This window comes from Clavelina lepadiformis, chromosome 4 (genome assembly GCF_947623445.1).
Source record: "Clavelina lepadiformis chromosome 4, kaClaLepa1.1, whole genome shotgun sequence".
NCBI lineage: Eukaryota > Metazoa > Chordata > Ascidiacea > Aplousobranchia > Clavelinidae > Clavelina > Clavelina lepadiformis.
Genome location: NC_135243.1, coordinates 20112097 through 20183897, shown reverse-complemented (window position 1 = coordinate 20183897; position 71801 = coordinate 20112097). Strand labels below are relative to the sequence as shown.

The 71801-nt window shown below is 36.5% G+C and overlaps 4 protein-coding genes across 6 annotated transcripts in view; 2 read left to right on the top strand and 2 right to left on the bottom strand.

The window, feature by feature from the left end:
• Window positions 1-23843, bottom strand: part of LOC143451331 (multidrug resistance-associated protein 1-like) — a 26140-nt gene extending 2297 nt beyond the window's left edge. The window contains exons 1-35 of one of the 3 annotated variants that reach the window (XM_076951792.1): window positions 23697-23843; window positions 22823-22999; window positions 22469-22591; window positions 22090-22230; window positions 21255-21371; window positions 20793-20926; window positions 20563-20691; window positions 18633-18724; window positions 18259-18382; window positions 17748-17925; window positions 13943-14063; window positions 10817-10950; window positions 10325-10426; window positions 9939-10040; window positions 9577-9723; window positions 9104-9255; window positions 8757-8883; window positions 7990-8166; window positions 7756-7824; window positions 7416-7514; window positions 7257-7340; window positions 6998-7109; window positions 5812-5902; window positions 5459-5609; window positions 4516-4636; window positions 4060-4149; window positions 3698-3848; window positions 2978-3137; window positions 2700-2790; window positions 2207-2315; window positions 1979-2105; window positions 1688-1789; window positions 1321-1467; window positions 339-497; window positions 1-107 (exon numbers count right to left, since the gene is read on the bottom strand). The exon at window positions 1-107 is cut by the window's left edge and continues 60 nt beyond it. In XM_076951792.1, coding sequence (XP_076807907.1) covers window positions 1-107; window positions 339-497; window positions 1321-1467; window positions 1688-1789; window positions 1979-2105; window positions 2207-2315; window positions 2700-2790; window positions 2978-3137; window positions 3698-3848; window positions 4060-4149; window positions 4516-4636; window positions 5459-5609; window positions 5812-5902; window positions 6998-7109; window positions 7257-7340; window positions 7416-7514; window positions 7756-7824; window positions 7990-8166; window positions 8757-8883; window positions 9104-9255; window positions 9577-9723; window positions 9939-10040; window positions 10325-10426; window positions 10817-10950; window positions 13943-14063; window positions 17748-17925; window positions 18259-18382; window positions 18633-18724; window positions 20563-20691; window positions 20793-20926; window positions 21255-21371; window positions 22090-22230; window positions 22469-22591; window positions 22823-22999; window positions 23697-23735 — 4286 coding nt within the window. In that variant the 5' untranslated portion in view covers window positions 23736-23843. Of the gene's footprint in view, window positions 108-338; window positions 498-1320; window positions 1468-1687; window positions 1790-1978; window positions 2106-2206; window positions 2316-2699; window positions 2791-2977; window positions 3138-3697; window positions 3849-4059; window positions 4150-4515; window positions 4637-5458; window positions 5610-5811; window positions 5903-6997; window positions 7110-7256; window positions 7341-7415; window positions 7515-7755; window positions 7825-7989; window positions 8167-8756; window positions 8884-9103; window positions 9256-9576; window positions 9724-9938; window positions 10041-10324; window positions 10427-10816; window positions 10951-13942; window positions 14064-17747; window positions 17926-18258; window positions 18383-18632; window positions 18725-19824; window positions 19900-20562; window positions 20692-20792; window positions 20927-21254; window positions 21372-22089; window positions 22231-22468; window positions 22592-22822; window positions 23000-23696 lie in introns of those variants that run through there. The other 2 variants (XM_076951793.1, XM_076951795.1) reach the window with 2 other exon arrangements.
• A 4611-nt stretch (window positions 23844-28454) lies between these two features.
• LOC143451332 (uncharacterized) lies at window positions 28455-31039 on the top strand. The gene is made up of 7 exons (XM_076951796.1): window positions 28455-28551; window positions 28621-28778; window positions 29001-29237; window positions 29334-29459; window positions 29624-29749; window positions 29848-29960; window positions 30412-31039. The coding sequence occupies exons 1-7, from the start codon at window positions 28481-28483 to the stop codon at window positions 30691-30693; spliced, it is 1113 nt and encodes a 370-aa protein (XP_076807911.1). The 5' UTR covers window positions 28455-28480; the 3' UTR covers window positions 30694-31039.
• An 8195-nt stretch (window positions 31040-39234) lies between these two features.
• LOC143451333 (multidrug resistance-associated protein 1-like) lies at window positions 39235-46790 on the bottom strand. The gene is made up of 8 exons (XM_076951797.1): window positions 46644-46790; window positions 45770-45946; window positions 45416-45538; window positions 45037-45177; window positions 44207-44323; window positions 40922-41055; window positions 40690-40818; window positions 39235-40226 (listed from the first exon to the last, which is right to left on the bottom strand). The coding sequence occupies exons 1-8, from the start codon at window positions 46680-46682 to the stop codon at window positions 40088-40090; spliced, it is 999 nt and encodes a 332-aa protein (XP_076807912.1). The 5' UTR covers window positions 46683-46790; the 3' UTR covers window positions 39235-40087.
• Window positions 46791-51401: 4611 nt separating this feature from the next.
• LOC143452183 (uncharacterized) lies at window positions 51402-53923 on the top strand. Its single transcript, XM_076953053.1, has 7 exons — window positions 51402-51498; window positions 51568-51725; window positions 51948-52184; window positions 52281-52406; window positions 52571-52696; window positions 52795-52907; window positions 53359-53923. The coding sequence occupies exons 1-7, from the start codon at window positions 51428-51430 to the stop codon at window positions 53638-53640; spliced, it is 1113 nt and encodes a 370-aa protein (XP_076809168.1). The 5' UTR covers window positions 51402-51427; the 3' UTR covers window positions 53641-53923.
• Window positions 53924-71801: the final 17878 nt, after the last annotated feature.

Genomic DNA, 71801 nt, shown 5'->3' with positions numbered 1-71801 from the left:
TATTGTTTCAAGTGGGAATATTCTAGTGCGTTCCAAATCTCATCATCGGAATAGGCTTCAAATGGATCAAGATTCATTCTTAACGTTCCACAGAACAAAACAGGGTCCTAAGAAAGAGGTTACTAGGTCTGCCGAAATTTGAAAACCGACTGAGTTTCAAAATTTACATGGTCAAAATTACTGATTGATAGTTATTGATATCACGCAATCAAAATCAGAATTGTAGTAACTGGTAACAACATCTTGAGACAAAGATGTGCGAAAATGTAATGTCTACAGTGTATATTTTTGAATGAAAACAGCAAAACACTTTAGTCATAAAATTAACAGCATTTAACCTGGGGTATAATAGACAGTTTTGATCTGAGTGAATGCAAGCCAATCTTTCGAATATCGACTCCATCGATGGTGATCATTCCCTCCACTGCTTCTATGATCCGGAAGAGAGAGAGTGTTAGGGATGATTTTCCTGCTCCTGTGCGACCAACGACTCCAACCTGGAAGTTAATCAATAAACATCTATGATTAATTAAATATCGGCAGTTAAGTTTATGGTTAACTAGTTATTGGCCGTCTAGTTAATTAAATTATAGTTTGGTTTTAGAAAGATTTCTTTTTTCAGTGAAAAAATGGAGGAGACAATTTGTTGATTCGTTGCAAGGTTTATCAGCATAAAAAACCTATTCTCTTTTTTCTCAAAGGAATGCCCTCCGGTATTCTCTTGCTATATATGACAAGCCTATAGTTGCTTTTGCAATGATTTACTAGCAATGTAGGTTATTTAAAATATAAGGGAAGCTTGCAAATATAAGAACCCAATAAATTATAAACAGAAATTGATATACATTGTAGGCATTTTGACAAGACCAGTTAAGTTATTTTGACTACTCAATGACTTTGAGTTAAAAGAGCTGAGTTAGCAAAGTTAGATTGCACTGCCACAAATATTGGTGGTTTAAATTCAAATCAATGCTTATCTTGGAATGAATAGCAATCTTTTTTTATCATGAGTTATAATAAGCTTTACTGCCTTTGCTTAAAGCGAAATGTAAGAGTTCCATGCACTGCTGTCTAAGGCCAGGGCTTTCAGTTTATGTCTGCAGAAAACTTGGTGGATGTAAAATCAAAAGATGAGGTAAAAACTTAAACACTAATTCCTTTCTTTTTCATGTTAGTGACAAAAAATGTTAATCAGTTAAGCCCAAATATAAATACAACACCCTCAAGGATTTAATTATTCTTTACCACTTTTTTGAGTTTTTCATGATCAAATCAAAGAAAAAAGCCAAACGAACGTTTTAAGTAAAGCACAATGGTCACCTTTTCACCACCTTTAATGTCCACATTGATGCCATGGATCACCAAATCCAATTCATCCCTGTACCTTGTGCTATAGTTTAAGAAATTGATTTCACCAGAGTGTGGCCAGCTATCGTCTGGCTTCGAATCTTCTACTTCCAACGGAGCCTTTAAACAAAAATATTATTGGAACAATTTCTTTACATAATGAAACGTAAAAGTTACAAAACTATGCTAAAAAATAATTTGCATAAAATAACAGAATTGCATGATTCAAAATGTACAAATTGTAGGTAAATTTAGTGAGAAAACTAGTGAATAAGTATTGACAACAATAGGTTTGTGCATTCAGGGCAAGCAATGTATAATTTTTCCTGGTTTAATTAACCTCTTGTTTGACATTTGCATATTCTTCAACTCTTTCAACGGCGACAATGTTTGTTTCAATCTCACTCGCGCTACGTACAATCCAAGTTAAAATCTGGGTAACCTATAACAAAGAACCTTTTCAACATATCATGCTATACGTCTAATGGCTCTTTGGAAAGCTTTTACGTCTTATTTCCTGGATTAGCAAAAAATACCTATAAAATAAATTCAATATACAATAACAAGGGAACATGTAATTTTACATGTAACCTGTCCTACACAAAATTATTCACTTAACAGTAGAAATTACCTGGCTAGCATACGATATTGACAGGCCGACAATACCAGCGTTGATAGTGCCTTTCTCTACAACTGCAAATATGGCAGCAAACAACACAATTAAGTTTCCAACAATCTGAAGTCTGACTGATAACCATCTGTAGCAGAATAAAGAATAATTGCTTATGATGTGGAATTAAATTTATGGACCCATGTACCAGTAGCCAAAGCCAATAAACATAGCCATAACAAAAGTTGCCTGTTCGAGACGAAGTTAGGATAGTAAGCAGTTTGGTTTGTGTCAACTTTTATTTCGTTTTGCTTGATGAAGGCCGTTTGTAAACCATAAGCTCTGATAGTGGTTGCCCCTGGTCAAACAGTGTAAGTTTAAAATGTTAGAAAAACTCAATCAGTGTCAAAATCAAACCTTCTCAGTCAATATGATACATTCTTAAAAGAATTGCAGTAGCATACAAATGGCAGAATAAGAACTTTGAGGCTGACAAAGTAATGAATAGTTACAAGGACAAATGGAGCCAAGAATTAGTTGAGGTCTGACTACTAAGTGGTTTGATGCTACACATATCCAGACCAGTTAGTACACGTTCTGTGTAAGATTTCTAATCACATAGTCAATGCATATTGTTCTACTCAGGAATACTTTTAGAATACAGTATACATTTTTACTCATGACAGTTACACTTAGTTGGTTGATTAGTTAATTGTTAGTTAAGTAGACATATAGTTAATACCTGAGAGGGTCTCACTAAAGTGGGAGTAGATTGGGGAGCGACTGATGGATTCAAGTCTTTTCAACTGGCGTGATGTTCTAACGTAAAATCTCTAAAACAAAAGAAAAGTTTTTTTTAACTTATCATGCCATAAGCAACACAATATTCCTAAAATACCGTAAAGAAAAAATTGGGAGAGTCAACTGTGACTGAGTATAAGTGAATTAAGAGTATGGATAAAAAATGTCGTAGGCACTTGTACTATCATGATATCTTTCGAAAAAAAACAAAAAGTTCACCTGCACAAACCAGTATAAAATTAGAACGGGAACAATCACAGCAGCAAATATGGGAGTGCTGTATGTGACAACAACAAATGTTGATATCACCATGAAGAAAGTCTGAAAGAAACTACTTAAGCTCTGAGGAACAACTTCATCGATGAGATAAATATCTTTGCTGCAAAACAAGGTTATTGTGTTGTCATTTGCAATAACATTTAACTATAAATGTAAGGTAAGCCGAGTATGAAACCTTCAGTGTATGTTAATTTGAACTGACAATGGTGAACGGGTGGAATAAAATTGGTCAGGAAAATTCAGAATACCATAATGCTAACACGCAATTGCACATGGTTTACAAACTGGTATTGAACAGGATTGATTTTCGACCGCTATTATTAAATTTTTTGTAGCATAGTGCAGAGGCAATATTTTATTTTAGGTTTATATTGTTCAATATTTAGCTGTTTGTAAATTTGTTGATACTCCTGTACTGCCTGCTCGTATTTCTGCTCACGGCATTTCTGGAGCGTGTACCCAACTACACTCATAGTTATAATTTTATATTAAAACACTTTCCTGAAAAATACTTGTGTTTTGTATTCGTATTTCTACGACACTAATTACTACATACCATATAATTTCTACCGTACTAAATACTGTGCATCTTCAACACAAACTGAACAACAAATGCAAAACCTGCACAAGTTATAGGGAAGGATGGGGCTCAAATCTCACCTAAATCGATTAATGATTCTTCCCAACGGAGTTGTATCAAAAAATGACATTGGTGCTTTCAAAAGGTTGCTTAACATTCTTGAGTGCAGATGAACAGAAGCCAAAACCGATCCGAAAGAAAGAGCAAAAGATGACACCAGAACAAAGATTGCTAAATACAATGTTTTAAGCTTTTTATTGTGAAACTCTTAACTATACCATTGATAACCAAAGGAACATGCTGAGTCTTGTGTACTTTTGTATTTATCTCAAAAAATTTTTTCATAAAACAGGCTAAAAATTACATCTAGGGTGACTGACTTTAACAGGACACCTTATAACCAAATTTTCCTGGGGATAAAATGAACAAGACTTCTACTTACATTGAGTCAACCCAAGCAACCCATACACAGTTAGTCGATATGAAGTTTTGTTTTGGCTTCCGTCTTCATTTATCGGGTCATTACTCCACGCTATAACAAAGCTTAATTTACAAAAATATTCTTCAAAGATCAGCAGTTGACAGAAAAGCTCTCATTTTTGTAAAGGGGAAAAAACATCAAAGAACAACATTTACTTGGCGCAAAATAACTTAAGTGAAAACGCTGATATTATTTAAACATGACTGCGTATTGCCAAAATTGCAAAATCTGTTCCACTCTATGTCAATCACAATCGGGATCACTTAAGCATCAAGCTATTTTTACAAATTCTTTTAACAGCTTGAAGTAATGAAAAAATTGAATGACAAAAAGTATTTAATATTACTTGATCCGGTAAAAATGATGCATTAGTTGTGAAATAAAAATTTGCAATATCATTTCTATGATATACCTTACCCGAGAGCCAAATGCTTGTTGAAACTGACGCAGCATTAGAAAGCATGTAAGCGAGAACGATAATGATACAAGTAAAGTAGCCAACCGCCTTCATATAAGAGAACAACACAGAAAGCTTGATCTGGAAAAAAAAAGATACTGCAATGTCCTACCGCTTTTTCCCAATAGCCAATTGTCGTGGACTGTAACTGTATTTGTATCAATGGCATGTATTTGTCACTAAGCAGTTTTGTTAAGTGCTTGAAAAGTTTTCGTTTTCAAGTATACTTTTTTGGTCATTTAGATTCTGTTAAATGCAATTATGTAGTTATTTCCAGGAAATCTAGGAAATTAAGGATGTTCAAGCTTGAAAAAATTAGATTTCTCTGATTTTGTTGGGTTCTTCTTGTAGGGCTTTAAAAAAACCTGTTTAGACCAAACAGAGTACATAAAAAAATAAACAAAGAAATTGACCCTTCTTAAAACCCATACACCTCCCTGAGGATGTACATGAGGATCCGTTGACTGGTATTCTTAAAGAAAATTCAGTGAAGTTCTGGAATAAATTGCAATGTTATTTATTCAGTAATATACAACATCCTGATTGATTCAAACACTTTGCTGGTTTGTTTTAGATTCTGTTACTTTGAATTTGATGATAATTAAAATTAAAAAAGATGAGATCAGCAGTTCCATGATCTCCATAGCTTAAGAAGAAAACAAACCCAAGGACAAACAACATGGCATTTGACATGAAACCTTCAGAAAATTTTTCTGCTCTTACTTCGAAAATGAATACTAAATAAAACCCTACTCGTACCAGTTAAGACAAATCAAAAAAGCAATGCTTCACACTAAAAACTACTCCTCAAGAAATCAAATTCCTACTCTCATGAAAACTGATTATGCTTTAATTGATTGATTTGAAAACTTATTTAAAATTTCCCAGGATATCAATTATTACATTTCCAACTTCTGCGGCTTCAGTAGTTATCAACTTGTCTTTTTCTTGGTATTTTTGTGATTCCTTTTCAATTGATTGCTGTTTCTGTAAAACAGAATTTTTTCTGGAGCGCTCGGATTCAGATATTCTACTTCGCTGATGTGAAATTAATCTGAAATAAAAACCATACAAAGTTAAAAAAATATCAATATTGAATATTTTAAATGTTTTATTAGCAATCCTTCAATAAACGGTGTATATGAGCAAAAGAATGAAACGATGTCAATAATAAGCAAAATTTTGTAAGTCCTCAAGAACGAAATCCCTTTATTTATTCATCTTATGCTGTGCAAGTTCACAGTATGTCAGCTCACCTGCTTCTCTGTTGCTGTGGACCTGACATGCTGCTGACTGATCCTTTCGCACTGTCACCATTAAGTGGGGTGGCAGGTGGACTACTGGTCACTGGTAACATAGAAATAAATTTCATTTAAGATCTAACTATAAGTGGTATAAATTGAGGCTACTGGAACAATCTACATGTTTGTGATCCATTTGAACAAAATTCAACAAAGTTTTTTTAAAATCTAGCAGAAAGTTTTTTATAGAGATATATGTATTACGCCTAATAGCTGCATCTTCAGTTCCTGACATGGCAAGCAATAAAACAAAACAAAACGATTAAACCATAATAGTGTTAGACTGAAATAATATAATAATAACAACTAAAATAACATTCAAATTAAGAAAAGTATTTGCAATGAAGGAGACCGACAAAATCACATGCTATTCTATAAGTCTAAAATCACGCCAATTAAATCTGCGAAAACTGGTAAAACTGTAAAAATCTCATCCTGTGTCTGAGGGAGTAAAGAACAAGCAACCCAAGGTATAAATGTAGTGTGGGAACAACAGGTTTTTTTTCAATTGATAAGGATGACCTGTGAAATTATCAGGTTTTGGAAGCATCGTGTCTTGGATGTTAATACTGGCAAATAGTTGAACCATTTATTATTAAGAGATATAAAAAACAACAGTTGGATGTGCGGGCACCTTTAAAATTATTACTTATTTTCACAAACATGTATAAGCTTAAGCGTACTACGACAAATAACACTAAGAAAGCCAGCTACTAATGTATTCTATTGTTTCTTGAAACATTTCGTTGCAGCTGTGCAATAGAAATATTAAATGGTTGAAAAAACCTTCAATGAAAGGATTGGGAAAGACTTTGTAAGACAAGTTTTGTCAAGATGTTACTTGGACAATTGTGCTTAACACATTCCACTCAGCATTTTTTACATCAATTACCTAATTATGGTGTCTGTATATAAGCGTACAACATTCTGTGCGTCCCCCAACAGTTTGTTCATCGTGTGGAATGAAAATTTTATTTTTGTTAAATGCCTGCTATTGTTAGTCTCCTACAAGCCAGCTTCCGTGACCCCAAAGTTTAATACAAAATCATACAATACTATTAAGAATACTATTCAATTGTTGTTTACAAGCAAATGTGGTTAGACCTAATTTTCAAAAATAAAAGTCAATATAACAACATACTTGAATCATTTGTTTCCTCATCAAACACCTCATTTTCACCATTTTCAACAAAGTTTCTAATAAATTCAGCAAAATCACCATCCTTTTTCAGGAGTTCATCATAAGTTCCCACCTATGAGTATTGAAGCACAATACTGAAGGTACAATACTGTCAAAATTCGTAACTATCGTACCATCAACACTAAAACACAATTTCCACGTCATGATATCATGCAATTCAGTGCTCACATAATTGCATTATAAAATTAATACGATATACCTCGGAAATTCTTCCGTTAGTCATAACAACAATTTTGTCCACTTGATGTAGAAAAGAGACACCGTGTGTGACCAATATACGAGTCTGAATACATCAAATAATAAAACTTTTGAAACCAAATAATTTCACCACAAAGCAGGCTACAAAGTTCAACCACACCTTTGACTTGAGACAACCCTGAGGTCCAAACACATTTTCGAATATGTTCTTCCCAACGTGGGCATCAACCGCACTTAGAGGGTCATCGAGCAAATATATCTGTGATAAAAGAGAGACGCTAATAGTAGACTCTGGATGTGTAATGATACTGGTAACTCCGATTAAAAACTTGAAATTGTAGAAAAATTCTTTAACTTTGAGAGTTTGAAATGTTATAGTTGTTATGAAGACACTATAGGAGATTATAAGTACAGTATATAGAGTATAGAAAGTAATAGGAAAAAAGGTTATCGTGCAATATATTGATATACGTCAACAACATCAAGAAACATTTAAAAACCTGTTTATCTTGGTATACAGCCCTTGCAATAGAAACTCTTTGCTTTTGTCCTCCAGAAAGATTAATGCCCTGCATTAGGAAATCTTTTGTAAATTATAGTTAATATTGCTGCAATATTTAAACCATTTAGATTAACCATAGGAAAAGCTGTTATGCCATTACAACTGCTTTTAAATTGCATGGACTGGACTGCATTCTAAAAAAATTGCTTCCCTAAATTAAAGCACAACAAACTTTTTCCCCGATTTCAGTTTGGTCTCCGGCTGGCAACATTTCAAAATCCTCTTTCAATTCACAAGCTTTTACTACGTCTCGATATCGATCTTCCTCCAGTGCTTTCCCAAATAAGATATTGTTGCAAACTGTTAAATTCTGGATCCATGCCTGCTGTGCGACATAGGCTACTGAACCCTGAAATCGATACAAGCATAGACTGCATTAAAGATACCATAGTGTTATTGGTGTCTTGTCAGTCACTGATATTATGTATAGCAGTTCAGTGCAGTACATACAAGGTTGCCAGATTTATTTAGGTCAAAGGGCGAAATTTGTCAGAAAAAAGCATAAGTATTGTTTGAAAGGGGCCCAATTTCTTCAAACAGGAAATTCAAATTTTTAATTTTAAAAATAGATTTTTTGACCAAAAATTAGACATTACATAGAATATTGCAATAAGTTATTGTTAAGAGTAATTTTGAAAACAAACTTATAATTAAAAATTAGAAAATAAAGTTACCAGATAGATAAAATGACGATAAAAAAAACAGAAAACGTTATATATCATACAAGAGAATGCAAAATTGTCCATAAAGAGGCAAATCCAAAAGTGCATTTTGAAAATTTTCAGAGGATATGTGACAACGGAGTTGGCAACCCTGGTGCAGTAGGTAGACTACGCTGCGTAGTAGCGAACACTCAAGTATGTCAATTACAGCACACATTACACTTGGCCGAACTATTAATACTGCAGATTAAGATATTGAAAAATGCTGTTTTCTCACATTAACAAAAATTTGTCCATCAATTTTCTCCATATTTCCAAGAAGGCAATTTATTAAAGATGACTTCCCACAACCCACCTGTCCAACAACAGCCACCAAGGAACCCTTGGGTACAGTGAACGAGATACTGTAGAGTGAATTGGGTAAAGTTTAAATAAGTAGGGTTTAATCTACTTACTTTAATTTACATACTATGTTAAATGCTTCAATTAAAAATGCTGGTTATCATGTCGTATATAAATTATCATGATAAAAACATGCAAAAAAAATGATCAGGAATAGTTAACATTAAATTTTTTGGTTAAAATAATTTTCTTGTTGTAATAATTTATTCGTTAATAATTGACTTTTGCAAGGTTGGTTCTTCATCTTTTTCCCAGGAAAAGGTTGCGTTATCAACTGAGATGGCGGCTTCTATTTCTGATGAGTGTTCAACATTTGTGGGATCCAGTTCATCGCCGTTTAAGTACTTTTGGATTCGATTTAAGCTCACAGATGCCTAAACGGATGTTAAAAAATAAACGACTATTGTTAACTACATACCTACCATTTAAGAAGATACCTGACATTGCTTGTAAGTGACTTAAAAGTGCTACATTTAGAGTACTTTATGAATTTACTACAGAAGGTTCAAATTTTATTAAAAAAGCCAAATTTATAAAAACCACTAACGGGAAAAAAGGAAAATTGGTTATGGTGAATTAGTGCAATTTAGTGTATTGCTGCTGGTAGTTAAGTAACAAAAAGGTTTAATTAATCAAAGGGTGATATTAATAGTTTTCTTGATGGTCGATGTGTCATGTTCAAAATGAAATAAAACCTGAACAACAGCTGCTATCATTATGGGAACGGCGAGCAATGGAAATTGCAGGATGTTGAAAAGTGAAATTGAAACAAATGCCTTCTCAGCAGTAAGAACATGGTTGGGGCTTGATAAAACGTAAACTGCAAATGTGGTCAACGATACCTTAAAAAATAACATATCCAGAATATGACAAAGAAAAATACCACACTGAAATGCTCGAATTATTCGATATCATGTTTTCATCACATGGTGGCGAACACGATCGGTTAAAGTTTATAACAGAGTTTCGGATGAAACGTACAAGTCGTACGTGTACTAGCAGATGTATGATACTACTGGTTAATTACTCTATTACAAATACAAGCAGATATTCTTACCAAGAATGGCGCACATGTCCAAGTAAAAGAAGCGGCTGCATTAAGATAGAGAGTATTCCTCAACACACGAACCTCTCTTTTTCGAATAGAGTTGATTTTTTCCTGCAAAAATAGTGTCTTACTTATGCCGGCAAGATATTTAAAAACTCAGGTTCCACTGCTGCATAAATTTCACAAATAAAAGATGTATTTGAAAAAGAACGAAGGTATTTTAACCATGAAATAATAAAAATAGAAAGCCAACACAACACTACAATTAATGACAAATTTTACTATGCAACAAGAACACACAAAAGTAGCCTAAAATAATAACAAAAAACAATATGTAATAGAACTAAAAATGTGAAACATTGCAAACATTTTTTTTTTCAAATCAAAATTTATACCCTGAATGACAACTCCCATGCATACATCTTTAGCACTTTGATGCCATTTAAAACTTCATTCATTATTTTAATGCGTTCATCTTTTAGTTTCATTTGTTCAACCTGAAATTCAAATATTTATCTAAGACAATGAGAAAGCTGACGGGAAAAGTGAATACAAACAACATAAAACTATTGGTTATCAGATGAGGATAAAACAATAATTGTTGAATGTTGGAGAACTGATGACGGAACTAAACACATAAACAATAAATACTGGTACAATAACAATGAAATGGCTGGGTCTTAAGCAAAGATATATACTGTACCTCATTTAATTAACATACATACCTAATTTAATTAGCATTTAGTGCATGTCTAACTTAACCTTTGATTCTAGCTTACACATATAAATTTATTAAATTAATGCATTTTAAAAAAGGGAAACTTCATAACTAATCAAAATTTTTTTTATTTTCTTCATTTTCAAGAAAAACCGCATAAAAATTGTACCTGGTATTTATGTGCTTTGCTTGCAATTATGCCATTTATTGGAAAAAGCAGAATCATAACACCAAAGCCAGCAAAAATAGATGCACCCATTGTTGTGTAGAGGAAATACATGGCCAGGATAATTTGAAACGGACCTGCGCAGATATTTGTTTATCACTCATTGCAAGATTTAATTACCGATATATATTTGCATGGTGTTTGATCTGACCATTAATTTTGTATCGTCTTGAAAACAATTTGCTATAAAACAATTCTTGCATATTTTTAAATGTATTATATTTACTTAATTTAAGTTTACTGATATAAATGTTGGTTTTTGACATAGAGATAACACAGGTCAACATTTTTTTTTCATTCTCTCTTGCAAGAGTTTTTTTCAGTGATTTCATACAATTTTTGGATGCTGATTTCAAATCTACAATTGGTTTCTTTCTGCATGCTTAGTTAGTTAGTTCTTAGTTTTCAAGCAATCGACAAATTCAAATTTTTAAGTTTGTGTTACTAATTTTTTAAGTTTTTAAGTGTGTGTTACTTTGCAAAAAATCTCCTTCATCGGCACACAACACTAAACCATTGTTAACATCAGCTTGTCACAGATAACTGATTTACACTAGATGGCGTAGTTTTTGCAGGTTTGAGAGCTTGACAGCTTTACGTTTTGGTGTAGGTTGAACACAATTCTTTTAGATTTGGCCATGGCTACCGGAGTACACATAAATGTCGGAGTGAACCTGATTCCTTTTGTTATATCTGTGGTATCTACACATTTCTTTGTCTAAGGCGAAGGATAACATCGCTTGTGATGCGTGCCTACAGAGCTTATTTTGAAGTACCCCGATCACGAGAAGAAATGGGCTCCAAATATGCCATAACTGCGAAGAAATGCTTCGAGACTGGACAAAAGGAAAGATAAAGGGTTTGCCCTTAGGAGTTCCCATGGTGTGGCGTGAATCAAAGGACCATTCAACTGACTGCTATTTTTGTTTGGTCAACAAAAAAGGTAATGGCCGGAAACATTCCATCAGCTATCCGACCTGTTCCACACTCTGGTAGATTCCCACCTCCAGTCTTTCATGGTTTTGTATCTTCTGAAGATGAAGAAACTGAGTCTGAGAGGGAAGACGTCACGGAGTGTGAGTGTAAGAGAATAGATACAGAATCTGAAGACTCTTTCCGTGAAACCAAATTAACTCCTGAGCAATTTAATCAGTCAGAGCTGAATGACTTGAAACGTGATTTAAATCTGCCCAAACAAGCAGCTGAGCTTTTAGCCTCCAGGCTTGATGAAAAATGTGTTCTGAAAAAGAAAAGAAAAAAAAAAAAATGAAAAAAAAAGAGATGAAATCTTCCTATCCTGTTTTTCAGGGGAAAAGCAGCTGATTTAATGCAATGACATACCAGGCCTTCTTAGGCAATTAGGCATCCCATCATATGATCCAGGAGAATGGAGATTGTTTTTGGATAGTTCCAAGCGTAGTCTCAAGTGTGTCCTCTTGCACAATGGAAATATTTATGGAGCTGTTCCTATTGGTCACTCCACTGTCTTGAAGGAAAAGCATGATGATATCAAAATAGTCATTCACTTGCTCAAGTATCATGAGTATAAGTGGATCATTTGCGTTGACCTGAAAATGGTTAGTTTTCTGCTTGGCCAGCAAAGAGGATTCACGAACTTCCCATGTTATCTCTGTATGTGGGACAGTAGAGCCCGTGAGAAACACTGGACTCAAAAGGAGTGGCCCATATGCGAAAAACTCGAAGTTGGCATGCCGAGTGTACAAAACAACCGAATTGTAAGCAGAGATAAAATTGTTTTTCCTCCCCTTCACATCAAGTTAGGCTTGATGAAACAGATTGTCAAAGCCTTACATCTTCACAGTGAATCTTCCATCACCCTGTTCATACTTTCCCAGCTTTGTCCTATGAAAAAATTAAACTGGGGGTGTTTGATGAGCCACAAATTCTTACACTCGTGCGTGATCAAGAATTTCTCAAGAAGATGAATGCCAAGGAGAAAGCAGCATGGTTGGCTTTTGTACATGTTATGAAGAACTTTCTTGGGAACAAAAAGGCACAAAACTATGAGATTCTTGTATCAAAGATGCTCTTCGCTTTTCGTGATTTAGGATGCAAAGTGAGCATGAAAGTTCATTTTCTGTTCAGCCACCTGGAAAAATTCCCAGAAAAGCTTGGGGCAGTCAGTGACGAACAGGGAGAACGATTCCACCGGGACATCATGACGGTGGAAGAACGCTACCACGGTCAATGGGACTGACATACGATGGGCAATAACTGTTGGAGCATCAAACGTGACGGTCCTCAAAAAGTCTACAAACGCAAATTTTTGCCTACGTCGTGCTATAACGTAAAATACAATTTGCTTTTGTCTACTTTCATCAACAGCTTTAAGTTAATTAACTGCCATCATTCTTTTCTTTGGCATTTGCGTGGACAACTTGATTTTCGCATGTATTTTACTTGCAAAAAATCTCCTTTCTTTACATTTTTTCTCCAAAGTTTGGTGCATATCTGTCTGTAAATACAACTTTTCGTAATAAAACAAAAATATTTTGGCAGATGTTGTTGCCTTGAGGCTGGTTTTTAGACTGTCAGCAATAAATTCATTTGACAAGTTATGTCCCTTTGCGAAAAATTCGGATTTTTCCAAAAAATGAAAAGTCTTGATTTGCAAAATATTTACAGCTTGCAGAAGAAAACTAAGGTCAGAGTCGGATTCAGCCCAAAATTACCTATAAATACGTTTTGGTATATTTGCAATAAACTTTTTGTTGACCAGTGTAATATAATTAATCAGAAAATATGATACTTGTATGAAAATATGGTTCCAACAGAAATGTTCTGTGTGATAAAAACCGGTTTAGAAGCTATCAATTATCATGGAGGTTGGGAAAGTGTGGGATTGCAAGGGATGGTATAAAAATTAAAACTCATATGAAAAATTTTATAAATTCATTTGCAACATTTATATATAGTTTCAAAATTCTATGCGCTGGGTTTGGAAATTCTATCGGTTGGTTTTTCACATTTTGTGGGTTGGATTCAAGCCCATGCCAATGTTCGAACTCCGACTCATAATTTGGGCACAAAAAACCAAGTTCAACATACCAGACCAAATGATGTTGATAAATGGCATCAGGTCCATGAATCTCTGAGCATCAACAGACATGAGATTCACAACTTCGCCAACTGTACTTTGTTTTCTTGCCGCGTTTGACATCACGAGGGCCTAAATTAAAAAAAGCAAAAAACAAAAACTTGAAAGGTTCCTATTACATGCATGATATGCAAGGACTAGTAAGCTATTAACGCTGAAAATGTAAAACTAGCAAATAGACATATTTCTGTGTTTACACAACGCAAGATTTGTTAATACAAACCAGTCCTTGTTAGTATTCCTTGATGCTTACCTAATTAATTTTTAACTATGCTATAATGTTTACCTAGTAAATAATGATGAGACATTTTTACTGCAATCAGCTAAGCAGGGAAGTGGTTGTGTCACGAGATTATTTTATGCACCTGTTTTGTAGACACCACATTATACACCGTCTTTTCTTTGCATTGTGTTGTTTTTATGCATGTTCACGGTCTGCCGTATTTTACTTGTTTATGTTCTTTTACTTGTTCTTGTACACCTGTTTTTATCAAATCTCTTGTGACGTCTCACGTAGTTACCCCAAAGGCTAAATTAGTATCGTGTTTTACGTTCCACGTTGATTCCTTCATCGCGTGGAATTTGTTTGGTGTAGTACTGTGCGCGGCTGGGCGACGGTTGTGGGCAGTTACGTTTCGGTTTCAGTGAGAGATGATCGTTTTTATTAAGTAAAATGCCATTAAAAGTTAACAAGGCAAAACCGGCTAAGTGACTAGCCGTTAGAGCGGGAAGATTCCTGGTCAAAGAAAGTTTGGTTACAATTGGCGAGCGCGCCAGGATCCCGCAGTCAACGAAACTATTCCCATAAACGTTTGGAAGTTTCACGATGTCCAGCATCTACTTTGCTATTCCGCCGCCAAAATATGAGCCCAACGAAGATTTCCTAAGCTTCTTCAACCGCTTCGACGCTTTTTGTACGATGATTGAAGCGAATCCCGCTTTAAGGAAACATCTTTTAATTAACAGCTTGGATGAAGATTTAAGCTGGGATGTACGAGGCAGAGACTTGTCGCTTTTCGACTTGGAGTACGATGAGTTGGTGAAAAGAGGTACCGAAGCGAGGCCGCCCATTTGTTCTACGGAAAGTAACAAATGTCGAGTATTAAAGGGGACTCAATTCGATGCCGACAGAGCAATATCTTCATTGGCTTTCGCTGTCCGAAAACGTATATGTGCGGTAGAAGCTATTGAAACTCCCGCTCCCGAAGAGCAGGCTGCTGAGTCTGCTCCAGCTGAAGAAGCTATTGAAACTCCCGCTCCCGAAGAGCAGTCTGCTGAGTCTGCTCCAGCTGAAGAAGCTGCCGAGACTCCCGCTCCCGAAGAGCAGGCCGCTGAGTCAGCTTCAGCACAACAAGCTGTTGAAACTCCCGCTCCCGAAGAGCAGTCTGCTGAGTCTGCTCCAGCTGAAGAAGCTGTTGAAACTCCCGCTCCCGAAGAGCAGTCTGCTGAGTCTGCTCCAGCTGAAGAAGCTATTGAAACTCCCGCTCCCGAAGAGCAGTCTGCTGAGTCTGCTCCAGCTGAAGAAGCTATTGAAACTCCCGCTCCCGAAGAGCAGTCTGCTGAGTCTGCTCCAGCCGAAGAAGCTGCCGAGACTCCCGCTCCCGAAGAGCAGGCCGCTGAGTCTGCTTCAGCACAACAAGCTGTTGAAACTCCCGCTCCCGTAAAGCAGGCCGCTGAGTCTGCTCCAGCTGAAGAAGCTATTGAAACTCCCGCTCCCGAAGAGCAGTCTGCTGAGTCCGCTCCAGCCGAAGAAGCTGCCGAGACTCCCGCTCCCGAAGAGCAGGCCGCTGAGTCAGCTTCAGCACAACAAGCTGTTGAAACTCCCGCTCCCGAAGAGCAGTCTGCTGAGTCTGCTCCAGCTGAAGAAGCTATTGAAACTCCCGCTCCCGAAGAGCAGTCTGCTGAGTCTGCTCCAGCCGAAGAAGCTGCCGAGACTCCCGCTCCCGAAGAGCAGGCCGCTGAGTCAGCTTCAGCACAACAAGCTGTTGAAACTCCCGCTCCCGAAGAGCAGTCTGCTGAGTCTGCTCCAGCTGAAGAAGCTATTGAAACTCCCGCTCCCGAAGAGCAGTCTGCTGAGTCCGCTCCAGCCGAAGAAGCTGCCGAGACTCCCGCTCCCGAAGAGCAGGCCGCTGAGTCTGCTCCAGCTGAAGAAGCTATTGAAACTCCCGCTCCCGAAGAGCAGTCTGCTGAGTCTGCTCCAGCTGAAGAAGCTGCCGAGACTCCCGCTCCCGAAGAGCAGGCCGCTGAGTCTGCTCCAGCTGAAGAAGCTATTGAAACTCCCGCTCCCGAAGAGCAGTCTGCTGAGTCTGCTCCAGCCGAAGAAGCTGCCGAGACTCCCGCTCCCGAAGAGCAGGCCGCTGAGTCAGCTTCAGCACAACAAGCTATTGAAACTCCCGCTCCCGAAGAGCAGGCTGCTGAGTCTGCTCCAGCTGAAGAAGCTATTGAAACTCCCGCTCCCGAAGAGCAGTCTGCTGAGTCTGCTCCAGCCGAAGAAGCTGCCGAGACTCCCGCTCCCGAAGAGCAGGCCGCTGAGTCAGCTTCAGCACAACAAGCTGTTGAAACTCCCGCTCCCGAAGAGCAGTCTGCTGAGTCTGCTCCAGCTGAAGAAGCTATTGAAACTCCCGCTCCCGAAGAGCAGTCTGCTGAGTCTGCTCTAGCCGAAGAAGCTGCCGAGACTCCCGCTCCCGAAGAGCAGGCTGCTGAGTCAGCTTCAGCACAACAAGCTGTTGAAACTCCCGCTCCCGAAGAGCAGGCCGCTGAGTCTGCTCCAGCCAGCAAGCAGCTCATTAGGGGCGTAAGTTTGTCTCGGTACGATCACGAAGTGAGCCAATCGAGTGATTTTTGTGCAGTGGAGTCGTCAGCGACACCAGGGGACGGATGTTCACCAAGCTGGACGGTCGGTTTGGGTTGCGGGGTGCTCATCAACAACGGAGCGCCAAACGATTAGAGCTACGAACGATGGTCGTTTACCCGGATATTGAATAACTTTTCCGGGGACGAAAAAGAACTGAACGGGGGGGCGATGTCACGAGATTATTTTATGCACCTGTTTTGTAGACACCACATTATACACCGTCTTTTCTTTGCATTGTGTTGTTTTTATGCATGTTCACGGTCTGCCGTATTTTACTTGTTTATGTTCTTTTACTTGTTCTTGTACACCTGTTTTTATCAAATCTCTTGTGACGTCTCACGTAGTTACCCCAAAGGCTAAATTAGTATCGTGTTTTACGTTCCACGTTGATTCCTTCATCGCGTGGAATTTGTTTGGTGTAGTACTGTGCTCGGCTGGGCGACGGTGGTCGGCAGTTACGTTTCGGTTTTAGTGAGAGATGATCGTTTTTATTAAGTAAAATGCCATTAAAAGTTAACAAGGCAAAACCGGCTAAGTGACTAGCCGTTAGAGCGGGAAGATTCCTGGCTAAGGAAAATCTTGGTTACAGGTTACAGTTGCTCAAAGTAACCTATGTGGTTCTGTTGTTAAAATAAATGATCCAAGAATAATCTAATAGAGCCATTTATTTAGGCATTCTGATGCAGTTGCATATTAAAGTTAGAGTTTTTCCAATAGGAATAACATTTGCTTAAAGATATACATGTATTTACATCATACTTGTATGAGTCTGACACTCAACTGATCATAAACAAGGGAAAGATGACCGGGATTGAAATTAAGTTACCGATTCATGTTTCTAATGATTATATTTCACTGCTGAAAGTTGTTTCTGCAAAAATAGTAAATCATATCAAAGTCACCTTTCTATAGACTGCTGCCACAATGGCCGACCGCATTCTCATACCCACTATGAAGCAGATATTGAAATATTGCTGCTGAACGATGCTCAAAAACACAGCAGATACAAACATGAGAGCTGCCAGTACATAGCCTTTCCATATGGGAGCGTGTTCATCTGTTGTAAACTGAATCATTGCTCTGAGGACCGAAAACATACATAAACTTAGATGCACATGTTCAATACTATATTCTATGATATATGGTATGTAATGTTTCTAGTATTGCAATTTCCATCAAAAAAGCAGTGTATTGGATAGAGAGAAGCTTAAAATGCGCCATTGTTCTGACAACCATTACAGAATAGTGAAATCAATGCAGGTCTGCATGTGACTTTTCCATAATTTGGGTAATTTTAATAAGGAAGTAACATCGGCCTAAACATAAAACTGTGCAATAAATATTATATATAACAATAAACAATATTATATCTAATAACTGCATACATGTACTTTTTGTACAATGCAAACAAACCTCAGCAATTGCGGCGATACAAAGGTTAATACATCATTCAAAACTTTCAGAAAGGAACTGATGATAAAATATGGGCCAAACGTCTTCACCAAAGCTTTGAAAAACGATGGTCCCTTTTCTTTGCCTGAAGGAAATTAAGAGGTGGCTTTTTACATCATTTTGTTTATCACGAAAATAGACTTACTTTGTCCCAACTTTACAGTAAATCTAACCCATAACATAAATTAAGTTAAGTTAAGAAACAAAAATGCATGTATATTGAAAAGTTTTTCCAAACTTGGAAAAAATGGCGTGGACTCACTACATTTCAAATTATTTGAACATCTCTATTTCTCAAACAAATATACACAATTTCTGTCCAAATGTTCACTTACTCTTTACAGGTTGTTCAATCAGCACTTCTTCACCTGAATCATTTATGCGACCATTTGAAGAAGTTTTCGGGTTGCCAAATTTTAAAGTTTGTCTTCAAAAGATAACATTTTCATAAAAATTAATATCAAGTCTTAAAAGCAATTCTGGCTTTTTGCAGTTTACGAACAATTTTATAGAATAAAATAATTAGAGGCAAAATAACAATTACATGGACCGCATGCAGATGGCAGATTTAGTAGCTGAGCAGTTTTAGAAAGTCAAAGAAAAGTTAGCCTACAATGAAAGGAAAAGATTTTATAATTCCTTAAATAAATGCATATTGCTGGTTTAATTTTTTTTATGCACTTTTACCGCACCGAGCCAATTTTTAATGTTTTCACCTGTAACTTTACATTTGATTGACGAATGTTAATTTATAAGTTATATACCCTATTTGATATTCCTTACAACTATATATACATTAGATAAACATATACACAGTAGAATTCGCCTATATTAACACCTCAAGGGGATAAAGAAAAAATGTTGATATAGGCGAAGTGTCAAATTAGACGAATCAATATAAATTGTTCCGAAATTCCGGTTTTAGTTAAATGTAAGGACCTGGTAAGGGTTAAATGTGTACCCTAATCAACACTGCCGCTTAATTTTATGTTTTCGCGTACACTACGGCAAAGAACAACACAAACAAGATCGTGACAAATAATGGTAGTTGCATTTACACATAATAAGTTCGCAGACGGTACTGATGCGGAGCAATATGGCGTTACTACAGTAAGGTACAGTGCAGTATTTACTTCCTTGCAAAAATCGCTAATTTTTATAACTTTTTATACCATAACGTCATAAAGTCGTAAGTGGGATTACATCCCAGGGGTGAAAAGAGCTACAACTGTCACTATAAACAAACAAAATTCTCTGGGGGATCAAAAAAGGTGTCAATATCGGTTAATTCTACTGTACATCAAAAACGCAAATTGTTTGTTTTCATAATTCAACTTCTAACCAAATTTAACTATCTAACTATAACAACTATTTTTCATCTATGCAAAAATTTCAATAAAATTCTCTGTAAAAACGATGGTTATTATTATTACACCTTCCATCAGATTAGTCATTTTAAGCTCACACACTTTCTGTTAACTAGTTTAATTTATAGTAAACAAAAGTTAGAAGCTAATATTAACTTACCTTATAGTCTACTTGCTCCATTAAAATCACGATCAAGAAAAAATAATACCAATTTGTGGTAGCATTGATCAACAGCTGACAATCATAATTAAACTTAGTCAATTAGTTGCAAAAAAATGGAGGTGAAAAGATTTGGCCAAAAAAAATTTTACAATTAGTATGATGCAAAACTCAAAAGTAATTAAAAATAGCGTAATAAAACTGAAATTACAATACCTGATATAACAGAAAATCAAGAATGACAAATTAAAATTATAATGAAAAAAGTTGGGGGTTTCTTCAAGGAAATTTTGAAATAAGACCATAAATAAATCATGCACCATCACAACTACGACCCTATTCTGTATGTCTCAAATTAAAGTTATGAGGTATAGTAAGTTGTTAATTTGTCAATCAATTAAACCAAGCTACGGTTTTTCTTTTTTCTTTTCGGAATAATTAATCAATTAAGCAATCAATTAATTATATTTAATGAAGCAGAATTGTCATTCTGATACAAATGCTCTTACGGCCTGGTAAATTGGCCCAACATTATTGGATGAACACAAATTTATTGAAAACTCTGTTAATTGCTAACATTGCACAAGTGTGGACTTAATTGGCAGTCATCGACATCATAGATAACAAGGCAGGATGCCAATTATATTTTGATACTTCTTTGGTTTTGCATTAAGCTTTTGGGTTCGTAATTTGTATTTATATTATTGTAGGAAACCAATTTAATATATTTACACTTACTTCCTTTTTTCTTTTTCTTTATTCCAATTTGACAAAAAATGTCTAGACACTCTTCCTGCTTTATCTGATTTCCTTAAATCCCACAGGTCGCCATCCATCAAAGGTCGTTTATAACCCAGAACAATTAAACTGATGAACATGTAATCAATTTTGAAAAATATACTTTGTAGAGAAAGTGTAAGAAATTGATATGAACTTCTAACTATCATAAAACTGATCTCAATAACTACCTTGAAAACCACTGAAAAAATATTTTTGATAGAAATGACGAGGTTGGCTCTGGGCAAGGATTTTTTTCCGTGAAAATTTCTTCTTCAATGTTTGTTTCGGTTTGAAGTAACTGAGACTCATCTGAATAAGGATCCTGGAAAAGGAATGAAAGTGAAAGGCCAGAAATTTAAAAATTTTTCTAAAACATTTATCTATCTCTATCTCCGTAATCTTAAACAAACAGATAGGAATCAAATTGCATGAAAAATAGAAACCTAGTTAACCTAAAAGAGGATGAAATGCCCTTAAAAACTATGCAATAAAATTTATTATGTTTTATATTGACAGCATACAACTTCAATGCCTAAATATTCTGCTTACAAAATGTATATAATATATAGTCACCAGGAATCAAAAAGAAATAACTTAATTGCATAAATAATTTGGCGAAAATGCTAACAAATAGCACATAAAATACCTACATAAGTTGTTTGAGCCGAAGGACGATCTACGAAAAAACACATGATGAAAAGGGCAAGGACACAGCTATACGAGATAAAGAAGGTCACACATCTGAATAATTCACTTTCATTCAATGGCTGAAAAATATGAAAGTTTTAGTACTCAGAATTCTCAAGGTAAAGAAACCTTTTGACAGATTATTATTATTCAGCAATAAGGTTCACTAATATATTTAGAAGACTACTGCTTTTTGTGAGAATCTTTCCAATGGTTGTGTTTTCTTAACTTATAAGGGTTCTTGACTGCATTTGAGACTGCCAACAATTTTTGAGTAATAATTTGAGTACAGAGGTAGTGCTTACTGTGACCATTTTGACACCGAAACATTTTGGTCATAGTATCTGAATGATCACAATTGAAGCCCCTGTAACCAGACCTAAACTGTCATGGTTAGCCAAAAAAGGAACAAAAGACAATGCTTTTGCAAAGTTCTGAGGTGCATATTTAATGCCAGGAACCTCAACCAAGGGTAGTTAAAAGATAGAAAAGAATTCACTGTGTCACAGATTGACATGAATTGTCACATAGCACACAGCAAGTATGCAAAATGGAACATAAAGTACGAATGCAGGGAAAGGCGTACATTAAGAATTGAAGGTTTATATATAAGCAAAGAAGAAAATTAACGATAGTATGTGCAAGATTACTTTTAGATTTTAGATTACAGTTAGATTTTAGATATACTTTTCGAACAGACCTCGTAAAGTAGGTTATCATATTATCCATGGTTATATTCCATAGTTTTCTATAAAAATTAACCACAGCTCAAAAGATAACTGGTAAATATGCACTCACTGTTTTTTCTAAAAGTTTGTCAACCTGACTTTTAAAAATTAAAGCCCACAATACAAGATACCATATCCAGAAACAAGTCAGCAATCCTGAAGACTGAATTCCTTTCTTGCGATCAAAATTCAAAAAGAAAATTGCTTTGGCCTGAAACCATTATAAATTTGTTTGACGTCAGAGATCTGACATAGACCTAAAGTTTTGCTATGAAATTTAACTGTAAGTATTCTAACTGATCGTATACTTTATATTCAAAAAACGAGAAAGGTTATGGTTTCTGCAACACAATCAAAATGTAAGTTATTTAATTTTCAGTATAGTCGACATGAATTGAAACAAATTATTATAGAACATCAACTATAAAAACAGTTAATTTAAAACTTACCATTCCAATAGCCAAAAGACAAGGTGATATTATGTACACCAAGCCTACTTTCGTTTGCGTAAATTTCCAAATGCCATAGCCAAAGTTTGCTAACGCAAGTAAGAACAAAACCGAGGTAAATATCTTCAAAAATGTATCACAATTACATATTTTAGATCTGCCTTTTGTTATATACCGGTACTAACTTTATTTGAAAAACGTAGTAAATATGACATAAATGGTTTAATAAAAGGAATGTGAAGGATTTTCTCATCAGCAGAAAAAAATCTTTAAACATAATCGCTCTTAATACATTGTTTATGATACATAATTAGATTTTTGTAGGAAATACGAGAAATTTCTAAATCAAATTACCATTCTTGCTGTAAAGAGTTTGGATGGTCTTATGGCTTTATCTTTGGAATTTCGATAAACAAAATAGTAGGGCACACTGAAGATAAGCATATATGCACATGGTGTCAAATCAAGAACTGTGTGTTGAAAGCATAAACTCAACTTTGGATTTGAAGAGTTAAATACTTCGTTGGGGTCCTATAAAGTAAAATGTAAACGTTACTGACAACGAAGTTTTAATACTGCAAAAAGCTATTTTAACTTTACTGCACAAATCAATCACTGTCTTTTGTAGAGCATCAGTCAAAAATATTTTTGGTTGCATTGGTAAAGTATGATTACCATCGCAACATGGCTGCGTCAGTGATCTTTGCGTCATTCGACATTAAACTCGTTAACTTGAAGTGCATTAAAATGGGAAGGCAGACAGATTACATAAGAACCAAAAAAAACAACAAGCATGTCGTCGCACTTTTCATACAGAAAGCTAAATGAAACGAGGCAGAAAGAAGAGCAAGGTATAAAACAGATAAATTTCCTGACAAGCATGTTGAAATTTGGACATCTCTATCTGCCATTGGCGGTCAAACTACAATGACAAGTAAACAATACGTACCAACAACAGTTAAATCCTAAACAAGTGTATGCAGTAACTGAACAGTCAAATGAAAGTTGTACTTTATTAACTAATTGTAACAGATGCACACATAGGACAAGCCAACATTCAGGAGCAAAGTTTTTCACACAAAAAGTTTTATAAACACTTTTATAAAGTAAATACTTAAAATACGTAAAATACTATAATAAATACTAAATAATACTAAAGTAACTACTTATAATGAACAAGGATGGTATGCGTTGCACATTCCATCATGTCTAAAACTTTGCCACTTACAAAAAAGTCCTCATTTCCGCAAAACACAGTAAGGTTCATTTTATGATGGAAACAGTGTAAACTGCAAAGCAACTTTCGTTTTATGAAATTTCAGAAAATCAAACAACACTCATGAATCCATAATCATGAAAACTGTCTATGCTTGATTTGTCTGCAAAAGCAATGTAAGGTTAGGTTACAAAGTTACACAATATTATGTACCATTGTATAGGCCTACAAGCCGAGACTGAAATATTTGCAAAGGGAGTCGCTGCCATGACTCCACCACCGAGCTGAAAATGGTCAATCTCAGTTAAACCTATTTACATCATAGCTGACACAGATTGAAGCTCAAGTCGACTTGAAATGACGTCAAGTATTCGATCCCACAAAGCCTCCAATTTACATGCTCGGTATCGGATTGAAATCATTTGGAGTGAGGAAATGCTTTTTGCAGGTCGGTTTAAAATTGGAACTTAACCATATTTCTCTAAATAACCTTTGTTGTACATTGATTTAAAGTCAATGCAAGTGAAAGATAAGCTTTTGGGGCAATATTCACAAAAAATTGTCCAATATCCTAGCGAGACGAAATCAATAGAATGACTACTGTTACACACTACACAGATGTGGATATTTCACTTCTCAATCAAACAAAGGTTATTAAATTTTTGGTAGGCTACTAAAATATTACTTGGTCTAGCTTAGCTACTGGCATGGCCACTAGACTAGTCTATAGCCTTTCCGTTTCCGGCTCAAAAAACCACACATTTTGTTGGATCGAAGCAAGCGCGTTTCGAATCCGATGAGCTGTTTTCTCTTTGCTGCAAACGAGAGAGTAGGAATCTGGGATTGATGGCGAGTGGGATTCGGATTGGTCTTAAACGGTCATATAAATGGGCTTTATGCTAGAGAAATGAATGCACAGTACGACTTTTCACTAAACTGCATAATTACACTAAACATTTCACCAAACTGCATATTTAAACTATACATTTCACTAAACAAACAAAATTTACTGTGAAAAATAAACGATAAAACCACACTACTCAACTGAATTTTGGCTTTGCCGATTATCTAGTTGCCTGTAAGTCATAAGTTAGTTTTGTAACTGCAAAATTACATTTCAACACAGTAAACATAACACAAGCGTTTCACTATTATGGTTTTTCACCTAATACGATACCTCAAACTCAGTTTGCCTGCATTTCATTTCGTAGCAAAAATTTAGTAATAAAACATGATAACAAATAAATTATGTTACCTTAATGGCATATGAAGCATGCAAAAAAGTTGACATAAATTAAAGCAAAAACGTTTAAAAACGTGTTGCTGGACTAGGTTTCTTTGATATCCATAAACTTTCGATGTTACCGTGTCCGTATAGGTTAGGTAAAGTTGGTAGACGGTAGTCCTTCATAGGTCGTTGTATATTAATTCGTTAACTTTAAGGGAATTCCACTCTGTCTCACAGCGAGATTCTTGGATAATAGGCCTTCATTAGCCAACTAGCTACCTTTTTATATTTCAGAAGACGCAAAGTAGCGATCCTATGTTCCTTATTAGTGTGGTGCACCGACAATTGAATTGTAGTGGGTTATTAGTTACGTTTAATCCTATTAACTCCAGTGATTTAAATTGTGCGGATCAAGACACGGGCATAAGTTGTCATTCTTTTTATTTACCACTCCTAGCGAGTTAACCCAAGGAGTAGGTTCATGTACTTTTACAATTACATTAAGCTCTTCGAGACGTATTAACTCGTTTCTTAGTTTCTCTCATGGCAAATGAAACTTTTTTTGAGGGGTGGACTACCGGACTCTAGGTGGACTCTTATGATATGCTCACCTGGAAGACAACCCAGACCATTAAAAAATGTTTTTTGAATTCGTGCAGGAGAGTGGAATAAGGATTTGTCTCGTGGACGGTGGACACCCGTTGTTTCAGGCCAAGCAGCTTAAAAGATTTCATTCCTATAGGGCAAACTGCGGCTCTTCGGCATGTTTTTTGTGGCTCTTCTAGTCGAATCGTAAAATTTCAATAAAATTGCAAAGACTACCAAGAGTACTGTTTATGAACGTTTCTCTCTTTTTCTTTTCCTTATTTAGGCCAGCATTGATGACAAGTTATTAATTATCCAAATTTAACGATATTTTTCGATTGAGGAATGCAGATATGGAACAATTAAACGACATAAATTATTTATGACGTCATAAGTTCTTATGACTTGGCTCGTCAGTAAAAATTTAACAACCAAAGCGGCTCTCGGGTTCAAATAGTTTGCCCACCCCTGCTATAGGGCATAGGCTAATTGATAATTTTTAGTCTTTGCAGTTAACAATAACAAACTCTACGTTTTTTGATTCGGACAGTTCTTGGTCTTCGGTTAGTTAAAATTTGACTGGTTCGAGACCATTTGCAAAACCTTGCAATGTGGTTTCGCCCTCCGCAGTGGTAGCACGACTTTCCGAAAGCCGGACATCGTCCAAGTTGATGATCTCTGCCACACTTTGCACAGTTGGAGTTGCGTCGACGCTGGCCATTTGCGCCCTTTGACTCAACCATGTCGATGGTTATCGATGTTGTTGAGTTCTCGCCGATAGCAGAAGCCTGTGACTTGCTGAGTTCCTTTGCTCGGCAGATTGACATGGGCTTGTCGAATGTCAATCTTCTCGTAAGAGAGCTTCTTGAAGTTGGTGATCAAGAATGCCGCATATTACTTTGTCAAGAATGAGTGATTTGTCGTGGTGTTCAAATTCACAATTCTTAGCAATGACTTTCAACTGAGTTACATACTCGTCGATGATTTAGTCTACTTTCTGAATGCAAGTGTGTAATTTGTAGCGTTCAAATGTTACGTTCTTTTTTGGACAGCAGTAAGCTTCGAATTTCGCAACAACGTTGTCAAACTTAAGCTCTTGTTCGGTTTCAAACTTAAAAAAGTTGTAGATTTGAATAGCTTCTTCCTCCATGACACAAAGCAGCAGAGAGGACTTGGCTTTGTCCGCTTTTGAGTCGTGTCCTATAGCTGTCATGTAAAGCTTGACGCTTTGAATGAATCGAATCCAGTTCTCAGGGACGTTTCTGTACTCCATTTCATTGGCGCTGGCGTAGGTATACTTTTCTCCACCCGATTCGTCTGCTTTCCGCATATTGAAATGGGTGAAAGTGCGGTAATATTTTCCCATTCGAATGGCAGGAAGTAGCCTATGCCTTTCTTACCCTAGAGTAAGATATATGCATTTGGAATGGGGAGATGTTTACTTCGGCAGAAAAATGGTTTGTGGGAAACCCCATTGCTGAAAGCAGGTCCATTTTAATGGTTTGAAAAAATAGACGGATTGGGTTCACAAACCATACTTGTGCCGAAGTAAAATTCTCCCCATTCCGAAGGCATATATCTTACTCTAAGTCTAGGGTAAGAAAGGCATACTTCCGGCCATTCCAATGGGAAAAAATTCCCGTACTCTGGACCATTTGTATGGGCGGAAAGTATACGAATGGGGTGTTTTCTCCATGAAGAAGATGGTTTATTCTGACACCTTGTAATAGATTGATGCAATTCAACATCCGCTCACACAGAGCGTGCACACACGACGGCTAGTAGAATTGAATGACCTCGTAAGGTAATCCGAATGACACCGGTACGACACAAACTTAAAGGGAATAGTAATTAAATTAATTAATAGCAATTAACGGAAATTAAAGTTAAGCATACTGTTTCCCCATTAGGTGGTGTGCCACTTAGGAAAGAAGGAAATCACGTAAAATATCATGAATGAACTAACAGTTTCATTGGTCAACAATTTCACAAATATGTAATGAAATAGGTTGCATATGGTAGCTAAACTTGACAGGTTGCCCCACTTCACTACAATGTTTGCTTGTTGAAATGTTTATTGCGGGTGATGATATATTTTAACACCTCCCAATTAGGTACTTAATCGATTTCCTCGATCAAATTGTGATCTATGCTCGAGCTAAAACCGGAACACATTTGTCAACCGCTTCGAATAGGCTACTATTTGTAGCTAGCCTACATTGTTGTGTTGTCATCGATAAGATGCCTATCTCAATCACTATTAAACATAATGAATATATCGACTGTAACAGCAACATACCAAGCTATATCATAGACAATAATGTTATATGAACGTATTTAAACATAACAAGCATCTGTTGGAGATTTTAGCAAATAGCAATGTAATGAATTACAAAAGAAATTGCAAAAAATTCATCAAACATCACTTGTCAACAAAACGGTTAAAACTGTAAATAAGTCTCTTTCGAATCATACAAGTGTTGGCATGATGTATGAAACTTCATGGCCTACGGAAACCGCACACAAGCCGTTATATGACGTACGCTCTTTAAATAAATTGTGTGGGGGCGTTACTGTAGTGTATACCATATATGTTCTTTGGAGCTTCACTGTGGATCATGAGGTAAAACATCTCACATAGCTAAACAAAGTCCTTGATAAAATAATTTGCTGTGAAGGATTGATAACAGAACTCTTAACACGATATAGATTGCATTAAGTAGCAAGAAGGTTACTGTAAGTATGCTGATGCACGTATTAACCAAAATTGTTCAAAATGCGAGAATTTATTTTGGAAAAGATAAACGAAAAATAGTGATATCTTTAAAAGGAGCAGCAAAGAAAAACATTTAGATTCAGATAGCATCGAAGAGATTTTTCAGAAGCAAATGTAACATGAAAGAGATAAACAAAAAAACGAATTACGTTCACTTATTTTCAGTTTCATTACAGCGAACCTTGTGTAATTATTTGCAGAACAAAAATGCAAACCAGTCTTTCTATTTGTTTAATATCTATTGTTTATTTGGGTTCATTTGGAGAAGCTTGGCGAAGGTAAAGCTTTGACAGCCAACCAAAGATAATACTGAAGTTATCTTTTTCCATAAATGTATGTCATTTCAGGCGACGATGCGATTCTTCTTCATGCAGTTGGTCATGGGGATCCTGCTCTGCATCTTGCGGAGGCGGAATTGAAAGTCCCGTTGTAACAAGACCACAAGGGGCCTGTGGATCTTGTTCTCTTCCTGGTGCTAGAAATTGCAACGACGTCTGCTGTCCAGGTGAGCTCCATAACAATGAAATCTGGCTAGAATTATTGACTTAAGTAAACAACAGTACAGTTTTAAGTGAATAAACATTAACTTATATCAAACTACGCTCTTAGTACATTTATACCATGCTTCAATAGTTTTCAAAGGCGAGACAGGCATGGTCTTTGACTTGGTTTCTTAATCAGTTACGCCAAAGTACTTATACTTCAGTATTCTTCAATTACTTTGTAGTGGATTGCAAAATGTCGGCTTGGACATCTTGGAATTCTTGCTCGGCTACTTGTGGTGGAGATGGTCTTTCTAACCGAACACGTAAAGCAGCAATAAACGCATCTTGCGGTGGTGCATCCTGTCCCACAGTAACTGCGGAAAGTAGGCCGTGTAATCGGGTGTGCTATAACGGTGGAGTATTGATGTCTTCCGTATGCTCCTGCACAAAAGGATGGTCAGGAACATGCTGTTCAAACGGTATAAATTATTGTTAACTGTAGTGTTCCAGGTTTATCTATATAGCGTAATTCGTGGCCAATGGTACAGTAATTTGTTTTAAATTTGGAATTTCAGATATCGACGAATGCATAAGCATTGTGAACACAACTTGTCACGCAAATGCAGAGTGCATGAACACCAATGGCAGTTATTACTGTAGCTGCTTTATTGGATTCACTGGAAATGGCACAACTTGTTCTGGTAATGTTTTGCAACGAAACTGCAATTAAGTTAAATGTTTGATGGTCATCTGGTTTGCTCCAGCTCTTACAAAAAATTTGTTATATCAAACTATCCAATATCTTTGCGTTATTTTCAGTGTAATTCGTGGCCAAAAGTAATTTGTTTTAAATTTGGAATTGCAGATATCGACGAATGTGAACACAATTCGAGCAATGTTTGTCACGCCAACGCAGAGTGCATGAACACCAATGGCAGTTATTACTGTAGATGCCTCACAGGATATACCGGAAATGGAACAAATTGTACAGGTACGTTCGTTGTATCCATAATAAAATCGTTGCTCGATTGTAACACAACATCCGTGAGCTTGAGATTTTGTTATGTCTTGATGCAATGAACTTTTCAGCCCTATTGGAAAACCTGACGGCGGCATTGGAATCTTCAACAATCGGCATCATCGCGGTTGCTGTGACCTTAACCGTGATAGTAATTCCCGGTTTTGTTTTCATGGTTGTTCGGGTAGGTCAATGTTTCTTAACCTTTTTAAGGATGTTTTACGTTGTCCAATTAAGCTATACTAAGCAACGCAAGGGCATGTCGCCCAGCGAGTGTTTACAAGGATACCTGTTACCCTGTCATGGCAAAAACGCATTTAATAATAGACCCGCAACAATAACAGCAAAACAAACAAATAACTTTCTAGCGCAGTGCTCCCCAACCTTTTTCACCATTGACAAACTTCATAAATTTATGTATTTCTTTGCAGTTGTATTGCTTTTAGCAAGCTCTTGGTAATTTGTACTTTCCTGGTCTCATATTTTAGATCAATAGCTACTTCTCAAACTACTTCATACTTCAGTAGTTTTAAACAGTACAAATACTAACAATAACATAATACTTCTACTTAAGTAACTTAAGCGGTTACTTTGACCATAACTGCATAGAAACTATTTTTGTGTAAACCATTCAGGTTTCTAAATCCGATGAAAATGTTAGTAATAACTCAGAAGATAACACTGATGGTGGCCAAGAACATCCTTACGTTAATTATACCGTGAACACCACAAGTGGAAAATCTGAACATGGCTACATGGAAGAGAACACTGCATGCCAAGAAAACGCGTACATAAATTGCGCTGTGCACGTCACTGGTGGTAAACACGGAAATCCCTCTATTGATTACACCAGGAACATCACAATTGGTGAAAAGGAAAAGACTGCAGCATGCCAAGAAAATCTTTACGATTGTTAATTATGTTGTAAACTTCACAACTGGGTGCGTTGGACTCGACAAGAAGTATTTTGAATAAGAAATTCGTAACCGATAGTTTTGGTGCGTGGCACCAAATTTGCATTGTATTAACACAGTCATCCAGTTGCTGTAGATATGTCACGAAATGTTTTTACACACCTGTTTTATGAGCATTCTATTTTAATTTGTATCACCCAATTTGTCGGGCACAAGTTTATGGTTTGTTTTCATATCTATTACCCCGTAAACTGTTATGGAGCTTTCATCTTAGTGTGTCCGTGCACTGTTTGTTTACTCCACTCTTATACAGTAACTTAATAGTAATTTAATAAGACAAAAACTTTGACCTAAGCAATGTACTTTTGCAGTTATGATCAGAGTATATGTCTTTGGTATATGTATACCAGGGTGGTCCCGAAATGTAGGGCCTATGGGAAAAAAATTAATTCCCACCACCCTACCATTTTTTACACTGGCTAAAATGAGGTAACAAGCAAAATTTTAGACAAATTGGTTAATAAATAATTAATTAGAGGTGCCACAAGAAACTGCAAATTGGGAAAAACCATTATAATTAGTTGGTGTGTAGACTGTTGCAGAGAATATCTGAAAAACCCAAAACGGCTGGGCTCTTTTTCAACAAGAATTTCACCAATGGCCATGGATATGGAAACTAAACCGTCGCAGGTTTGATGGCTCCAGAAACTGCTTTGACTGTTCGGAAACGGACCCAGTTAAACTGCTTTTCCATTGTTTTAACTCTGAGAGGAATGTATTGACCCATTTCAGACGAGGATCATTAATCGTTGCATATGGTTTCAAGTCTGGGTTGTATGAATTATAATTTAATCTAGTATTCATGAGGTCAAACCACTTATCCATCAAACCACTCACTCATCTTCACTTCTTCTCTTCTTTAACCTGCGCAAAAGTCAGCTTAGGCATACTCATACACAAAGTGGATACTGCTCCTTCACGGGAACCCTCTGCAAAAAAACTCTTATTTGTGCATACATGAACGATTGCAATTTTGATACTTGTAATGGTACATATATTAATCTGAAACCGCAGTGAAGGTGTGCACTAATAGCTTGTTACAGATGCAGTGTTATGCTGTGCTCACTCGCTAGTAAATTTAATGAAGTTCTGCATCAAACCATTGGTTTTGAAAAAAACACAGCCTAATTCACCATATTCCCATCTCATGGAAAACAAACACTGCATCAAACGCTAAACATGACATTACCTTAAATATCTTTCTTCAATGCACTAGTTGCACTGCATATAAGTGTATGTAAAACAAATTTTACTTAAAACAATGTCATATCTTTCAAAATGCACTTCACACATTTTCACAGCATCTCGAGAAAATAGGTTTTTTATGTGCTTTTCGCTTCTGCAAGCCAGCATAATACACTCCAACCTTTCCTTCTTTTTTACAAATTTCCTTGAAGGTATCTTAAGCAGAGTCACGGCATGTGACCTGTTGTTGCGCATTGGTAAACAGCACAAGTCTGCTATTATTTCAGACTATTTAGCCTATTTCAATAACTCAAAACCTGCAACAAAGGAAAAAAATAAATCAAAGAGACAACGAGACATAGCAACCAACCAACTGTCAGAATAAGTATGCCCACGCTATGGCAAAAACTGCCATCCTAGAATTGTACCGCCGATCGATTTAAGATGCTGTCTTAACTCAATAACCACTGCGCATTGCTTGACACCATAACACCAATGATATATGCTTAAGAATTACTAAGTTAAGACTTGAGACTAACTGTTAAAAGTCTGTAGCAGTTGTTCCTGACGGGATCACGTCAATTAACCGGCGACAATTGGTCCTTGATCAACGGACCGGCAACAAATTGGCCGGCGACACAAATCAACCGCTATGCATTTTAACCGTACAATTGTATGAAATAAGTAGTCCAAATTAGCATTGTTGTTGATTTAAGTGATAATGATTTATATCATTTGTGAACCGTGACCTGCTTGCTAACCATGTGCTTCCAGTTTCTCTGTGTTATATCTAGTCGCGCATCAGCTTTAATCCCAGCCAATTTAGTATGTGTATTGCAGTTGTTAGCCTGACTTGTTTAAGTGAGTTGCCAGTAAACCCGTTGTAATGCCTATATTTGTTAGCCACGTGATTGAGATACTTTTGCATACTAGATGCCTACACTTTTAGTATAAAACTGATTTTTAAGGTCTGAAAATGGCAGAAGTAATCTCAGAGAGAGGTAAGAAAAAATTAGTTTACAACCATTACATTTTCTGGAGAGATGGACAAAGTTCAGACGGGAAAACTACATTCTGGAGATGCAGCAATTACTACAAGAGTTCTTGTAAGGCACGTCTCCATACTGTAGATGGCTTAGTCACGAAAGAGTTGCACGAACACAGTCACCTGCAAGAAGAGAGACATGTTCAAGTGGCCTAACTACTTACGGTCGTCAAGGAACGCGCTGGCAACGCTAACGATATGTCCACACCAGCAAATATCATATCTGAGGCGACAGTGCGATTGCCAGGTGCCGTCAGAGCGCATATTGTGGAAAAAAATTCTGAAAAGAACAATACAACAAACACGACTTAGGACTGTTGCAGCACCTGCAAATCCACGGAACTGCACAGATTTAGAAATACCTGACTCGTACAAACATATTCTTTTAGATGATGCTAAGGGGTCTGAACTTTTTTGTGCAGTATGACTCGGGAGCTGAAGAAAATAGGATATTAATTTTGGGCACCGAAGAGAGCAAAAGAGTACTAGAATTATCAGAAAACTGGCAAGCTGATGGGACGTTCAAGGTTACCCGCCAATATTTTCACAGGTTTACTCTATCCATGCTTCACGACATGGCGACCTTGTCCCAGCGTTTTACTGTTTACTACCGAACAAAGCACAAGAAACATATGAGCGGTTATTTCGCGCAGTGTGGCAACTGATACCAAATGCACATCCAACAAGTTTTTTGGTTGTTTTTGAAATGTCTGCAATAAATGCAATTCGGATGGTGTTTGACTATGATGACCTCACAGTAAGTGGTTGCTTTTTTCATTTAAATCAAAATGTCAGGAAGCACATGCAGCAAATCGGACTTCAAAGAAGGTATCAAAATGATCCAGAATTTGCACTACTGCTGCCTCACATGCCGGCTTTGGCATTTGTTCCAATACAGCATCTAATTGAGGCTTTTGAAACATTAGAGGAAGTTGTGCCTGATGAAATGCTTCCGCTTCTCGACTACTTTGGGTGTACTTACATCGGGCGTCGCTTTCGGGCTCGCCGACGAGACCCGCCATATTCACATGACTTCTGGAACGTCCATGTTCGGGTGTTAAATGGCGACGCCAGAACCAACAACAAAGTTGAAGGTCACCACAATCTAATAAACAAAATGTTATCAATGCAACACCCAACCATTTGGAAATTTATAGAAGCTTTGAGGAAATTGCAGAACACAAACAAAAACAAGATTGAGGCGCTCTGTGCCCAAGGGCCTCCTGCCAAAAGGAGAAAATACAAGGATCTGGTTGCGGGACTTAAAACCATCGTTGAAGATTTTGCAAACCGTGACATATTAGATTTTCTCAGAGGCATCGCCCACAACCTATAATTTGTGCAATAAACTTCCTTATTTGTCAAATAACAGTTTGTGTAAATTTTAGTGCCCTTATTATGTAGTGTCATATGTGTTTTGCAGCGAAGTTGTTTTAATGTATTATTCGTATTTCTGGAAGTCTTTTTGTTTATTTAAATAAATGTTTCAATTTGTATTGAAATAAAAATAAATTTTGTTAAAAAAGGGAAATAATTACAAACAAATATTTACTTTACATATAATATACTACCATCAGCTTAAACACAATAATTCAGCACTTGCACGGTCAATTTTGATTCCGGTCAGTTGGTTCTAGGTCAATTTACGTCACGGTCAGTTGTCCCCGGTTAGTTTGTTCGCGGTCAATTTCACACGGTTAATTGTCGTAGAACCGTTACTGACAATACCACTCAAGAATTTTGAAGACCAACCTCTTACGACGCCTCCTAAACATCAGTAGTAACGAGCTTGTGACGCAAGTTTTTAACGCGCTATTTGCTAGGGTAATCCCAACACGCTATGCTAAGTACAAAACTTCGTCCAGTTGCAGTGTTCCTTTCAGTGATGGTGTTTCAGTTCTTCAGCATTTGCAATAAATAAAGCATGCATACAAAGACACACTAAAGTACAAAATTTGCTCAACAACACGGACCAAGGCCTGATTACTTTTTTCCCCAGACGGATAATGTATGTTGCCAAAAACAATAGCTTTTATATAATTACAAACCTCTAAAATATAAACTTTGCTCGACAAACCCGCGACAGCATTCAAAACTCCTCCATGTATCTGGCCGGATATCCCTTTTATGTACCAACGTGTTTTTTTTTTCAGACCGCATACGAAAAGAGTTTTTAATTAACCACTGATGCAGACGTAGTAGTTAGACAAAATTAGTATCTGTTTGCGTGTGCATGGATTGGAACTGTGTCATAGAGTTGCATTGAAGTTTACAGTGCGGCTGGGCCTGATAGTTAGTAGCCTTGTCCAAAGTTAAAGTTTGAACAAGCAAGTACTGCAGTTCATTTCATGATTGTACGTATGGCGGATAAACGCAGTAGTGAACTTTAGATTACTTCTTTAAACAGCATTTTGGGAAACTTGTTTGCCTCATCTGTCATGGTATTGTTGCTGTGGACAAAGAGTACAACGTTAAGCGGCACTACGAAACTAAGCATGCAGAAGTCAAGGAACTGGATGGGCGGATCAGCAGAGATGAAGTTTGGATACTCTCGAAATCTTTGCAGCAGCAACAGCAGCAGGATGTTTCAAATTATTTCTAATGGTCCATGACGTAAAACGAGTCGCAAACTCTGTTTGTGTCGATCTGGCAGGCGCGTAAGTGATAGGACATAGCCTACTTGTGCCCACTCTTGACATCTAGTTTAACCCTATCTTTCTAGCATAATTGAAAGACAGTACGGTGATGAACACTCTACTGTTACATTGTAAAAAAATAATTTCTCACGATGCTCATTTTAAGGCTAATTTAAGACAACAAGTTTACGGTTTTCCTTTTAAAAATAATTTTGTATGCCATATTTCATAGAGATTATTTTAAGATTGCTAATTCATTTTCATCAACTTGTAAAACTACATCAATAACATCTAGCAAGTACTGAGCTGCAATAATTTGGCCTACACAATCAACGCAGGTACAATTTTCACAGCAGTGTTTAAGTTACCACCGTTAGATTTCATCCCGAATCTCATGTCTGATAGGTAGAAGTTACTGGGCAAAATAGTAATAGGAAAACAGAAATTTGGGGCCTATACCTTCATATCTTATCTTCGCCTTCCTTGAACAAATTTAAAAATACATGATCTCTTATTGCATTTTTGTTTGCAATACAAGTTGATCTGCAGCTCATTTTAACGCCTTCCATAATGTACGCACATTTTAGACGAAACTCACTCTTTTCCGTCAATCAATCAATTGATTGGCTCTGTAATTTCATTTTTGCTTGTTTGAATTTGTTCCTGCGTTGTCAGCTGCATTGGGTAAAGCAGAAAACTAATTGCCATCTGCATATATTGTAAGTCAAAAAGCAAGCCACAGACGTGTCTCGTCAATATGCTTTCATCACACAAGGTTGACTGTAAAGTCGGCACATACTCAGCTCTCCAGTACAGATGGGTCAGTTGCTTGTTTAAGAGGCACTGAAAATTGCTAAAATCTTATCTGCAGTACACGGCTGTGCACTCGTAAGTTTTCGGTCCACCATGACGACACTATCTTTTTCTTTATGGCAACGAGGCTGCGGAAATATTTGCTCTGACGTTACCTCCTTTGTCAACACTGTATGAAAAACCATCAGGTGTTGTATTTCGTTTGATTTTCTAGCATCTTTTGCTTCTTCTACGGTTATTATGAAATTTTACACCTTACTTTACATAATGTTTCTTCAAAAAAGATATCACGGTAACGACCGCTAGCGGCAGTGGGGATTTATCGCATCATTAATTTTACTTAACGTATTTCTTATGTCTGTCTATTCTTTGTAATGTCACGTCAGGCAGCAAAACGAAAGCGAAAGGAACACCAGCAGGTAGTTCCTCACCATCGCAAAGTTGAATCGCCGTTATCTGAGCAAACTGTCAAACACGTTCATAAAATAATGGTCTCTTTGCAAACAATATGTGACTTTGTTTTACTCCGTTGAAAGCCTGATCAAGATATTTAGCCGTCTTAGTACGCTACTATTTTCTCAATCATGGATATAAACATAAATAAAAGCGTAAAATTAAGTTCTTGTCCCTTGAAGACAACTAAGCTTAAGCAAATCTACAAATCATTTCTTTCGGTGCCTTCTTTTTACTAGATTTGTGCTGCATGAACTTAAGCTGTGTTTATACAGCAGAACATTTCTATATGAAGGAACACTCGACTACATCAGTTGTGTTTTCGACGGAACCTTAAAAATCGAAAAATTTTAGGAAAGTGAGTTTTTACTGTTATTACCACTTTAGATGTTCATTTGAGGTAATTTGCAAAGTGTGAAACTATTTTCTAAAAAGTCACGTGTGATTGCATTTAATGTGGGATAAACTCGTGTCATTGCAACCGCAAAGTTTGAAACAAGCATGTTAAATTGACCACAAAAGTGACGTAAACAGTCAACGTAAAACCTGACAACTATACATTTTAAGAGATTTTACCGAAGAATAAGAGAAAATCGTTAAACTCACACGGAAATAAAGCCCATGTCCAAAATGTACATTGGTTTTACAGGTATGTATTGAAGCGTATTCAAGCGAGAATTGACCTACTTTACAGCTATACACGGCTACTTTTATTTTCTTATTAGATAATTGGCTGTTATCTGAAAACAATTCCACGTTTTCAAAGAAGTTTGCACCTTCCGAAAGGAGATGTTGTGGAAACCTTTGTTTCGACCATGAAAGGTGAGTTAAATTAATTAAATATTATACTTAGATTCAAGATTCGTTTTTTGTATAATTCACATCTCACCTTGAGGAGACGGCTTTTTGTAAACCCGTAAAAAGGGCAAGATCGGCCTGTCAATCAAAACCCTTTTAGATCGTGGAAGCTTGATGTGAAGCAAAAATACAGTGAATGAGGTGGCTACCATTGCCTTCTTTGCCTTTTGCCTTTCGATGGTGACGTAAATCTGCGTTGGATTTTTCTCTTATCTTTGTCTGCTTCTCTGACGTGTCCCCGTTCCTTTCCGTTTTACTTCACGACGCCGAACATAAACAAAGTCGAATTTGTCAAGGGATTCGTGACGCTAATCGTTTTGACGGCAAACAGAGACGTGAAGGGCTCGTTTCGTCAAAGCAACCATAACAAAAGAAAAATACGAAATTGGAAGGAAAAGCGACAGTTTATGCATTTGTTTTATCGTCATCCGAGGTCTTTTGCGTCTGAGAGGTCTTGAATTAATCATATGCGAGAATGACAAAGGCAACGACTTCTTTTTTCTCTTTAAGTTGAGGGTTTGGAGCTCATTAAAATACTAGAAAGTGTATAAACGTGTGTCAATGCAGAGCTTGGCTTTCTCTTACCAAAATGATCTGTCAAAGTCAAACGCATTTTCGTTTACACAACGGTTTAAATTTCTCTACGTGGAGCCACGTGTAGATGGTGTCAACAGGCGACGCACTTTTTAATTTTCAACGGCCGAGTCGCTGGTGATATTAGGTCGTGTGGAAAACTGCTTACTGTCGCAATCTAATTGCTAATCACTAAGCTCGGGCTTGTAAACGCGACGCCACAACAAAAGATAATGGAAATGATGATGTTGTTGACCCCTTGCGGTTGCTGTACGGCCCGTATTTAGGCGAAATACTTAGAGCGGGCATTATCACACAACACGGAAAGAAGTTTACAGACACTATGAAAATTTAACGTATATTTAAGCGAAGGTGTATTTCCATTCAGACAACCACTCGGATAATTGCAAAACTTTGAGGAGAAAACTTTTAACAAGTATTATATATTTTTACAAATATCTTATGCCTTTAACAAAACTTAAGGTATTAAATCATTTTTGCAACAAAAATTAAGTTGTACAAAGGTATATCCAGTATATGCAGAGAAATATAATAATGAAGATTAAGTTTGCCACTGACAATTTAAAGTGGATCGACTTACAGTGCAGTTTCATATTTTTTTGTATGTTTTGCAGGAAAATTATTTCGTTAACACTGAACCTTAGATATAACTCAAAACATATCATCGGCCCTTCTTTAAAAGTTAGCACTGGCCCCATGATTTTTTCTCACTGTTTTCAAAATCGAAGTAGCGGATACTACCCACGAATTGCATTCCAAGGTTTTTAAAATTAAAGAAAACTCTGCTTGTTTGAGCCGTCAGATATAGACAAACTCTTGACAGCTTACAAGGTACCATGACGTCTGCAAACCGTGGATGGTTATTTTGGAAAAATCATTACGCTTCATAAAAACCTGGTATGATGGTGCCGGTAAAACAGCAAAAATATTAATTAAAAATTCTAATACCTGTGAATACATGGCTACATTTGTTCAATTTTGTCATCCTTCTTGCCATAACAAGCTTTATATTGAAAACTACGACATAAAGCGTTCTTTGGTCTAACAAAGTTATATAACAAATTCCATAGAACACAGGTTATCGGAAAAGTGTTGAGAATTTTCACTTGATGCGGCGCATATTTCGTTCTACAAACAGGATAACGTGAACCAAGCATGGTCTACTTCTTACGGTCAATATAAATTCATCATTCAATAATAAGTAATACATTAAAAACGAAAACCACAACCATGTGAAAGATTTCTATTAAACACAAGTATACTTTCATGTTCATAAAATGAGGTATTTTCGTGTCAGCGAGCTTTTCGTAGCAAACATTATGGTTTCACGATATGCTAATAAGTTACCACAGAACCGCCTTCAGTTTATTCATTTCAAAGCTAAATATTTCACGTCCGAAAAAGATTATTAAAAATAGCCCGCGCAAATGCTGGTGTTAAACCAGCTTAGTCTTATTTTCGCGTAAATTCAGCCAGAGCCGACGAATAAAGTTAAATAAAAACAAGGAAAGCTGAAAATTCATTTGTAAAGCATATACATCAACAAACAAGCCTAGGTGTTAAACATGACATATTGGCCGTCTCACAAATGAGACATAACTAAATGGTTTTACGAAATTTTACTGGCTGTAGACTTTATTATGAGTTTAAACTAGCACTACATGAAAATGAAATGATTATAGTGAAAATGACGGTCGAATTTTCTACAGAAAACATGTGGTGTCTTCATAATTAAGCGTTTTTGATAGTTTAATTAATGTAGGATAAGTTCTGCAGCTTGAGAACTCAGTAAAACTTTGGTTAAAGCCTGGTGTAAATCAATATAAGCTTTCTTGATCTTCAATATAATTGATGATTCTTCATGATTCTTCAATGACTCTTCAATATAATTGCTATCCAATTGATAGAAATTAAATTTTCATAACTGAGTAAGTTGCAGGTAGTAGCCCTAACTTATGTACGATGCAGAGATTAGAATTACGCCTGCAGGAAACATTTGGTCCACAGACCAGTGAACAAAGAAACAAACAGGTATTGGATAAAGTGGGAAACTAAAAAGAAAAAATTAAATTCAAAAACAAAATTATGCAGCGGGACAAATGCACAAATGATACAAATGCTCTTACGGCCTGGTAAATTGGCCCAACATTATTGGATGAACACAAATTTATTGAAAACTCTGTTAATTGCTAACATTGCACAAGTGTGGACTTAACTGGCAGTCATCAACATTATAGATAACAAGGCAGGATGCCAATTATATTTTGATACTTCTTTGGTTTTGCGTTAAGCTTTTGGGTTCGTAATTTGTATTTAAATTATTGTAGGAAACAAATTTAATATATTTACACTTACTTCCTTTTTTCTTTTTCTTTATTCCAATTTGACAAAAAATGTCTAGACACTCTTCCTGCTTTATCTGATTTCCTTAAATCCCACAGGTCGCCATCCATCAAAGGTCGTTTATAACCCAGAACAATTAAACTGATGAACATGCAATCAATTTTGAAAATATACTTTGTAGAGAAAGTGGAAGAAAAACATCGATCAAACTTGTAACTATCATAAAACTGATCTCAGTAACTACCTTGAAAACCACTGAAAAAATATTTTTGATAGAAATGACGAGGTTGGCTCTGGGCAAGGATTTTTTTCCGTGAAAATTTCTTCTTCAATGTTTGTTTCGGTTTGAAGTAACTGAGACTCATCTGAATAAGGATCCTGGAAAAGGAATGAAAGTGAAAGGCCAGAAATTTAAAAATTTTTCTAAAACATTTATCTGTAGTGGCCTGGGAGCCACTTCCAATACCATTATATCATTTGTGGGAACGTATTCGCCATTTACTTATTGAAATATTGTTCATTGATAAAACTGCAATTATCATTTAATATTTGGGAACTTGCTCTAAATAACTTTATGTGAAAACGCCGTTTAGTACGTTACCAGGTGGTTTCATAACATCCTAGTTTTAACTGAAGGTAAATTCCCATTGCCAACGCTTTGTGCTTATCGTTCGCGCGTTTTGAAATGTTCGTGTATTTTGTGTTGAATATTTCCGTTCACAGCGCTCTACGCTGTTATAAGCTCAAACTTCTGTGCGAGTAAGCGCGCAGACAGAGAGATACAGAATCGTACGAACGTGCTACGTTATTCGCATAAATTGTAATTCGTTAGACTTGTTTAAAATGGTGAATGTTAAGTTTGTGTTTGTATTATACTCGGAATCTGTACAGTTCCTACAATAAAGGATTGCTTCTGATAAACGGTATCTGTTAATCGTAAGAACTTGCGGTTAGTAGACGTAAGGTTAGAGCATTCTAACCGCACGCAACCACGGAGTCAGATCATTAATTCGGCAGGTAAATTAAGTCCGAATAACAGAAGTTAAGACAAGCAGTGACCTCTGCATTTTGATGACCACCGACGTTGACCCGACGTGTTTCAATGAAGCTGGTACTGCTAACTTTATTCTTGTAAACAAGTTGATTTAACAACAACGACAGCAATGGCTCCAGCTCAAAGTAGTTCAGTTTCTGACGGAGATGACGAAGACGACGATGATGACGACGCTACAACCTCTTCTGCCACATTCAGGACTTCTTGGACTGGTTGCAAAATCATTCCACCGAAACGTTTCTCTGATTACAAACACAACATGTTCATTTGTTTGCTGCTTACATGTTTCGCTCTCATTTCCGAAGTTCTCACTACGTTCAACGAAGAGAACAAGTTCCTACATTGTCAACTCACGAAGCTGATTGGCACACTCTACAAAGCAGTTGGGAAGATTTTCCCTACTGAGATACTCTCTTCCACTCTTGGACATCAAGCCATGGGTTCCAGCCTTGGAGATTTTATGTCCAGAGCAACATGTCACTCTATCAACGGTACCGTCTTACCGTCACTTGCGTACAGAAACGCATTCAGTCAACGCCCTCTCATCCTTTATCGCGATCAAAACGGCCACAGTCAATACGGCCAACTCATTTCAGACAACATTGTCTTACCGGGAGTTCATCTGCTGGAATCGTATCGACCGGCTAGAAGTTTTGTCTTCCGAGTTCTGGGACACACTGTCCTTTATCACAACTACACCTTATCGCACGAACATGTGCAGGTGCACCAACTCAACTTACCTTTGTCGACTATACACATCAACTACAACGCTCCCGACTACGAGAAGATTCTCAACGAGCTACCTGACTCCGACTCGTTCACTGACCTTCAATCGCTGCTCAGCTCTATGTCTGAAGCCAACCTGCTTAAGGAGAAAATGCGACATGTCATAACAAGTCTTACTACTACTGATGAAACTATGATCAACGGCTCCTACGTCGCCGACACATTCGCGCACGCCGCAAAACAAACACTACTGCTTGCATTGTCGCAGATTACGAATCCATTTCTCTCAGCCCTTATATTCATCCTGCAACTACTTGCCTTGATGTTGGCCTTCTTCCATACCATCGGGTTTATCCGATCATCTCCGCAGCATCTGCGGTATGCCAGATCTCTTGTATCCCGTATTCACGCTGGGCGCAACCAACAGCAAGCACGAGATGGACGCCCACAACAAACTCAACCGTCACGTTTGCTTCGACGTTCTCGTGACAAACCGTCTTCTTCTTCTGGATCTTCTGATGACGCGCCGCCCGCTGCGTCGTCCCGTGATGAGTTCGCGAACACTCACACACTTTGAGTTTCTTTAATTGTATCAACTTGTTTTTCGGTGCCGTTAATGTCTTATGCATGTAACCTTTTGCCATTTCCCTTTGTAGTTGTCGGCCGACATTTTTTAGTGTATATCTTGCGTAGTGCATGCCTAATAAGTAATAACCTTCTCTTTGCTGCGTCGCTTTGTCTTGTGCTTGTATCGTTACCGATTTTCCGTCGTTTTGCATGCTCCTTGTTGTAATCAGAATGTTACGTTTTAATTGTCAATTTTTTCCCTTCAGTAGCGGGGGAGGAATGTAGTGGCCTGGGAGCCACTTCCAATACCATTATATCATTTGTGGGAACGTATTCGCCATTTACTTATTGAAATATTGTTCATTGATAAAACTGCAATTATCATTTAATATTTGGGAACTTGCTCTAAATAACTTTATGTGAAAACGCCGTTTAGTACGTTACCAGGTGGTTTCATAACATCCTAGTTTTAACTGAAGGTAAATTCCCATTGCCAACGCTTTGTGCTTATCGTTCGCGCGTTTTGAAATGTTCGTGTATTTTGTGTTGAATATTTCCGTTCACAGCGCTCTACGCTGTTATAAGCTCAAACTTCTGTGCGAGTAAGCGCGCAGACAGAGAGATACAGAATCGTACGAACGTGCTACGTTATTCGCGTAAATTGTAATTCGTTAGACTTGTTTAAAATGGTGAATGTTAAGTTTGTGTTTGTATTATACTCGGAATCTGTACAGTTCCTACAATAAAGGATTGCTTCTGATAAACGGTATCTGTTAATCGTAAGAACTTGCGGTTAGTAGACGTAAGGTTAGAGCATTCTAACCGCACGCAACCACGGAGTCAGATCATTAATTCGGCAGGTAAATTAAGTCCGAATAACAGAAGTTAAGACAAGCAGTGACCTCTGCATATCCATCTCTATCTCCGTAATCTTAAACAAACAGATAGGAATCAGATTGCATGAAAAATAGAAACCTAGTTAACCTAAAAGAGGATGAAATGCCCTTAAAAACTATGCAATAAAATTTATTATGTTTTATATTGACAGCATACAACTTCAATGCCTAAATATTCTGCTTACAAAATGTATATAATATATAGTCACCAGGAATCAAAAAGAAATAACTTAATTGCATAAATAATTTGGCGAAAATGCTAACAAATAGCACATAAAATACTTACATAAGTTGTATGAGCCGGAGGACGATCTACGAAAAAACACATGATGAAAAGGGCAAGGACACAGCTATACGAGATAAAGAAGGTCACATATCTGAATAATTCACTTTCATTCAATGGCTGAAAAAAATGAAGGTTTTAGTACTCAGAATTCTCAAGGTAAAGAAACCTTTTGACAGATTATTATTTAGCAATAAGGTTCACTAATATATTTAGAAGACTACTGCTTTTTGTGAGAATCTTTCCAATGGTTGTGTTTTCTTAACTTATAAGTGTTCTTGACTGCATTTGAGACTGCCAACAATTTTTGAGTAATAATTTGAGTACAGAGGTAGTGCTTAGTGTGACCATTTTGACACCGAAACATTTTGGTCATAGTATCTGAATGATCACAATTGAAGCCCCTGTAACCAGACCTAAACTGTCATGGTTAGCCAAAAAAGGAACAAAAGGCAATGCTTTTGCAAAGTTCTCAGGTGCATATTTAATGCCAGGAACCTCAACCAAGGGTAGTTAAAAGATAGAAAAGAATTCACTGTGTCACAGATTGACATGAATTGTCACATAGCACACAGCAAGTATGCAAAATGGAACATAAAGTACGAATGCAGGGAAAGGCGTATTAAGAATTGAAGGTTTATATATAAGCAAAGAACAAAATTAACAATAGTATGTGCAAGATTACTTTTAGATTTTAGATTACAGTTAGATTTTAGATATACTTTTCGAACAGACTTCGTAAAGTAGGTTATCATATTATCCATGGTTATATTCCATAGTTTTCTATAAAAATTAATCACAGCTCAAAAGATAACTGGTAAATATGCACTCACTGTTTTTTCTAAAAGTTTGTCAACCTGACTTTTAAAAATTAAAGCCCACAATACAAGATACCATATCCAGAAACAAGTCAGCAATCCTGAAGACTGAATTCCTTTCTTGCGATCAAAATTCAAAAAGAAAATTGCTTTGGCCTGAAACCATTATAAATTTGTTTGACGTCAGAGATCTGACATAGACCTAAAGTTTTGCTATAAAATTTAACTGTAAGTATTCTAACTGATCGTATACTTTATATTCAAAAAACGAGAAAGGTTATGGTTTCTGCAACACAATCAAAATGTAAGTTATTTAATTTTCAGTATAGTCGACATGAATTGAAACAAATTATTATAGAACATCAACTATAAAAACAGTTAATTTAAAACTTACCATTCCAATAGCCAAAAGACAAGGTGATATTATGTACACCAAGCCTACTTTCGTTTGCGTAAATTTCCAAATGCCATAGCCAAAGTTTGCTAACGCAAGTAAGAACAAAACCGAGGTAAATATCTTCAAAAATGTATCACAATTACATATTTTAGATCTGCCTTTTGTTATATACCGGTACTAACTTTATTTGAAAAACGTAGTAAATATGACATAAATGGTTTAATAAAAGGAATGTGAAGGATTTTCTCATCAGCAGAAAAAAATCTTTAAACATAATCGCTCTTAATACATTGTTTATGATACATAATTAGATTTTTGTAGGAAATACGAGAAATTTCTAAATCAAATTACCATTCTTGCTGTAAAGAGTTTGGATGGTCTTATGGCTTTATCTTTGGAATTTCGATAAACAAAATAGTAGGGCACACTGAAGATAAGCATATATGCACATGGTGTCAAATCAAGAACTGTGTGTTGAAAGCATAAACTCAACTTTGGATTTGAAGAGTTAAATACTTCGTTGGGGTCCTATAAAGTAAAATGTAAACGTTACTGACAACGAAGTTTTAATACTGCAAAAAGCTATTTTAACTTTACTGCACAAATCAATCACTGTCTTTTGTAGAGCATCAGTCAAAAATATTTTTGGTTGCATTGGTAAAGTATGATTACCATCGCAACATGGCTGCGTCAGTGATCTTTGCGTCATTCGACATTAAACTCGTTAACTTGAAGTGCATTAAAATGGGAAGGCAGACAGATTACATAAGAACCAAAAAAAACAACAAGCATGTCGTCGCACTTTTCATACAGAAAGCTAAATGAAACGAGGCAGAAAGAAGAGCAAGGTATAAAACAGATAAATTTCCTGACAAGCATGTTGAAATTTGGACATCTCTATCTGCCATTGGCGGTCAAACTACAATGACAAGTAAACAATACGTACCAACAACAGTTAAATCCTAAACAAGTGTATGCAGTAACTGAACAGTCAAATGAAAGTTGTACTTTATTAACTAATTGTAACAGATGCACACATAGGACAAGCCAACATTCAGGAGCAAAGTTTTTCACACAAAAAGTTTTATAAACACTTTTATAAAGTAAATACTTAAAATACGTAAAATACTATAATAAATACTAAATAATACTAAAGTAACTACTTATAATGAACAAGGATGGTATGCGTTGCACATTCCATCATGTCTAAAACTTTGCCACTTACAAAAAAGTCCTCATTTCCGCAAAACACAGTAAGGTTCATTTTATGATGGAAACAGTGTAAACTGCAAAGCAACTTTCGTTTTATGAAATTTCAGAAAATCAAACAACACTCATGAATCCATAATCATGAAAACTGTCTATGCTTGATTTGTCTGCAAAAGCAATGTAAGGTTAGGTTACAAAGTTACACAATATTATGTACCATTGTATAGGCCTACAAGCCGAGACTGAAATATTTGCAAAGGGAGTCGCTGCCATGACTCCACCACCGAGCTAAAAATGGTCAATCTCAGTTAAACCTATTTACATCATAGCTGACACAGATTGAAGCTCAAGTCGACTTGAAATGACGTCAAGTATTCGATCCCACAAAGCCTCCAATTTACATGCTCGGTATCGGATTGAAATCATTTGGAGTGAGGAAATGCTTTTTGCAGGTCGGTTTAAAATTGGAAATTAACCATATTTCTCTAAATAACCTTTGTTGTACATTGATTTAAAGTCAATGCAAGTGAAAGATAAGCTTTTGGGGCAATATTCACAAAAAATTGTCCAATATCCTAGCGAGACGAAATCAATAGAATGACTACTGTTACACACTACACAGATGTGGATATTTCACTTCTCAATCAAACAAAGGTTATTAAATTTTTGGTAGGCTACTAAAATATTACTTGGTCTAGCTTAGCTACTGGCATGGCCACTAGACTAGTCTATAGCCTTTCCGTTTCCGGCTCAAAAAACCACACATTTTGTTGGATCGAAGCAAGCGCGTTTCGAATCCGATGAGCTGTTTTCTCTTTGCTGCAAACGAGAGAGTAGGAATCTGGGATTGATGGCGAGTGGGATTCGGATTGGTCTTAAACGGTCATATAAATGGGCTTTATGCTAGAGAAATGAATGCACAGTACGACTTTTCACTAAACTGCATAATTACACTAAACATTTCACCAAACTGCATATTTAAACTATACATTTCACTAAACAAACAAAATTTACTGTGAAAAATAAACGATAAAACCACACTACTCAACTGAATTTTGGCTTTGCCGATTATCTAGTTGCCTGTAAGTCATAAGTTAGTTTTGTAACTGCAAAATTACATTTCAACACAGTAAACATAACACACGCGTTTCACTATTATGGTTTTTCCCCTAATACGATACCTCAAACTCAGTTTGCCTGCATTTCATTTCGTAGCAAAAATTTAGTAATAAAACATGATAACAAATAAATTATGTTACCTTAATGGCATATGAAGCATGCAAAAAAGTTGACATAAATTAAAGCAAAAACGTTTAAAAACGTGTTGCTGGACTAGGTTTCTTTGATATCCATAAACTTTCGATGTTACCGTGTCCGTATAGGTTAGGTAAAGTTGGTAGACGGTAGTCCTTCATAGGTCGTTGTATATTAATTCGTTAACTTTAAGGGAATTCCACTCTGTCTCACAGCGAGATTCTTGGATAATAGGCCTTCATTAGCCAACTAGCTACCTTTTTATATTTCAGAAGACGCAAAGTAGCGATCCTATGTTCCTTATTAGTGTGGTGCACCGACAATTGAATTGTAGTGGGTTATTAGTTACGTTTAATCCTATTAACTCCAGTGATTTAAATTGTGCGGATCAAGACACGGGCATAAGTTGTCATTCTTTTTATTTACCACTCTTAGCGAGTTAACCCAAGGAGTAGGTTCATGTACTTTTACAATTACATTAAGCTCTTCGAGACGTATTAACTCGTTTCTTAGTTTCTCTCATGGCAAATGAAACTTTTTTTGAGGGGTGGACTACCGGACTCTAGGTGGACTCTTATGATATGCTCACCTGGAAGACAACCCAGACCATTAAAAAATGTTTTTTGAATTCGTGCAGGAGAGTGGAATAAGGATTTGTCTCGTGGACGGTGGACACCCGTTGTTTCAGGCCAAGCAGCTTAAAAGATTTCATTCCTATAGGGCAAACTGCGGCTCTTCGGCATGTTTTTTGTGGCTCTTCTAGTCGAATCGTAAAATTTCAATAAAATTGCAAAGACTACCAAGAGTACTGTTTATGAACGTTTCTCTCTTTTTCTTTTCCTTATTTAGGCCAGCATTGATGACAAGTTATTAATTATCCAAATTTAACGATATTTTTCGATTGAGGAATGCAGATATGGAACAATTAAACGACATAAATTATTTATGACGTCATAAGTTCTTATGACTTGGCTCGTCAGTAAAAATTTAACAACCAAAGCGGCTCTCGGGTTCAAATAGTTTGCCCACCCCTGCTATAGGGCATAGGCTAATTGATAATTTTTAGTCTTTGCAGTTAACAATAACAAACTCTACGTTTTTTGATTCGGACAGTTCTTGGTCTTCGGTTAGTTAAAATTTGACTGGTTCGAGACCATTTGCAAAACCTTGCAATGTGGTTTCGCCCTCCGCAGTGGTAGCACGACTTTCCGAAAGCCGGACATCGTCCAAGTTGATGATCTCTGCCACACTTTGCACAGTTGGAGTTGCGTCGACGCTGGCCATTTGCGCCCTTTGACTCAACCATGTCGATGGTTATCGATGTTGTTGAGTTCTCGCCGATAGCAGAAGCCTGTGACTTGCTGAGTTCCTTTGCTCGGCAGATTGACATGGGCTTGTCGAATGTCAATCTTCTCGTAAGAGAGCTTCTTGAAGTTGGTGATCAAGAATGCCGCATATTACTTTGTCAAGAATGAGTGATTTGTCGTGGTGTTCAAATTCACAATTCTTAGCAATGACTTTCAACTGAGTTACATACTCGTCGATGATTTAGTCTACTTTCTGAATGCAAGTGTGTAATTTGTAGCGTTCAAATGTTACGTTCTTTTTTGGACAGCAGTAAGCTTCGAATTTCGCAACAACGTTGTCAAACTTAAGCTCTTGTTCGGTTTCAAACTTAAAAAAGTTGTAGATTTGAATAGCTTCTTCCTCCATGACACAAAGCAGCAGAGAGGACTTGGCTTTGTCCGCTTTTGAGTCGTGTCCTATAGCTGTCATGTAAAGCTTGACGCTTTGAATGAATCGAATCCAGTTCTCAGGGACGTTTCTGTACTCCATTTCATTGGCGCTGGCGTAGGTATACTTTTCTCCACCCGATTCGTCTGCTTTCCGCATATTGAAATGGGTGAAAGTGCGGTAATATTTTCCCATTCGAATGGCAGGAAGTAGCCTATGCCTTTCTTACCCTAGAGTAAGATATATGCATTTGGAATGGGGAGATGTTTACTTCGGCAGAAAAATGGTTTGTGGGAAACCCCATTGCTGAAAGCAGGTCCATTTTAATGGTTTGAAAAAATAGACGGATTGGGTTCACAAACCATACTTGTGCCGAAGTAAAATTCTCCCCATTCCGAAGGCATATATCTTACTCTAAGTCTAGGGTAAGAAAGGCATACTTCCGGCCATTCCAATGGGAAAACATTCCCGTACTCTGGACCATTTGTATGGGCGGAAAGTATACGAATGGGGTGTTTTCTCCATGAAGAAGATGGTTTATTCTGACACCTTGTAATAGATTGATGCAATTCAACATCCGCTCACACAGAGCGTGCACACACGACGGCTAGTAGAATTGAATGACCTCGTAAGGTAATCCGAATGACACCGGTACGACACAAACTTAAAGGGAATAGTAATTAAATTAATTAATAGCAATTAACGGAAATTAAAGTTAAGCATACTGTTTCCCCATTAGGTGGTGTGCCACTTAGGAAAGAAGGAAATCACGTAAAATATCATGAATGAACTAACAGTTTCATTGGTCAACAATTTCACAAATATGTAATGAAATAGGTTGCATATGGTAGCTAAACTTGACAGGTTGCCCCACTTCACTACAATGTTTGCTTGTTGAAATGTTTATTGCGGGTGATGATATATTTTAACACCTCCCAATTAGGTACTTAATCGATTTCCTCGATCAAATTGTGATCTATGCTCGAGCTAAAACCGGAACACATTTGTCAACCGCTTCGAATAGGCTACTATTTGTAGCTAGCCTACATTGTTGTGTTGTCATCGATAAGATGCCTATCTCAATCACTATTAAACATAATGAATATATCGACTGTAACAGCAACATACCAAGCTATATCATAGACAATAATGTTATATGAACGTATTTAAACATAACAAGCATCTGTTGGAGATTTTAGCAAATAGCAATGTAATGAATTACAAAAGAAATTGCAAAAAATTCATCAAACATCACTTGTCAACAAAACGGTTAAAACTGTAAATAAGTCTCTTTCGAATCATACAAGTGTTGGCATGATGTATGAAACTTCATGGCCTACGGAAACCGCACACAAGCCGTTATATGACGTACGCTCTTTAAATAAATTGTGTGGGGGCGTTACTGTAGTGTATACCATATATGTTCTTTGGAGCTTCACTGTGGATCATGAGGTAAAACATCTCACATAGCTAAACAAAGTCCTTGATAAAATAATTTGCTGTTAAGGATTGATAACAGAACTCTTAACACGATATAAATTGCATTAAGTAGCAAGAAGGTTACTGTAAGTATGCTGATGCACGTATTAACCAAAATTGTTCAAAATGCGAGAATTTATTTTGGAAAAGATAAACGAAAAATAGTGATATCTTTAAAAGGAGCAGCAAAGAAAAACATTTAGATTCAGATAGCATCGAAGAGATTTTTCAGAAGCAAATGTAACATGAAAGAGATAAACAAAAAAACGAATTACGTTCACTTATTTTCAGTTTCATTACAGCGAACCTTGTGTAATTATTTGCAGAACAAAAATGCAAACCAGTCTTTCTATTTGTTTAATATCTATTGTTTATTTGGGTTCATTTGGAGAAGCTTGGCGAAGGTAAAGCTTTGACAGCCAACCAAAGATAATACTGAAGTTATCTTTTTCCATAAATGTATGTCATTTCAGGCGACGATGCGATTCTTCTTCATGCAGTTGGTCATGGGGATCCTGCTCTGCATCTTGCGGAGGCGGAATTGAAAGTCCCGTTGTAACAAGACCACAAGGGGCCTGTGGATCTTGTTCTCTTCCTGGTGCTAGAAATTGCAACGACGTCTGCTGTCCAGGTGAGCTCCATAACAATGAAATCTGGCTAGAATTATTGACTTAAGTAAACAACAGTACAGTTTTAAGTGAATAAACATTAACTTATATCAAACTACGCTCTTAGTACATTTATACCATGCTTCAATAGTTTTCAAAGGCGAGACAGGCATGGTCTTTGACTTGGTTTCTTAATCAGTTACGCCAAAGTACTTATACTTCAGTATTCTTCAATTACTTTGTAGTGGATTGCAAAATGTCGGCTTGGACATCTTGGAATTCTTGCTCGGCTACTTGTGGTGGAGATGGTCTTTCTAACCGAACACGTAAAGCAGCAATAAACGCATCTTGCGGTGGTGCATCCTGTCCCACAGTAACTGCGGAAAGTAGGCCGTGTAATCGGGTGTGCTATAACGGTGGAGTATTGATGTCTTCCGTATGCTCCTGCACAAAAGGATGGTCAGGAACATGCTGTTCAAACGGTATAAATTATTGTTAACTGTAGTGTTCCAGGTTTATCTATATAGCGTAATTCGTGGCCAATGGTACAGTAATTTGTTTTAAATTTGGAATTTCAGATATCGACGAATGCATAAGCATTGTGAACACAACTTGTCACGCAAATGCAGAGTGCATGAACACCAATGGCAGTTATTACTGTAGCTGCTTTATTGGATTCACTGGAAATGGCACAACTTGTTCTGGTAATGTTTTGCAACGAAACTGCAATTAAGTTAAATGTTTGATGGTCATCTGGTTTGCTCCAGCTCTTACAAAAAATTTGTTATATCAAACTATCCAATATCTTTGCGTTATTTTCAGTGTAATTCGTGGCCAAAAGTAATTTGTTTTAAATTTGGAATTGCAGATATCGACGAATGTGAACACAATTCGAGCACTGTTTGTCACGCCAACGCAGAGTGCATGAACACCAATGGCAGTTATTACTGTAGATGCCTCACAGGATATACCGGAAATGGAACAAATTGTACAGGTACGTTCGTTGTATCCATAATAAAATCGTTGCTCGATTGTAACACAACATCCGTGAGCTTGAGATTTTGTTATGTCTTGATGCAATGAACTTTTCAGCCCTATTGGAAAACCTGACGGCGGCATTGGAATCTTCAACAATCGGCATCATCGCGGTTGCTGTGACCTTAACCGTGATAGTAATTCCCGGTTTTGTTTTCATGGTTGTTCGGGTAGGTCAATGTTTCTTAACCTTTTTAAGGATGTTTTACGTTGTCCAATTAAGCTATACTAAGCAACGCAAGGGCATGTCGCCCAGCGAGTGTTTACAAGGATACCTGTTACCCTGTCATGGCAAAAACGCATTTAATAATAGACCCGCAACAATAACAGCAAAACAAACAAATAACTTTCTAGCGCAGTGCTCCCCAACCTTTTTCACCATTGACAAACTTCATAAATTTATGTATTTCTTTGCAGTTGTATTGCTTTTAGCAAGCTCTTGGTAATTTGTACTTTCCTGGTCTCATATTTTAGATCAATAGCTACTTCTCAAACTACTTCATACTTCAGTAGTTTTAAACAGTACAAATACTAACAATAACATAATACTTCTACTTAAGTAACTTAAGCGGTTACTTTGACCATAACTGCATAGAAACTATTTTTGTGTAAACCATTCAGGTTTCTAAATCCGATGAAAATGTTAGTAATAACTCAGAAGATAACACTGATGGTGGCCAAGAACATCCTTACGTTAATTATACCGTGAACACCACAAGTGGAAAATCTGAACATGGCTACATGGAAGAGAACACTGCATGCCAAGAAAACGCGTACATAAATTGCGCTGTGCACGTCACTGGTGGTAAACACGGAAATCCCTCTATTGATTACACCAGGAACATCACAATTGGTGAAAAGGAAAAGACTGCAGCATGCCAAGAAAATCTTTACGATTGTTAATTATGTTGTAAACTTCACAACTGGGTGCGTTGGACTCGACAAGAAGTATTTTGAATAAGAAATTCGTAACCGATAGTTTTGGTGCGTGGCACCAAATTTGCATTGTATTAACACAGTCATCCAGTTGCTGTAGATATGTCACGAAATGTTTTTACACACCTGTTTTATGAGCATTCTATTTTAATTTGTATCACCCAATTTGTCGGGCACAAGTTTATGGTTTGTTTTCATATCTATTACCCCGTAAACTGTTATGGAGCTTTCATCTTAGTGTGTCCGTGCACTGTTTGTTTATTCCACTCTTATACAGTAACTTAGTAGTAATTTAATAAGACAAAAACTTTGACTTAAGCAATGTACTTTTGCAGTTATGATCAGAGTATATGTGTTTGGTATATGTAGGGGAGACCGGGGTTAGTTGGACAGCGGGGTTAGTTGAAAAATCGCAGTTTTAGTACTCCCCGAACATCTTTGTAAATCTTTACTGCCCCTTAGTGATTGATAACGATGTTATCTATTCGCCATGTTAATTTTATTGGTCTCAGAGCAGAAGCATAAGAGTGGTACACGTTTTTCTGTTTTTTACACTTTGAACTAAAATTCGAGCTTGTTGGTAAATATAGTGTAACATAGTGCTCTAGAGAGACAATTGAAAGTTCATTAGTCTATATTGACCGTAGGTGCCATGGTACCAGAAAAGGCAGAGGCAATTAAATTACCTGGTTTAGTGGCTACATAAAAAGTAAGTTTTCTCTCCCATGTGCATACGGGGTTAGTTGGAAAATTTTGAATGGGGTTAGTTGGAATATGTAAAATCATATGAGTAAAAATTTATTTTATTAATGCTTGATGGAATTCATATTTTTTACTTATACAACCTCGTACAGTTAAGTTGGAACTTGTTATTTTATACAGATCGATAAATAGGCCTGCCTATGTACACTCTTTAATTGAAAGTATGCGCGAGTATAAACGCAAAACTCAACGTGGATCTACGCGGATCAACGAAACGCTGTCAGCAGAAATTTGTCTTCCCTGTTGACTTGTCGGGCTACAATCCACAATAGATTGATTGACATTCAAAGAACAGACACTTTTGAATACTGTATATAACAAATTGATATATTTTCCAACTAACCCCGTGTAGTTTTCCAACAAACCCCGGCTTCGGGGTTAGTTGAAAAATGTGACTGATGTCTGAAAAAATAAAGTTTGTGCGTAAACCTGTAACAATTTCTGGTCAGTCTTTTGTAATAAGTTGTAGATCAGCGTAGTCATTATGCCAGACTAGATAAATGTTTCGAAGATCATTCTGAATTTTGGTGGTTTAAATTTTCCTAAAATTTTATCCAACTAACCCCGGTCTCCCCTATACCAGGGTGGTCCAGAAATGTAGGGCCTATGGGAAAAAAATTAATTCCCACCACCCTACCATTTTTTACATTGGCTAAAATGAGGTAACAAGCAAAATTCCAGACAAATTGGTTAATAAATAATTAATTAGAGGTGCCACAAGAAACTGCAAATTGGGAAAAACCATTATAATTAGTTGGTGTGTAGACTGTTGCAGAGAATATCTGAAAAACCCAAAAGGGCTGGGCTATTTTCCAACAAGAATTTCACCAATGGCCATGGATATGGAAACTAAACCGTCGCAGGTTTGATGGCTCCAGAAACTGCTTTGACTGTTCGGAAACGGACCCAGTTAAACTGCTTTTCCATTGTTTTAACTCTGAGAGGAATGTATTGACCCATTTCAGACGAGGATCATTAATCGTTGCATATGGTTTCAAGTCTGGGTTGTATGAATTATAATTTAATCTAGTATTCATGAGGTCAAACCACTTATCCATCAAACCACTCACTCATCTTCACTTCTTCTCTTCTTTAACCTGCGCAAAAGTCAGCTTAGGCATACTCATACACAAAGTGGATACTGCTCCTTCACGGGAACCCTCTGCAAAAAAACTCTTATTTGTGCATACATGAACGATTGCAATTTTGATACTTGTAATGGTACATATATTAATCTGAAACCGCAGTGAAGGTGTGCACTAATAGCTTGTTACAGATGCAGTGTTATGCTGTGCTCACTCGCTAGTAAATTTAATGTAAGTTCTGCATCAAACCATTGGTTTTGAAAAAAACACAGCCTAATTCACCATATTCCCATCTCATGGAAAACAAACACTGCATCAAACGCTAAACATGACATTACCTTAAATATCTTTCTTCAATGCACTAGTTGCACTGCATATAAGTGTATGTAAAACAAATTTTACTTAAAACAATGTCATATCTTTCAAAATGCACTTCACACATTTTCACAGCATCTCGAGAAAATAGGTTTTTTATGTGCTTTTCGCTTCTGCAAGCCAGCACAATACACTCCAACCTTTCCTTCTTTTTTACAAATTTCCTTGAAGGTATCTTAAGCAGAGTCACGGCATGTGACCTGTTGTTGCGCATTGGTAAACAGCACAAGTCTGCTATTATTTCAGACTATTTAGCCTATTTCAATAACTCAAAACCTGCAACAAAGGAGAAAATAAATCAAAGAGACGAGACATAGCAACCAGCCAGCTGTCAGAATAAGTATGCCCACGCTATGGCCAAAACTGCCATCCTAGAATTGTACCGCCGATCGATTTAAGATGCTGTCTTAACTCAACAACCACTGTGCATTGCTTGGCACCAAAAAACCAATGATATATGCTTAAGAATTACTAAGTTAAGACTTGAGACTAACTGTTAAAAGTCTGCAGCAGTTGTTACTGACGGGATCACGTCAATTAACCATGAACAAATTAACCGGCGACAATTGGCCTTGATCAACTGACCGGCAACAAATTGGCCGGCGACACAAATCAACCGCTATGCATTTTAACCGTACAATTGTATGAAATAAGTAGTCCAAATTAGCATTGTTGTTGATTTAAGTGATAATGATTTATATCATTTGTGAACCGTGACCTGCTTGCTAACCATGTGCTTCCAGTTTCTTTGTGTTATATCTAGTCGCGGCGCATCAGCTTTAATCCCAGCCAATTTAGTATGTGTATTGCAGTTGTTAGCCTGACTTGTTTAAGTGAGTTGCCAGTAAACCCGTTGTAATACCTATATTTGTTAGCCACGTGACTGAGATACTTTTGCATACTAGATGCCTACACTTTTAGTATAAAACTGATTTTTAAGGTCTGAAAATGGCAGAAGTAATCTCAGAGAGAGGTAAGAAAAAATTAGTTTACAACCATTACATATTCTGGAGAGATGGACTGACTCTGTAATTTCATCTTCTGCTTGTTTGAATCTGTTCCTGCGTTGTCAGCTGCATTGGGTAAAGCAGAAAACTAATTGCAATCTTCATTATTGTAAGTCAAAATGCTTTCGTCAATATGTTTTCATCACACAAGGTTGACTTTAAAGTCGGCTCACCAGTACAGATGGGTCAGTTGCTTGTTTAAGAGGCACTGAAAATTGCTAAAATCATATCTGCAGTACACGTCTGTGCACTCATAAGTTTTCGTTCCACCATGACGACACTGTCTTTTTCTTTATGGCAACGAGGCTGCAGAAATATTTGCTCTGACGTAATCGCCTTCGTCAACACTGTATGAAAAACCATCAGGTGTTGTATTTTCTTTGATTTTCTAGCATGTTCTGCTTCTTCTACGGTTATTATGAAATTTTACACCTTACTTTACATGATGTTTCTTAAAAGAAGATATCACGGTAACGACCGCTAGCGGCGGTGGAGATTTATCGCATCATTAATTTTACATAACGTATTTCTTATGTCTGTCTATTCGTTGTAATATCACGTCAGGCAGCAAAACGAAAGCGAAAGGAACACCAGCAGGTAGTTCCTCGCCATTGCAAAGTTGAATCGACGTTATCTGAGCAAACTGTCAAACACGTTCATAAAATAATCGTCTCTTTGCAAACAACATGTGACCTTGTTATACTCCGTCGAAAGCCTGATCAAGATATTTAGCCGCCTTAGTACGCTACTATTTTCTCAATCATGGATAAAAACATAAATAAAAGCGTAAAATTAAGTTCTTGTCCTTTGAAGACAACTAAGCTTAAGCAATTCCACAAATAATTTCTTTCGGTGCCTTCTTTTCTTCGATTTGTGCTGCATGAACTTAAGCTGTGTTTATACAGCAGAACATTTCTATATGAAGGAACACTCGACTACATCAGTTGTGTTTTCGACGGAACCTTAAAAATCGAAAAATTTTAGGAAAGTGGGTTTTTTACTGTTATTACCACTTTAGATATTCATTTGAGATAATTTGCAAAATGTGAAACTATTTTCCAAAAAGTCACGTGTGATTGCATTTAAAGTGGGATAAACTCGTGTCATTGCAACCGCAAAGTTTGAAACAAGCATGTTAAGTTGACCATAAAAGTGACGTAAACAGTCAACGTAAAACCTGACAACTATACATTTTAAGAGACTTTACCGACGAATAAGAGAAAATCGTTAAACTCACACGGAAATAAAGCCCATGTCCAAAATGTACATTGGTTTTACAGGTATGTATTGAAGCGTATTCAAGCGAGAATTGACCTACTTTACAGCTATACACGGCTACTTTTATTTTCTTATTAGATAATTGGCTGTTATCTGAAAACAATTCCACGTTTTCAAAGACGTTTGCACCTTCCGAAAGGAGATGTTGTGGAAACCTTTGTTTCGACCATGAAAGGTGAGTTAAATTAATTAAATATTATATTTAGATTCAAGATTCGTTTTTTGTATAATTCAGATCTCACCTTGAGGAGACGGCTTTTTGTAAACCCGTAAAAACGGCAAGATCGGCCTGTCAATCAAAACCCTTTTAGATCGTTGGAGCTTGATGTGAAGCAAAAATACAGTGAATGAGGTGACTACCATTGCCTTCTTTGCCTTTTGCCTTTCGATGGTGACGTAAATCTGCATTGGATTTTTCTCTTATCTTTGTCTGCTTCTCTGACGTGTCCCCGTTCCTTTCCGTTTTACTTCACGACGCCGAACATAAACAAAGTCGAATTTGTCAAGGGATTCGTGACGCTAATCGTTTTGACGGCAAACAGAGACGTGAAGGGCTCGTTTCGTCAAAGCAACCATAACAAAAGAAAAATACGAAATTGGAAGGAAAAGCGACAGTTTATGCATTTGTTTTATCGTCATCCGAGGTCTTTTGCGTCTGAGAGGTCTTGAATTAATCATATGCGAGAATGACAAAGGCAACGACTTCTTTTTTCTCTTTAAGTTGAGGGTTTGGAGCTCATTAAAATACTAGAAAGTGTATAAACGTGTGTCAATGCAGAGCTTGGCTTTCTCTTACCAAAATGATCTGTCAAAGTCAAACGCATTTTCGTTTACACAACGGTTTAAATTTCTCTACGTGGAGCCACGTGTAGATGGTGTCAACAGGCGACGCACTTTTTAATTTTCAACGGCCGAGTCGCTGGTGATATTAGGTCGTGTGGAAAACTGCTTACTGTCGCAATCTAATTGCTAATCACTAAGCTCGGGCTTGTAAACGCGACGCCACAACAAAAGATAATGGAAATGATGATGTTGTTGACCCCTTGCGGTTGCTGTACGGCCCGTATTTAGGCGAAATACTTAGAGCGGGCGTTATCGTTATCACACAACACGGAAAGAAGTTTACAGACACTATGAAAATTTAACGTATATTTAAGCGAAGGTGTATTTCCATTCAGACAACCACTCGGATAATTGCAAAACTTTGAGGAGAAAACTTTTAACAAGTATTATATATTTTTACAAATATCTTATGCCTTTTACAAAACTTAAGGTATTAAATCATTTTTGCAACAAAAATTAAGTTGTACAAAGGTATATCCAGTATATGCAGAGAAATATAATAATGAAGATTAAGTTTGCCACTGACAATTTAAAGTGGATCGACTTACAGTGCAGTTTCATATTTTTTTGCGTGTTTTGCAGGAAAATTATTTCGTTAACACTGAACCTTAGATATAACTCAAAACATATCATCGGCCCTTCTTTAAAAGTTAGCACTGGCCACATGAATTATTCTTAATGTTTTCAAAATCGAAGTAGCGGATACTACCCACGAATTGCATTCCAAGGTTTTTAAAATTAAAGAAAACTCTGCTTGTTTGAGCCGTCAGATATAGACAAACTCTTGACAGCTTACAAGGTACCATGACGTCTGCAAACCGTGGATGGTTATTTTGGAAAAATCATTACGCTTCATAAAAACCTGGTATGATGGTGCCGGTAAAACAGCAAAAATATTAATTAAAAATTCTTATACCTGTGAATACATGGCTACATTTGTTCAATTTTGTCATCCTTCTTGCCATAACAAGCTTTATATTGAAAACTACGACATAAAGCGTTCTTTGCTCTAACAAAGTTATATAACAAATTCCATAGAACACAGGTTATCGGAAAAGTGTTGAGAATTTTCACTTGATGCGACGCATATTTCGTTCTACAAACAGGATAACGTGAACTAAGCATGGTCTACTTTTTAAGGTCAATATAAATTCATCATTCAATAATAAGTAATACATTAAAAACGAAAACCACAACCATGTGAAAGATTTCTATTAAACACAAGTATACTTTCGTGTTCATAAAATGAGGTATTTTCGTGTCAGCGAGCTTTTCGTAGCAAACATTATGGTTTCACGATATGCTAATAAGTTACCACAAAACCGCCTTCAGTTTATTCATTTCAAAGCTAAATATTTCACGTCCGAAAAAGATTATTAAAAATAGCCCGCGCAAATGCTGGTGTTAAACCAGCTTAGTCTTATTTTCGCGTAAATTCAGCCAGAGCCGACGAATAAAGTTAAATAAAAACAAGGAAAGCTGAAAATTCATTTGTAAAGCATATACATCAACAAACAAGCCTAGGTGTTAAACATGACATATTGGCCGTCTCACAAATGAGACATAACTAAATGGTTTTACGAAATTTTACTGGCTGTAGACTTTATTATGAGTTTAAACTAGCACTACATGAAAATGAAATGATTATGGTGAAAATGACGGTCGAATTTTCTACAGAAAACATGTGGTGTCTTCATAATTAAGCGTTTTTGATAGTTTAGTTAATGTAGGATAAGTTCTGCAGCTCGAGAACTCAGTAAAACTTTGGTTAAAGCCTGGTGTAAATCAATATAAGCTTTCTTGATCTTCAATATAATTGATGATTCTTCATGATTCTTCAATGACTCTTCAATATAATTGCTATCCAATTGATAGAAATTAAATTTTCCTAACTGAGTAAGTTGCAGGTAGTAGCCCTAACTTATGTACGATGCAGAGATTAGAATTACGCCTGCAGGAAACATTTGGTCCACAGACCAGTGAACAAAGAAACAAACAGATATTGGACAAAGTGGGAAACTAAAAAGAAAAAATTAAATTCAAAAACAAAATTATGCAGAGGGACCACTTCTAGCCAGATTTCGGTTTGCAGCATTTTCTGACTGCTATTCAAACCTCTAATGTTGATGGGTGGTTGAGTTATACTTGATGTTAGATTAGGTCAAATGCTGATACCGTAATCCCGATATTACTGCGACTTGAACGGTCGCCGCTGGCGAGATTTTTGATTGATTGAGAGATACGAGTGAGAACGATTTGCTCACATAGCAATGAAAAAAGATAAGATTCCCACTCGATTCTCGTCTCAGCTATACCAGCACGAAGTTGCCGGCTCGTGTTTTGATAAAAACACCGGGCAGCTGTACGCTGTTTACCAAGATTTCGCGTACTTCTGCCTCGGATCCGCTAATTATAGATAATAGTTTCTTTCTCATTAAGAACAACGCGACAACAGTACATGACGTAATCATGCAAGTGCTCTGTCAGGTTTAAAGACGACGCATTATGAAAAGTTTTCAAAACAACGTATAAACAAATTCGTAAACTAGAGACAGTTGTATTCACAAAAACATGATTTTAATTTGCAAAAACATGGGAACACGAGGAAGTGAGATTTATACCATCATGTGTCATCATGATAGCCTACCGGTTGTTGTGTTTCAACAAGTCATATTTCGTAAAAGTTACGAAATTGTTATTTTAGAAATAAGGATCAAACTACATATATATTTTTCCTATATATAGTAACTTGTACTGCAAATGAACTTTTAATTTGGAAACAAGCTCTGTTAAAGGATTTGGCTTTTCATTCAGTGCTCTTGGTATTTTTCGTTGTCGACAAGCTTATGCAAATAAGTTCAGAACGAGCATTTTCTGCCAATTGCATACACAATTTCATGCTTCTGTTCAAAGTGTTTTCGCTAATTTTAGTCGCAGCTAAAATTAGGAAATTGTCACCAACTTTGTTAGATTTACAGGTAAGCTTTATGATCGATTGCCGATGAGGGATTTAAATGCGGTATTTTATCAATTTATGATCAACCAGATTGCTAAATAATGCCGGTAAATGGGGCCATCAGAAATCGCTTTTACCCTTAATGGAGATAATGATTGGCTGCAATTTGTTTAAATTATAGCTTAGAGTTCGCTTCGTAAAGAACGGGTTAATGCTTTGCAACAGGAAAATTTATACCAAATTAGATACTTTGCTACAATATAGATAGAGTTTTATTCAATTTTCGAGATCGTTTTGAAATGCCCTAGGTATACGCTGTAAGAAGACAATTACGTTTATAAGTTGCACAACTACAAACTTCAGAAAAAAGTGACATGCGTTGTAGAGTATATATCTCGTTTAATAAAATAACGATGCTACCGGCTCTTAAGTTACATACATATCGGCATTTTTGTGGTCAATTCTCAGTCTCCGCAATAAATGCTTGTAGAAATTAATAAAATTTATTAGTGCAGCATGATCTATTTTTACGCGTATACAAGCACTGTGAAATAGGCATGCGTCCAGATTGGTGCAAATAGGTGTGAAATTAACCGATAGTTGCAACAAGCGGAAACGTACGTTTTACAAAATGGCCACCTACCAGTCTTATGTATTATGGCAATAAAGTTTAAGCTGTCGCTTGTACAAGGCACAGGAAGCATAAGAGGCTTTGTCGTTACCTGATATTGATCAATTTTGAGATCTTTCACAGCAGTCTTTCTTCCAGCGTTTTATTATTGGATTGCATTAATGAAATTCCGTAAAAGATTACTACGCAATTAATGTTGATTAAAGCTTTTTACGCTTTGATTGGATTGTGATGGTTGTGATTGTGATTGAATTTAACGAAGAAATAAAAACTAACGTTTGCGTAGTCGTGAAGATTAGCCTTCTGGTAACTTTCCGATACTAAACCCGGTGGCAGAAAAGTTAAAAAACTTCTTATTTAACAATTCAAACTTCACACAGTATAAATGCAAGCACTACGGCAAACATCGATCCATGATTAGAATTTCACAAGAACTAAATTGTGAAAAAAATGTATGCAGAGCAAACGCATGAGCATGTGTTGCATTTTTTCAGAAGACTTTTTATCGGATTAAAATATGAATATTTTAACTTTTCTCTTAAAAGAAAAAAGAAATTTAACTTGCGTAAGGTTAGAATTTGAGACTATAGAAACTTTCCATTAAAATATAAATAATATTCTGTTAAGTGCCAAAAAACAGTGCCACCAAATATTTTGAAAATACTAAAACATACATTTTTGAAAAACATTTCATGAACGTTACAATAATGAAGTTTTTTGAAGCAGTTTTACCGCAAGGAATTAGGCAAAATTTTGTTTACAATATATTTTAATTTTTAAAATTTTAATATTTTTACTTTCACATTTTTTACTTTAACATTTTTTACTTTACAAATTTACAAATTTCAACAAAGTTGAGAACAAAAAAAATATATATACCGTCAGGAAGGCAGAATGTTAGCCTCCTATAATGTAGAGCCTCCTATATATATATATTTATAGGAGGCTAACATTCTGCCTTCCTGACAGTTTCTTTTGGGTGTCCACGGGCCTTTTTTGCGGTTAACCTATACAGCTCGGCTAGAATTAAGCGGTGTTTAAGATCGTTTGCTGGCAAAACAATTTTAGCAATCTGCCAGGCGAGCCATTAATGTCTCATTAATGGCCGAACACGCGATACCCAGCAAGCGTTATTAACGTTAGCTCTTCCGGGTAATGTTTATAGTGCAAAGACCTATTTATGGTCCAGCTAAAAAGCAGTATCAACAGTTAAAACGGTTTTAACCAAAACCCGCACGTGAGCGCAGCCAGGATTCAGAGAAAATCGTTACTGCCCGGTACTCACGACTCCGTGAACGGGAATTGTTATCTCAGTCAGGAAGAGCTTATGCAGCTTAGTCAGTGCTGAAAACTTTAGAAATTTTTGAGAGTCAGGGATATTTTGTTTTGATTAATTAATTTTTCAGAACTGAAGGAAGAAGTTGATTATTTAATTGAATAGGTTATTATTAGATAATATACGGTACCAGAAACTATCGGTTGCATAATACAACTCGAGAAAATAATTTTTATATTATTCGAGCTTACTGACACGCACAACCTTGTATAAGCAATAAACAAAAAGGCCATTTTTGATTTTAATACGTAAGAAATGTCAAAGACGAAAAAAATGTTTGAAGTTAGATATGAAATTTCCTTTCGAAACAAATGCAGGTAGGTGTGAGTCATCGAGGCGTATTTAAAAAGATTAGCAAAGCTGAGTGGACAATAAAGTTTAAAGAAAGACTGCAATGAAAGGCTGTTTTGGATTATATATTTATGCCAGTATAAGTAAGCAGTTTACGTAGAAATAATGTCCTGTGACACTCCCACAGAATGTGTTTCGCCAAGAGTACCAACCGCATAGCTTCAATGACTTACCTTCAAAGTTGGATATTACCACGGCCAGCCCACATCTAAAAACTACTATTATACGTGCAAATTACTATTTTGTTATTGACATAACGGGTCCTACTCGGAAAGAATTGCTGTTTTCACGTGGTGATGTAAACCTGTTAGCGCACAATTCCAACAACTTTGCGAATACAAAGAATTTCGTCACAATTTTCTGACAGAACCCTAAATACTCAATCCGGTACTGTAAATTTCTTCAGGATCCAGCCGAAAACAACTCTTCCAACACAATAACAATAATTACATTTCTATTATCGGGAGTAATGTAACATAAGTTCTACCTCTAACTGGTCTATATACAATTTTGCTTGATCAGTGAAAGGCAAAGTTGAAACTAAAGCACAAACTTCTTATGCAAAACTGCAGGGGGCGTGCTGCATGTGATATATTTATAGTAATTTTTTGCGTAAAATTTTGCGTATTATCAACTACATGCAGCTCAAACAGAAAACGTCTGAGAAACCGGTTTTAGCTGTGTGCCTCCCCTGACGCTAATATGCAAACTACCGCAATACCTCTAAAGATACAAAATGAATAAGATAATCCTTTTCTGAGGAAATCAACTTCGTTTCCGAATGATTTATCTGCTGACTAATAAAAATAAATAAATACTAAAGAATAATAATTAATTAAAGGCAACGGAAAAGCAATTAGCTTCGGAGTATATATATATCCAAGAAACAAAAACAATTCATTGTCTTTCGGAAATAAGTTACACCATTAAAAGCGGACATTGTGAACACGTTTCAGGCTTTAGCGTATAGGATTACGTTTCAAAAATCCCCCAATTATCCAGGAAAATTTGCGCAACACATTTATTTCCAGACATAAAACGGCATCATTTGTTATGCAAAACCAAAGCAAAGGTTTCACGATCAGTCAGTTGTCCCGCACTTCCTTTATTGAACCAATTCTTGTCTCTTTATAGTAGATCTGTTGTAGTAGACCGTAGCTTAAGGATCAGTTGCAAATTACATGTTTCGAAACAATACAGTTTTTGTAAAACTCCATGATAAAAATAGAGTATAGTTGAAAAGTGTTTTGCAATTGGCTGTATGGCGAACAATGCCCTACGTATCGTCACCAGACAAAATATAAACAGATTTCGAAAAATTACCCCTACTTGAAAAGCTACCAGACTAAACAGAAACCATAAAATTTGAAAGCGAAGTGACCTTTTTGTCTATTTTCTTTACTTTTTTGGGAGCTCAAGCTGCTTATTTGCTATGATTTAATTTTGATCAGTATCTTAGAAGGGTCTCATGTTTGAAAATTATATCATAGGTTATTTGAAAACATTACGTCTAGGCTGTAGGAAATAATTACAATGCTGCAAAAAGCAAGATTTTTTAATTGATTGTGACGAAATAATAGGATGGCAAAACAATAAATTATGTAGATATGGATGTTTATCTTATACACAATATGACAATTCACCTTAACTATACAATTTATAATTAAATTATGCTTTAAGATACCTATAGTAAAATATTAATCATTTTATGTCGTGTCTTTTCTAGTAAAGCTTCGAAAAAAAAGAATTTATCAAAGTATACAAAGATTTATATACGGATTTATGTATAAAATAAAGATCTTTCAAGTGGCTTTCACGATTTTCTTTTACCGAATGCACAAAAGTCAGTGTTATACGCCACGGTTACGCGCTTAGGGTTTCATACTGAGTCATTTAATAGGGCCATGGTGATGTAAGGGATATACGCCCAGGCTATCCTGGTGAGTCAAATCGACATTTCTCTATTGTTTAACTGCGCGTCAGGTTTTCATAGCTACCCGGAACATCAACAAACAGTAATTATCCCAAAATTCATTCCGTTCTACGAAATAACAACTTTTAAGGAAATACAGTCATTCCTCTTTTTAAAACAGACATTGACGCAGTGGCCAACTTGAAACTGGATTGTAAACATGTTTCGTTCTTAAGACTGAAATGACTGAAGTGAAAACTGTCGCTACTGGAAAAAATTGTAAAATACAGCGCGCTGTGATGTAGTGGTGTGTCAAGCATAAACAATTTGCTATCGCAATTTCACACTACAAGAAGAACGCCCCCCCCCCCTTTCTAAATATAGAAAATACGTAATGGTGAAAGCGCTACGGATATACCCCTACAAAAGAAGGAGTTTGTTTCTTTTTTGTTAGGCTGGAATTATGCCTTTTTTTCTGAGCTACACATTGATATAACTGTCTCGCATGAATTTAACTATATTGAAGTCGTAACAACGTTTATGGCAGCACCAAATGCAATTTATAAAGATTTCACTCGCAAAAGCAATATTTTCTCCCAAGATAAAGTCGGTATTACAATTACCGCAAACGTGTTTAATTATGTCGTCATAATAGCATATCTTATTACGTAACTCATCTCTTACACGGATACGTTTACAATTACGTAAAGCGATCAGGTAACAGACGAAAAAATTTCATAATAACTTTAACTTAATGATAGCGCAATGTGTGGCACAATAGGACTTTAAATCACGATACGATGCGCCGACCGCCCCTCTACTCATTGTTACGTCACAATCAAAAAATGTCGCGTTTAACTTATTAGACGGAGGACGGTTATTAGAAAATAGCGTCATAACACGATCTTTCGGTTGCTGCGCGTGTGATCAGCAATAAAACACAAAATATTTACTTAAAGTAATTACTTAAAACAATGGATAATAGCCTGAAATAGGAACCACGCTTGTAATTTGTATCGTTTATAGCGTGATACTTCTCATGTGAAAAGCAATCGAAATTTTAATTACTGGAGGTTAAGAAGAACTTAAGATAACACCGAAGATGGTTCAGAAAACTTTTATCTTATTTCAATAAAAAGATAATGAACTTTCGCGTGTAGAGTGAAAAAATTCGACTGACGCGTTAAACTACTGTATACATTTACAAGAAAAAGCCTTGAACGCGAAGATCAAGCTGTCGTTGCTGGCGTTACAAAATAGGTTTCACATTGATTGCTATCACAACTGACTTGCTGATGACTTAATCGGGTTTAAAATTATTTGGTTACATTGGTACATTGCTGACGTGTACTTACAGTATACCCATGTGGTCTCTAGTGATTTAAAACAAATAACAAACGGAGCACATTATACCTAGCTGTTATCGTCTGCCATGTTCGATTACCTTTCAGATAAATTTTAACAGAATGACTTTTGTTAAAGTTTCCATCCTTTATATTTATATTGATATGATATTTATATTGCTTCATTTCATTTAATTTTTGAGCCGTAATGCTGCAGCAGTTTTATCTTCGAGTCATTGTAAGCCCGGGATATAGAGTTTTAAAAATTTAAGATTTAATGAATTTTTTAAGTGCCACATGATATCGAGAAAGGCTGATCTAAACGACACCAAAAAAAGAAATGCGTTTTCGTTCAATGAGAAAGAATTTGCCAATAAAAGCGGCACATAAGAAAGCTTTTCTCTGTACCACAGGTCAGTTCAGTTGGAGAAAGCGCAAGAAAAGATGTAAAAAATTCTTGTACAGTAATACACAGACCAACAGAGTCGTTAAGAACGTTTTGCCAATTTTCTGTAAAATTGTACGTAAAAATTGAGATAAAAACCTTACGATAAATCGTTACACGACTGTTGAATGTTAAAGGCGTGGAATAATATATAATAAAATGTACACATGGTACTTGAAAAATATAGCTTAGTACAGCAAGACAGTAATTATATGCCTGAAACTTGGTTGTGTAAGGTACCTACGACCTACTGAACATAGGTACACCGTAAGATTGTCATCTCGGAGTTTTAGAAGCACTTGCTACTTTAGTCGTGTACTGTTCAATTGCGATGCAAGTGCGCAAATGCGATTTTAACGCGAAATCGGATTAAATTTTCACGAGTATCAATACACAATTTTGTTTTGTAATTATACCGGTCTTTCTGAGATTAACTGTTGAATCAGCAAAGATAACAAATAACATGCTTTGATATGAAGTGTTTGGGATTTTGTTGGAATGCAAAAACACTTGATTAGCTGGTTATTATAAGCTAATAACTCTACAGATTATGGGGAAGGCCAATATGTCAGTATAATTACCAGCACTGCAGCCAACTATCTTTCCAACCAGCACCAACAGCCACTCCAACGATTGTTTTCAAATATTAATCGCAATGTTGCAGATTTAGATTTGTTTTCCTGGAATATTACTACGTAACTTTTTTTCAAGAATGGAAGAAACAACGAACAGTTCTGCATTGTAGTCGTAAAAATTCACTTTAATTTAAAATTCACTTTAATTGTTCTGTTAAATGTTTACTTTTTATAAAATGAGCCGCACCACTGATGCTTTCTTCATTGTCATTCATTTAAAAAACATGAAATGCAATCAACCGAAAAAAAGTTTCTAAAAGTAAAAGTGGTTTTATTGTAACGAATATAGGATTATTTTGAACAGCTAACATTTTCTAAACAAAATGTCTACCGTGACATTTGGAGATGACAAAACTTTAATTCACGGAGTAACCGATGCAAAGCATGCAGAGACAATACCTTTAAGGTTGGTTGTGGCTGCCACCACCAACCGTCATTTTCTTATCCAATTGCAGATGGCAAAATGGCAGTCCGGCACAATGCACGATCATTGAATAGATTAAGATCCTTTGAACGAGCGGCGAATCTTCGGACAAAACGCCGTTATATATGGTGTAAAAGTGTAACAGAAAATGGGCGATATATCGTACTGGGCAAAATAAGCCGTGTCAAATTTTCACTAGTCCATGCTGTGAAAATATTTGAAAAATTAAAGTACGTTGATATGAGTAACTTAGAAAATATAGCTTGTCCTTTTCAATATCGATATATACACTCGATTTACAAAATTTTATATGGAACTTAGTTTTATGTTAGGTAGGTCGAAAATATTGTCAAATCCGCATTCAGTCAATTTGAATGTTCCGCTAATCTGCGACGATTTTCTCAAAGACGTCGCTAGCAAGCAAGATCAATTTTGCGATGGTGTTTCGTCAATATATTTCTGGCGTTTTCACCGTTTCCTTCCGACAGTGGACAGTGCAGTTACAAACAATGACACTAATCAGCGGCACGTATTATGCACGTAATTAGACAGTACGTTAGTTGGCGTAGCTTTGTAAACTGACGAACGTATCTCCTATTGTTTTTCATCAGCTTTGCTATTTTCATGCCTCGTTGTCACAGGCCCAGAGGCAACCTAAATCAGAGTTCGAAAAAACACCTTTTCTAACCAGTTTGTTCTGCTTTCTTCGCAGCTTCTAACATTGGTTTTTGGGCGACGTAAAAGTTTTTCATTGAAAACGGGACCTTTCGACAGATAGATTTTGCTTCACTAGAATTAGTATGTTGGCGCCTGGTCGACAGCTAAATCTTTTAGCTTAGCATGGAACAGTAATAGTTTGAAAAATTTTGATCCAGACCAGAAACAGAAGTAACACTCAAGCATGGAGAACGGAGGATGATTTTTTGGGAATTTATTTGCAGTTTTCATTATTTTGTTTGCACTAATGCAAGATTAATGTTCTCATAGGTTGAGAAGTAGTATATGGTAATATCTGCTAAATTATTTTTATAAAAACTCCCAACCGATTAAAAATGACAAAAATGAATTATTTTCCGTACTGAAATAAGTCATAAAAGTACAAAATCGCTCAAATAAAACCTTTTTACCGAGTAAAAATCAAAATAAATTAAGTGCGACCCGTAAAAATAGGCTAAATGCGGAATTGGTTTCTTCCAGTATGGGTTAGGCTGTTATCTCAAAACTTTAACGATTTCATTCAACAACCTCGGTGGTCTAGATACTTTCCAGACATGGTGATCTTAATCCAGGCCTGATACACCCGTAAGCGACCTGAAAATCCAGTCTTCCGCAAACGATATACCCATCGAAGTAAAACTATGAAATACCGACGCGTTAAGGCCACCCTAACCGTGAGACGTGGTTGCAAAAACTGTTTTTATATTAGGGTGGGGGTTTAGAAGTATCGTCATAAACCAGGCAATAAGCTAGCGTTTATAAGACGCAAGTATTAGCAGCAATTTAGAAGGAAACGGAAAAATTGTTTAAGAAAACGAAGGGTATTGACATTTCCCACCATTTTTTCCAGACAGTAAACGCTGCTAATCGAATAGCAAAACTTGTCAAGAGCGGTTGAAGGTTCAAGCTTAATAGGTTCATTAAGATTTATCGATATAATTAACGACAAAAGTTACGGCGATATAAATATCCGATGAAGAAATGATTATTAAATAACGTTTTGACATCATTCACGTTTATTACGCAAGTGCGTAATCGTTGCTATGTAATTGTTACGTCACAATAAGCATACGAAACATCGATAACTGGTGTTTTAGTAGTGAAAATAACCAGGCATTTAACTACGTAACACAGTTCTTTACTGAAGCTATGTGCTTATCGAATTATCCAGATTAAATGAGGTAAGGTAGCAATTATTAACAGTCCGCCAAGCGACTATCAACCCCTGTTAAGCAAATTGCCAAGCCAGATACGAGGACACGGTGTCACCGGCGCCAGAAAAGTTTTGGCGACAGCAGTAAATTATCACTTTCTTCCCTGGTCAAATCTAGTGAAAAGTAGGATGTCCGCACACTAAGTTCAGTCTAAATGATGCCGCGGACATTGAAGGTCAACGGGAAGAGTGGACGCTGAGCGTGACCAACTCGCTAATCGTTTCCGTAAAGGAGAAAGCATCATCGCTAATTAATTACTACGCTAGGCTTCTTTATCAGCCTGAGGCCAGCTATCAATTAGACTTAATAGGGTAGCAAATGTAGATGCTTTCCTAGTATGTATATGTCGTGATAAGATAGACAGGGCCTCCTGAATATTTTGATGTATCTGTGGTAGGCCTATATTAGAACTATATTGTATGGTCATACAGTGGAAAGTTTCAATGCATATTTTGAAAACATAACCCTTTAATTTAATAGTAGAATGGTTTTAAATCTTTTAAACATTAGTAAGGATGTTTCTTGGCAAGCAAGTTATAAAATGGTGCAAAATGGGTTTGCGGAAATGTCATTGCAAATACTAAGATTTTTGCTTAAAAATGTTTTCTCATCGAGAATGCAAAAACTTTTGATTATTAATCCTATAACCTTGATGAAAATGGTGCTTAGTTTTAGTAGGAACAGTAAAATAATTTGCAAACCAAAAACAACCGAAAGTTATCGTTTTCATAATCTTCATCTGCAAAAATTTTAAGGCTATATTAATTATTTATAAGCATGTCTTCAGATCGTTGAAGAAATCCTGACAGCAGGA

Coding starts and splice junctions, on each gene's coding strand:
- LOC143451332 (XM_076951796.1), top strand. CDS start 28,481: ATGCAAACCAGTCTTTCTATTTGTTTAATATCTATTGTTTATTTGGGT. Junction 29,238..29,333: donor AGGAACATGCTGTTCAAACG/GTATAAATTATT, acceptor TTGGAATTTCAG/ATATCGACGAATGCATAAGC. Junction 29,460..29,623: donor AAATGGCACAACTTGTTCTG/GTAATGTTTTGC, acceptor TTGGAATTGCAG/ATATCGACGAATGTGAACAC.
- LOC143451333 (XM_076951797.1), bottom strand. CDS start 46,682: ATGAACCTTACTGTGTTTTGCGGAAATGAGGACTTTTTT. Junction 45,539..45,769: donor AACTCTTTACAGCAAGAATG/GTAATTTGATTT, acceptor ACATTTTTGAAG/ATATTTACCTCGGTTTTGTT. Junction 44,324..45,036: donor ACAAACTTTTAGAAAAAACA/GTGAGTGCATAT, acceptor CATTTTTTTCAG/CCATTGAATGAAAGTGAATT.
- LOC143452183 (XM_076953053.1), top strand. CDS start 51,428: ATGCAAACCAGTCTTTCTATTTGTTTAATATCTATTGTTTATTTGGGT. Junction 51,726..51,947: donor CAACGACGTCTGCTGTCCAG/GTGAGCTCCATA, acceptor ATTACTTTGTAG/TGGATTGCAAAATGTCGGCT. Junction 52,185..52,280: donor AGGAACATGCTGTTCAAACG/GTATAAATTATT, acceptor TTGGAATTTCAG/ATATCGACGAATGCATAAGC.